Source organism: Protopterus annectens, chromosome 9.part0 (genome assembly GCF_019279795.1).
Source record: "Protopterus annectens isolate FY-2018-M chromosome 9.part0, PAN1.0, whole genome shotgun sequence".
Classification (NCBI taxonomy): Eukaryota; Metazoa; Chordata; order Ceratodontiformes; family Protopteridae; genus Protopterus; species Protopterus annectens.
The window spans coordinates 430,585,983-430,658,071 of record NC_056743.1 but is presented as its reverse complement, the minus strand read 5'-3'; positions in this window follow the sequence as shown (position 1 = coordinate 430,658,071).

Here is a 72,089-nt window from a genome sequence, read left to right as displayed (position 1 = left end):
TGGCTTTTTATCTGTCCTTGATTGTGCAGAATGTTCTGGTTTTCTGTCATATTTTTATATTGTTGATTTATGCTTCTTATTCAGAAATTGCATGTTGTTGCACTGCCTGTTCTGTGTTTAGGAATGCTATAATGACCATCAGGTAAGCTTGTCTAAGATTGTAAGATACAAGTAAGCTTAAATAAGAATACTGTTAAAGAATTACCAACACTGAAATCCCTTTTGTTGTCGCCATGCAGAGAATATTTATATAACTAGGTAATGTGTAAGCCTTAGGTATTGAAATACACATGACAGTATTTGTAATAAAGGACAGGATTACAGTATTTTCAGAAGCTCACTACATTTGCTGGAGATTTGCAGTCATCTTTGCAGGCTCTACCAGTAAACTAAACAGAATGCCAATCTATCATGTGGGGGTCCATAACCTGTGCTGTAATCCTTTAAGCAATTTATTTTGAGCTTGTTTCTTGTTCATTTTTTTTCTTTGATCATGTTTTCCTCATGAAACAAGTAGATAGTTGTTGTCAGGCATCAGGTCTTTTTTGGATAAGAAACATTTTTACAAGTGGGGGTATCACAGAGATCGGTACTTTCAGCATGTTACTTGGTACTTTTATAAAGCTGAATATAAATTATAATTAGAACTGCAGTGCAAGACGAAATGGTTTGAGTTGAGTGCTGCTTGTTTTTTATACTTGATTTTGACTGGCATTCCAGTAATGTATTTAAAAAGTAATTTATTTTTTCATGCCTCACAACCTTTTTGTTTCCATCTAGATATTACAATCTATCATGCAGCCAATGCATTGAAAATTTTTTTTCTTCTACACTTCATTTTGTCTTGATTGGTCGCTCATAATGACTGTTTGGCACCCAGGGCAGCGTATTTTATTAAAGTCCTAGTTTTTGTGGTTTTGAGCATAGATCCCCCCTTTCTAGTTAGCCACACCCCTTCCCATTGGCCCTACCCACTCAGCTGTCTCCTGCAGCCCCCCTTTTATTTGAAGTCACCAGCCGTCACTGGTCACACCTCACTTAACCAATACACTATTTATAACACTCCTCCCTCCCCCCCACACAACTTAATGCAAATGTCCTTAACCATTCTACTCCCACCACACTACACCACCACCCCTCTGTCTCTGCATCTTTTTTTATCACACCATCTAGCTAACCTAACATTCCAAAACAAAGAATACACACACCATGCTCTTCTGTCCACACTCTGTACCCTACACACACACCATGCTCTTTCTCCTGTCCACACTCTGTACCCTACTGCTATCTGTATATTATCTAACATCCTACAGTCATCTACAAATACATGTCCAATGTCCCACACTATATTATACTAATACCATCCCACTTCCTAGTCTCCAAACTTGCCATCTCCTCCTAACTCTACAATCACACACCTGTTGCATACTTCCACTTCAAACATGTAGTTGTCAGCAATACCACTAACCACTTCAGCAAACACCTTCACATAGTCTGCAAGCTGTCACACAAACATGCATATATATATTATCACATATTCTACACAGTGGTGATATACACCCCAGTCCCGCGTCATATACTGCACAACACACCATCATCCCTACCATTCACCCCTTCAGTGCGCATTAAAACTTCAGACCTTATCATTCTTAAAGTGAACCTTAGAAGCCTAGTTAACAAAATCGCAGACTTTCATGCAGTCATTGTACAATATTCACCACATTCTTACAGCAACAGAAACTTGCCTAAACCTCCATATGAAAGACCCAGACATACTCCCACAAGGTTATTGTGTACACAGATTAGACAGGATCAGGAAGAAGGGAGGCAGGGTTGCAATCTTCTACAAAGATAACCTAAGCATAGACTGCCTACCATTCAAATACCCTTATAACAACTATGAAGTCCTAGTAATGTAGCTCAGAATCAACCCTAAGAAAAATATTACCATAATTGCCACTTGCATACCTCTCAACAGTACTTCTATTGCCATCGAGGAACTCGTACCCTGGATAGCCTCAACCTACACCCATGAAACCATTATCACAGGCGACGTCAACTTAGACTAGAACACTTGCACTGGTGATAACCCCTACATCTTCATAAATATACATGGTTTCTCCCAAACTATCCAATTTCTCACTTAAGTAGATAAACATAGCAAAAGGGAATCTATCTTAGACTGGTTACTTAACAGTACCACCCAGAACTATCTCTCCGGATGCTTTCCAGATAATTTAAGTGACCATAGACTTTACCTACTTAATCCGTCATCATCTCAACCCACCCAGAACCATAGTTTAGAAAGTTCTATGAAATACCAACAATTTCTCCAATGAAGCATTCTTAGGCATGCTCAATAAATGTAACTAGACACCACTCCATCTCCAACTCGATTAGGCCATAACATACTTCAATGACACATTTCTAGCTATTCTAAATAGCTTAACACAAACTTGTACATGTCACTTTAAAAATAAGAGATTGCCCTGGATATCAATAAAAACCATTAGACTTCAAAAACTAAGGGACAAAACCTGGCTTTAATAGCAAAAGACAATGAAACTCTGTTAGCATACTAGCAGCTCCACAATCAAACAAAAAAATGACTCAAGCTAGACACAAAAAAAAAAAGTATTATAAATCTATGCAAAACAAATATGAAAACAATGCCAAAAAGTTCTGGCAGGCAATTAACTCGCTCCTCCACCCAGGTAAAGCCACACCCCCAGAACCAACAACTAATAACCAAAACGGGAGTATTGCTTCACAAATCAACACCTGTTTTACAAACACCATTCTCTCCTTAGTTACTGGGAACAATTCCACCCTGTCTCTTCCACCTAATGTGGAAACTAACTGCTACTACTCTTTTGATCTCAGACCTGTCCCAACTAACGTCATAAGAATGAAACTGAAAGCTTCATCCTTAGCAGCTGACCCCAATGAGTACCTCAAACTTTCAGCTGATGTCATAGCTCTGCCTATCTCCATTCTGGTAAATAGGTCTATAGCAGAACAATATGTCCGAAAATTACGGAAAATTTTCTACATCACCCTCTACATAAAGGAGGAATATCAACACAATTAAACAATTACAGACCCATATTCATCCCCCCCCCCATGTCAAAATTCTGGAAAAATGTATACACTCTCAATTACTACAATACATGCTCTCACAACTTTCTCTCTCCCTTCCAACACAGTTTCAGACCGAAACACAGTACCACCACAGCCCTAATTAATTTCTCTAACACCATCAACCAACAAGTAGCATCAGTCTTACTAGACAAGGCAAAAGTGTTCAACAGTCTCCCATCAGAAACTCCTTGACACTCTTGCCTCACTAAACCTATCAGACTTCCATCTCCTAGTTCCTAAGTTCTTTCTGACAGACAACAAGCAGTATGATGGAAATATGAACTCTCACCACTTCTGCCTGTCTCAGTCTGAGTACCCTAAGGATCCATACTAGGGCCCCTTCTTTTCACCATGTTCTCTCATGATCTAGCCTCATCCACAACACACACTAAAGTAGTTCAGTGTATGGACGATTCAACTTTAATCTGCTCAGCAGATACCTCACCAGACCTCCAAATAGTAGCCCAACAAGCTTTTAATGATATTGAAACCTAAGTAAATTGCAACTAATCTTAAACCCCAAAATGTTGTTAATGCTATTTACTATTAGCAAACAATCACCTACCCGCCCCTCTCTTCACTTTCTCTCAGCAAACAACACAGTCATCCAACAAAACTCCTTAGTGTGACTATCGACAACAAACTCAGATTTGACCAATACATAACCATAATAATTAAGAAAGGAAAGTTCATATTAAACTTGGTCCCACTGTACAGAAGCAAGCCATTCCTCACTGTGACAATACCAGACTAGCCATATCCAGAATCTTCCTCCTCTCTACACTCCTTTATGCTTTCCCCCTCTTTACCAATTTAAAAAAAAAAATCAGACTTAACCAAACTGGAAACTTGCTACAACAAAATAGCCCGCTTTGCAGCCAACCTTCCGCACCAAACCCACCATTGTATTCCTCTACATAAATTAAATTGGCATGAGCTAACTAACCTTCTCCATCTCTAATAACTTAAATTCACACACAATATCTTCCATCCTAACAATTGGCCATACCTCAAGGAACTTGTTGCTCCCTACTCATGGCTGCAGTCAGAAACTTGCTCACAGTAAGCTAACACCTATGGTGAAGCCCTATTATCAAATCAGCCACATTATGAAACTCTCTACCCCACACCCTTCAAAACACACCTGAATCAACCAGTTTCAAACTAATATTTGAACATCTGTCCAAAAACTGGAATTGCTCCTGTGCCAAACCTGACTGATAAGATATCTGTAACTCTCTCACCATACTGTCCACTCCTTACCTCATTTTCTCCCTGTCCTTGGTGTTATACTACTCATTAAAAAAAAATTTTAAAAGAAATCTCATTTGTTTATAGTTATCTTTACTGCAATGCTTGTGTGATTTTTCTTTTTTGAACTTGTATTTACTAGAAAACAGTATTGAATACTTCTTTGTATACACTAATTGGATGATGTGTATTCTGCATCTTACTATATGTATACTACTGTACTATCTAATTATTGTGTTTTTCTTAATTCTGTGGAGCGTTTCTCCCTGGGCCTCTGCTGAAAATGGGCTTCTGGTCCAGTCGGACTTTCCCAGTAAACAAACGTAAATTAATATTTTTCACACGCGAGCTGGCTTTAAGCTAAAAAAAAAACATGCTCAAGCGAATATATAAGATTTTTCCTACCCGAAAACTTTGGAAGGCTGGTTCGGATAATTGCATTTTCAGATAATCGACTCTGTGCTGTAGTTTTTTTCTGTAAGTGCAGTTGTTTGAAAAAAAAAATGTAAATCAGTTCAGATTTTAAACTTCCTTATTAGCAGTTTTTGACCTACTGGTGCTGAGCGGACAGAATTGGGTTACCAGTGTGCTCTTCAAAGCCTTCTAGTCCCAACTGTTTAATCATAATTTCTGAAAAGATATAACACTCTGCACCTGTCTCTATTTCTTCTACATAGTCATTCATATATTTCATAATACTCTGCCTTGAACACCTTTGTCAGAGCCTTAGAATCATTTTCACTTTTCACAGTATCAAGCCTTTTTACTTGGCTTAGTACCAATTGAGAGTTAATTTTCATATTTCTTAACAACATGGACATTTTTTGGAAATACCTTTTCCATTTGCACATCTTTGCAAAGTGCTCTTTTGTAGTTCATATTTTTTCTAGAGGAATTGAAAGCTGGGCAGTCCATCTTCTCTTGCTTATTGCCACACCTGTTTTCAAGTTTATATTAAACGTGTGCTGTCTATCCACCATCTTGTTTTCACTCTCTCACATTGTTCTTATTGTATAAATTACTTTTGTAGTACATCCTGCTTTTCGCTCTCATGTAGGCATGCATTGCTATTTTACACACATTCTTGTTCTCAGTTAAATTTTAAACACCATTTTAATTTTACTTGCTGTGCATCCAATGCTTTTGGTAAAGTGTAGTCTTTCTCCCTTTAAGTGTCTTTATGTGCTGTCATAGTACTATTTTAGTGTGTGTTTGTATGTGTGTGTGTGTGTGTGTGTGTATATATATATATATATATATATATATATATATATATATATATATATATACACATTAAAATACAGCAGTCATCTAACTAGGCGTACATCATTATACTTTAATCCATATATTATCATGATGATCTTGGTAAATTTCCTGTAACAGCAGTAGTGAACATGGTCTTCAATCTGATATTAATGGACCTGTAAGCCGTTAATCCTGTGTTATATTCCTCATTCAAGTGAAACGTATAACTAACATATCTGTTAAGCTTTTTCAGTCATATTAACTGTTAAAACAATATCAAAGATCTGATTGTCTAATGTGGATTATCCGAGTCAAGGCCAGCAGATCAGAATCATCAGCTCTGAAACACCACCTCCTTTGCTGTAATGCACTGCTTGCCCAAGCTCGTCCTGTTTGACAATTCCATGATCAGACATGCTCTAGCAAAGTTTCTTGCAACTAAGTGAATTTTGATATTTGGTTTTGCCATTCTGCCATTTTTCATCTACTCATATAATTAGTGTGTTATAGTTACTGAAGTTTCACTGTTTGTACTAGTATTTACCTTTCCCCGTTTTTAGGGACATTTACAAAGCGGTTTTGAAATTATCACCAGTTTTGGCAGGCAGCTGTAGTTGTAATTTTTCTGGTTCTTTTCCAGCCTTAGCTTTTCTGATATTCGCCATAAAAAATACTATTAGTGTTAATAGTTTAAAATTAGTATATCTGTAGCATTTATCTGCTTTGTGGTTTACAGTTAACTATTTTTTGACTCCCTGTACTTTTTTGGGCATTGTTGGTATTAAATGCATTATGGATAAGACCTCTGGATTTAAAACATGTCTGGAGTGTGGGCATAAGTTACCCCCCCCCCGAACACAAATGACAGAGGTCTTAATTGCCTCTGTGTTACCCATTTGGATATTGTTTGTCAGGCTTGTATAGTATTTGAAGCCAAATCTCTGACCATCGCGTAAAATTAGTCTTAAAAAGTTTTGCTCCCTTCCTCTTCTGTTGGGCCTGTCCAGGCCACTGTGTACCCATCTCCTACCAAGCAGTCTGCTGAGAAGAGGAAATAAAATGGAAAAGACACATTTGCCTTTTATGCACTGAATTTCTTTGTAGATTTGACTAGGCTTCAGAGACCTAATATTTTGAAGTTTCTAAGTCAGTGGCATTTCAACTTTAAGTAGAGTTTTGTAAAACTCTGGATACTCAGTTGCCCACTATGCAGTCCATTTCAAATATATCAGTGTGCCTCAACTCCAGTGCATTGGATGGTATGGCTTGCTGAGCAGACATCGGCATCACCATTCGTTCTCATGCCTGAATGCACCTCTAACTTTGTGGGCCACTTCAAGGAATGCTTTCATAATGCCTCTTTTGATGGGACTTCCTTATTTGGTCCCAATACTTTGACTAGGAGTAAACAAATGGGCAAGACACTGTCTGTCATGGGTGTGTTTCTCCAGCCAGCAGAGGACCTTCTTTAGGAACCAGAGAGGGTGGAAGATATTCTTCCTCAAATCACAGCAGTCTGCTCAGGATGCTGTAGCTGAATGTGCCCTTGAGCCAGAGAGGATAACTTTAATGGACACCACCCTAGGTGCAGCGGTGGCTTGCAGAAACAGGGCTGCAGTGGACCCTTTTCTGGTAACTCCTTCTAGTGATCCTGAAAATCTGCATGGCTACTGCACTCTAGAGGTAGTCAGAGGTGCTTAGCTCTCCTCGCAAAGTCTTGGGAGGCCATCACATCAGATTCCTGGGTGTTTTGAGTTATTTTTAGAGACAACACAATACCTTTACACACTATTCCAGATTTCAGACAAATTTCTTTTGGACATTCCCTCCCCATCAGAGAAGGAGGGAAGCAGCAGACATCTGAAAACTGCTAATGAAATGAGTCTTCAAAGAGGTCACACTAGACCAGGTATGATCTAGGGTCTATTCAATATTTTTGCTGCTAAAGAAAAACACTGACTTCAGGCCCATTCTGGATCTAAGCAAGTTAAACCACTTTGTTAAACAGACCAAATTCCAGATGCTGATGGTACATTTCCATTCTCTGAGGAGGAGGAGATTGATCACCGACCTCACTGGGAGATACCCACTCTCACATCAAGGTACAAAGTTATTCCAGGAGGTTCCTGCACTTCAGATTGGGAGCCAGTCACTACCACTTTTGCGCACTGATGTATGGTTTCAACACTATTTCACATATATTCACCTAGTGCATGGAAGTGGTAGCAGCTTGGCTCAGGCTACACCAATTCTGCTTCTTTCTATACCTGGATGGACTAGTTTCTTATAGAAAATTCAGGGGTGTCCTTGATCCAGACAAGAGACTTTGCTTCAGTTGTGCCTCCTATTTGGTATAAGTCAGTTTTGAAAAGTCCAACTTAGAAATTGTGCAAGCTCCAGAATTGAAAAGATGACATCTGGATACTATCAGTCAGACTGCTAAGCTACCTCCTTCCAGACTTTCATCCCTATAAATTCAAGACAGACAGGTCTTTACTACTTCAGACGGAACCAGCTTACTTTGTTTCACATCTTCCAGTCCTAATGGCATCTGCAATCTATCTTGTCCCTCTGGCCAGGTTCATAATGAGAGTTATACAGTGTTCTCAGTTTAATAGTCTCTGCTACCCATCCAATGTCCTTTCTAATTCATCTCGCCAACATCTGCTGTCACCACATCTCTTGGTGGCTGATGTTGGATCATATTTAGGCATGTTGTCTTTTTGTTTTCCACTACCCAGAGGCCGCTGTGACCATGGACACTTCCCACCTAGGGTGGTAGTGGATGGCATTGTGAAGGGAAGGCAGACCAAGGTCCCAATCAGAGGCCTATCTTCACATCAGTGTTTTGGAGATGACAGCAGTCTTTCTAACACTGCAGGTCTTTCACAGACTGCCTCCCCAAAGGTGTGATAGTTAATCAGACTGCCAACACTGTGATGGTTTGGTACATAAAGAAGGCAGTACTCAATCATACCCCCATGTCATAAGACCATGAGGATGTGGCAGTAGGCGATGAACTTGCAATGCTTTCTGATGATGCATATCCGTGGGAGATCCTACCTAAGGTAATGTCTGAGCAAGTGTATTTTGATATCTCACAAGTTGTCCTTCAATCAGTGGCAGTGAAGATTTTCAGCTGATAAGGCCAGTCATGCTGCGATCATTGTCACCCCACCCTGATCCCTCCCAAGGGAAAGACTTCTACATGCTTTGGTCCCTAGATCTCCCATATGCCTACCCAGCTACTCCCATAATGATCAAGCTTCTGCAGAAGGCAGCCCATTGCAGAGTGGCTGTGATCCTCATAGCTATTTTCTGGCTCAGACAAATCTAGTTCCCTTTTCTGTGGCCTCACCTGTTTCACCCCCTCTTAGGTTCGGGATGCCATTCCAGATTTGATTTCCCATCCATCAGGCCAGCCCCACTTAAATCTGAAATCCCTCTAGTTAACCCTTTGGTTCCTCCAGTTCCAGTGATGGCCAGGGATCCCAGGCTTTCCTGACATTTGGCGTATATTCTCTCCATCTCAGAAACCCTCTACCAAAAAAATTGTGTTAATAAATGGAAAATGTTTTCTCTTTGAGCCTCTTCTAAGGTCCCCAATCCATTCTTTGCTCCTTTAGGGCAATTTCAGATTTTCTTGTGTGGCTTTTTCACCCTGGACTCAGTTACTTCATTTTGAGGTTCAAATGGTGGCCATCTACAGTTCTCACATGGGTTAAGGACACATGACCATTTATGTCTCTTAGACTGTCTAAGGCCTTTTTCAAGGGGACCTTCCTACTTAGGCCTCCTGTAAGGGATCTCATTCCTACTTGGGATTTGCCTTCAGGCTTTGACAAAGGCTCCTTTTAAAGTTCTTTTCTTTGAAAACTTTTTGATTATGGTTACTTCTACAAGAGCTTCAGAGCTCCAGGTGTTATGCAACTTTCTTACCTCATCTTTCACAAAGACAATAGTTTTCTTGCAGCCAAACCTTTCCTTCTTGCCTAAGGTGGTCTCTGAATTAAAAAAAATCCGTTAACATTTTTCTTCCCAACCTTAAGCAACAAAGAGAGGCTATGTGCTTCTTTGTTTGGATGTTCACTATCAGTTGATATTTCATTTGGATAGGACCAAACAGTTTAGGTGGTCAGACCAGCTTTTTGTCTTTTTTAAGGCTAAGTTGGGTAAACCAGTTTCTAAACTCACTTTGTCCACGTTTTTCTGAGTGCATATCCTTTGTTTATTCTTTGAAAGGCATACCCCTGTCCAATAAGCCAAAAGCTCATTCCACCAGAGCAGTTACACCTCTACTGCTTTTTTTGGTTGTACTTCCCTGGATAACTGGATTATCTATATGCAGTGACTACTTGGTCTTCCACTCATAACTTTACAGCCCACTATAAATTGGATATTCAGTCAAGCTCCACGGCATCCTTTGGCTTCATCATTTTGCATAACATTCTTTCCTAATACCACCCAAATGTCTGGCTGGGGATTTTGTCCCACAGGTTGAAGCAGATGGAAAAGACATAAAGCTGTCTTCATGTTTTCTTCTTCTGTCTGTCTCAACCATCCCTCCCTCTGTTCCCCATCCACACTGTTACTGGCTCTTTTATACTAGCCCAAGGTCTGATTTTAGGACCCTACTGTGTCATTTCTTGTTACTGTGGGGGGACTTTGTAGTTACAGGTCAGGTAGAGTAGGGCAAACTTGATCTGAGGATGCTTGGGTTTGCAGTTCATTATGGGAAAGGTGGACCTTCAGAATTGGAGATTCTGATCTGCCATTCTTGGATCTGACAAATCCACAGGGTGAGATGGATGGAAGGTAAACACAGATCTAGCATTATAGTAAATACATAACTTTTTTTGTGTCATATTCCTGATTGCCAATAGGCTACACAGCAGTTATCTAAAGTTGAGAAAAAAAATAAGCATTAGGAAAACGTCTTTTCAACTAAAAAAAGAAAAGCACCTTTTTGCATTTCTTGTCTGGTTAAAGTATTTAGTACTGTGGTCAAGTTACAGGGGAAGAGAAGTGTTGAAAGGAGCAAGGCACCCCACGCGAGTAGTGCTAGTGTGATCCACTGCAATCAGTGCTGTAAGGATTACTGAGATATTGACACTAATTCCAAATAAGCTCAACACACAAAATATATGGCAGCCACACTGTGGACTAAAAATCACCTTATTCATATTCCAAGCAGCTCACTTTCCATAAAATCCTGATTAATTTTATGATTATAACAGCTTGAACGAAAACTGATCAGTCTTCTTGTATAATAGGATCACATCACACACAAACCAGTACTTTGTTAGCCACTTAGAAAATGTAATGTTTAATTTATGAACAAACTTCCACTGTTTTACTCACATATGGAAAATGTGCTGTTTGTAACTCATTCTATTTACAGTTGCTTTCCTCCCATTTTTTAAAAGTTCTCGGCTCCCAGGTAACCATTGCCTAGCATAATATAATTTTGTGCTGAAAACTCCAGTATTGATCACCCCAATAATGTCTTCCATAAAAATAATTATTGAATATCAAGCAGAGGCTTTCCAATCAAATCACTATTATCCTACCCTTAATTTCTATCAGTATAGCCAGTTTCTCATCAGATTTCAGTTGAAATTAACTATATAAACTTTAGCGTCTGCAGTGTCACACACTACATGACATTCATGTCACTTCAGTCCACACCACCAGTCATCATAACCAGACACCCTTAGCTAATCTTGTCCGTTCACGTTTCTTGTGTAGTTAGCAAATCAGCAGGAAGCATTAACATATGTTAACGTGTCAGTCACTTTAGGCCATTTGTACCCCTAAGCTTTCCAACTGGACTTGAGCAAATTTGTTCGCTTATACTGGGGGAAGAGCTACTTAACATGTTCAGTACCTTCCCTTTGTGGGTGAATGCTACTGAAATTTGTTATGAAGGCTACTAGCAGGCAGTGATATGTGGTAAGCTGAAATCATGCCTGCATGATGCACATTTATACCTTTGTACCTCCTCTTAGGAATTGTGAAGTAGACGTCCAGCTCTGCCTTGCCCTGTCCCAGGATAGGCATAACTATCCTTCCCTACCAGTTCCATCAAGTGCCTGAGACACTAAAATCATGTCACCTGGGCATGGGCACCAGCACTGGCTAAGACTTGTATACCACCACTAATACTATTAGCCATAATGTAGCCTTCCACTATCCTTCCTTCAGCCCATCAACATGGCTGATGCCATGAAACCTATTCGGAATGACTGATACTCTCCATGTTCTTTGCACAGATCACTCTACTACCTTTAGTAATTGTACATATGAAGGTATCACTCCACCACCCAAGAGAGACCCTTCAGATCAAGTCTATTTTACTTGTTTTTGTTAAGTGGGTTAGAGCACTGACCCACATGGACCTTTTTCAGACTCTTCCCAAAACACTATGTTAATGACCTGCCCAGAGCCGCCATTAAGCAAATGGAGTTTGAAGGAATCAAATTCTGGATTTACAGGAAGCAGCCTGCTAACAGCTCATAGCTTAATCTTCTGCACATATTCAAAATTAAGTTGCTCAGATAACCTCAAGCCATTAAATAGCTAAATATGAATACAGTCTGTCCCCAACCACCTTTATTTATACAGTTAAAAACATTCCTTATCTTAAAGGAAAACAAATACTTGTGCCTTATTTAAGCCTGTAATGGCACTCAAAAAAAGCTTTACCTTTACTATATCAAAATTGTAAGATGTTAATAATTTTCCAGTATGCCGCATTCATATAAGTGCTTATTTCTGCTATGTAATGAGTGCCCTTCCAAACGTGTTGACCATTTCAGGCCTTTTTCTCATATCTGGATTATGAACAGTTCAGTATGTCGTGAAATGTCTGTTGTACTTAAGTATTTTCTCTTCCAAAGCATCCCTCTTTAAACAGAACTTATTAACATCATGCATCATTACCACCAGCAAAGAGTCAACATTTGATTTAAAAACTTTCACGCAATGGACGTTCAAAAACTTGTCACTGGAAATCCTGTCTTTTTGTGCGCACATCAGTGCTGCCACAAGTCACTGAAATAGTGAGTTTTTAAAAGTAAGTTTTCTACACTTCCCCCACTGTTGTGCAACCTGTTTATATAACACTGGAGAGGAAAGATGCCTATGGCAATATTTTCTTTAACAGGAGAAAAGACTACTTTTGAAAACTCATTGTTTTGATGAGTTGTAACCATGGTGAGTTGTGACTCAGTTTATTATCAAGCCGTCACTTGCACATTTAAATGACTATTATTTCAATATAACGTTCAAACATTTCAAATTCTATGAAAAACTTTTTTTTGAAAAGCAACTTTGTTATACAATAAGAGTATAACAAATCTATACTGCTTTATAGTATGCCTTCAACAACTGTAAGACCATTGAGCAAACATTTGCAGTAAACATTCAGTCAGAGTCAAAGGCTTGCCCTACCTTCAAACTTAAATTTCTGCTCCATAGATCAAGCACTCAAGCAATTCAAACTCAGAAGTTACACTTCATTTTCATTTCCAATAACATAATAGATATGTAAACAATTCTGTGGATCACGTCTTTGTAACACAGCTAATTTGCAACATCCTAACACTATAAACTGCATAACGTTTACATTATCTGATTGTCCATGACTAAATAGATGCCAAGTGACCTCATGCCACAGAATGAAAAAGCCCTTACTGTACCCCAGATGGCTATATGCAACTAGAAGCCCAGGTGCTGGAGAAGATGCAGGGGGAGGATGGGAGTGAGTGGTTGATGTTGGCTTGCCAAACCAAGGATGAGGGAGGCAGCCTTAGATTCACTGCAATATATAGCTTATGGACCTGGCCAGCTCCGTGCTGCACGAGTAGTGTGCTACACGCATGATGTTACTCATGCATGGAAGCATGCAAGCACCTTCCAACAACAGTGATCACAGAGCTGCCAAGGCTGCTACAAAGAAATGGGAGATGTGGTATACTCCATGCATACAGCATAACACTGCACTAGTATCCCCGATTTCCTCACCAGCCTCAGCCTAGGGTTAAGCCTAAGGGAGGCCAAGGTGATCCAGCAGACCCGGTAAATGAGAACAGGAGCTATGGTTAGCTGCAGGGGAGGAAAGACCAACTCCACAATCTTGCACCATTACAAGGCAGCATTACTTTAAACTTTAGAAATTCAAGGATTTCCCATTACTGTCTAGGCTTCCCTTATTTGACTGAAACATTGAAGCTTTAACTTAGAGTACAAACATATAAAGTATGTGAAATATCCAAATGTTCATATTACAAATAACAGAGGAGTCAAAGCTGTAGAGCATAAAATCCTGAAAACATGTCAGAACTGGACATCACTTATTCTTCCATTGTACAAAATGTAACTTAAATCAAATATTTCAAAATTCCAGCGATGTTTAAGTATTCAAATCACAGGTACTTTTGTGGTTGCATCATATACATCAATGGTTATTTAAAACATCAGATTAAATGGTATAAATGCTTACATGCATAACCCAGCAACACCAGCCCTATAGGACTAGTATTTAAATTAAACATTCAGGCAATAAAAAAATCAGATTAGTCTTGCCTTCAGATTTGAGTCTTCATTATTTGAATATAGAATTCAAATGCTTCATTTTTGCATCTATGTGACAAAATTAAACACTCAGAAGCAATATTACTTACAAATGCAGACTAGAAGTCAAGTCAATTATATATTATTAATCAATTGTTATTGAAAACACATCACAGCTGGGCAGCATAAAAACTTATGTACAGCAAATAACACGATTAAAAATCTGGTATTTACATAATCTTTTTGGCATTTCAGATTCAAAGATGATATTAGCTAAAGTTTAAACTAGGCTTATATTATCCAAATAACTTGTATTTCAAAAAACTGTCATGGAGTGAAACTCTCCTTACTGTGTGACTTCTCTGCATACATCTCAACTGTCCAGATTTCTGCCTTATATTTTTGGCCTGTTCCTCATAAAAGTTCTGTGGTTTTCTGGATTTTTGTGGCGAATCAGTGAGTACTGAAGTCACTGAATAAAGACAGGCATTTCAGTCTCAGACTTCATATCCTTCAGAAAATGCATGGTAACACGTTTTATTCTAGCAACTTTCTAAATTTATAAGAGCAATATTTAAAATGTGTCCCTATTTTTGGAGCTTTGTCCCCCCCCTCATTATTTGTGGCTTTGTCCAGATTTTTTTGCCCTAAGAGGTTGAGAGCTATGCTCCTCTCTCTTTGAGGGTTAGCATTTACTGAAATGCCACATTCCTTGCATTCTTGTCAGAGGCATCATCTCTGTGCCTCTGTAGACCCTAATGGCTTAAGAGAAGTTAAAGCATACAGTTTGACTGGCTGCTGTTCAGAGTCCCGGGTACAATTTTTGTCATACTAGTAAAAGCATTTGTTTCAAGACACAACAGATCTTACACCTATATCTCCATGTGATGTGCAACCTGCTTTATACTAAAGAGTGCCCCCAGTGACCACAATGAAGCTATTTAAAAAAGGGAGGAGAAAAAAGATATCTAATACGTCCAACTAATTTTCTTGTAATTGATGAGAAATTTAGAGGTCAGACTGTGGAAGCAGATACAAAGAAAACTGTGAAAAAGTCAGCCTGGTGCTGTTGTCATGATTACCTCTTACACAGGAACTTTCTGTCTCCTTAGAAGTGATATGATCTATACTTTCGTTAAAAGTTGACCACAGTTTTGTCACTGATTTATTAGATCTTTTTACATTGTGGAGATGTAGCTCATAGATGTTTAAATTCAGCTGATGTTGTCCCTGAGGTGACAGTGTTGTCATGCATGCTGTCATGTGGGTTACTTGTAGTTTTTACAACACTGGAGGCCTTTTTCAGGGAGAGTCATTTGGGTATTAACATTTATAAGCATTTTCACCTAAGAATCATTATATATCCACATTTTTCATTGTCCAAGCAAACCTTACCATTACTGAGTCGGTTGCAAGTTTTGTACAAGTTTCATTATTGAGTTAGTCTTGCAGAAACCTCCCATAAATCTGTTTTGACAATCTGTCTACAGTTCTGTGCTGAACATCAATAGTTGTCAAACTGTGTTTTCCATTAACCAGTAGTGGGGGAGTTATTCTGGCCTGTGTCCCACACTAATTATAATCCAAACTTTTTTTTAAATTGGTTCTTCATCATATACCATTCAACCTCTTACCACAGGAAATCTGGACAAAGCCCAAAATAATTGAGAGACAAGGGTCCAAAAATAGGGACAGATTTTTAAATATTGCTCTTGTAAGTCTAGAAAGCTGCTACAATAACTGGACTTGCATTAGCATGCATTTTTTTGAAGGACAGGACGTCTGAAATTAAAATGTCTTTCATTATTTAGTAATTTCAATCCTCAGTGATTTGCCAGAAAAACATAAATTTTATGAGGAACAGACCAAAAATATTAGGCAAAAATAGACGTAGTGCAAAAAATCTGGGCAGTTGAGAGGTGATCCCCATCTTTTAGGCAATGTTTGCAATCTCACCAAGGCAAAAACGAAACCAATAATCCAAGAAAAAACAGGTAGAAGGCAAGCAGGCAAAATGCAAACACTTCTCCTTAGGGCAACCAAATCCTTTATTGTTAAAACAGCAAGATAAGCATTTTCATCTCAATTTTAGACAGAGACGTCATCAGATAAAGCTCCAGCTTCATGATGAATCATGCTGTTACAAAATCAAAAAACTGACAATTGTAAGGGTTATCAGATGACTAACAACAATCACAAAGAAAGAAAAAAGGAAATACTGAGAACCTGAAGGAAAATCTTTTACAAAATGTGATGAAAAAACAGTGTGGGAAAAGTACTACAACTCTTCCGCAAAAAGCAGTGCAAGTTCCAGACATGACTTCCAATAACCTAGAGGAAAAGTTATAAGGCAACTGCACACAGACCTGACTAAAATAAATGGAACACTGATGGAGTATATCAACTCAAACAATAAAAGGCTGGAAAAAAATGGAAGAAATTTTAAACGGATATTTTGATGAGGTGATAAAACTGTAAAATGCAGAGAGCAAAATGAAGAAAAAACTGGCTGAATATGAGACTGCACAAGAGATGTTTCAAAATATTAGAGGACAGAACACACAGGAAAAAACTGATTTTCTGCTGTTTCCGAGAAGCTGGAAGGAACAGACTATTAATTTTATGAAAGCACTAATAAGCAACTGGACTGGTACTCTAAACAGGAATTAATTGAAAGGGCATATCACATGCATGCTCCAAACCTGGCTATGAGAAAACAACCTAGACCTTTAATAGTAAAGTTGCAGTCTTACCAGCAGAAGTTGATTCCGACAAAACTGTGGCAGAAGGACAAAGTACTAAAAGTGGGAGACAGCTGAGTGTTTGTGGAGAATAACTACTCATTCTACACCAGGCAGAAAAGAAGTACATTTATTCCATTATTCAGGGAATGCCAAGAAGCAGGCTTAAGATTCAAACTGCTTTACCCAGCTATCTTCAAAATATTTTTCCCTGGAGGGGCAAAGTAAGTTTTTTTGATGAAGTACATGCTAAAGAAAGAATACAAAAGTTTGTTCAACAAAACGTGAGCTGTAAAACAGGAGGGGATTCTGCTTCTTGCTCTTTTGTTAATAAAGACCAGAGAGAGACTCTGAATCTTTTCCAGTGTTTCAAAGGAAAATGTTTGAGAGAAGGAGAAGAGTCAACTAGAAGAATCGAGAGTATGTTGGAAATGAAGTAGAAACAGGATTTGGGAGATGGAGATGAATAGGAATAGAACAGAATCTGGAAATAGTGGACTTCCTTGGACATTTGTTAAACTTTTAGGGGAGACTAAAGCATCTACACTGCTATGTCATTAATGTTTGGAGAATAAAATCGATTGACAAATCTGGCATTACAGAGCAGTAATTGTATTTGTAAAACAGGACAAAACCAGAAAATCTGGAAATATTGAACTTTTTGGATGTTAAACTTGTGGGGAACTCTAAAGCATATGCCCTACTTCATGTCATTGTTTGCAAAAATACTCAGGAGAGGGAAAGAGATGGGAGAAAGTATACTGTAAGTAAAACAAAATTCTTCATAGTACTATTTTAATTGTGCATGATTTTCTTTGCATGTTATAAAAGTTTTATCAGCTATTTTTAAGTGTAGTGGGACATTAATGTAAATAGATGCTCCTGTTTTTTTTCTTCAGTTTTAAGAAATTTAGGCACTGCAAAAAAAGAAAAATACAGTTAAAACAGCATGACAAAAGAAAAACTAGTATTTTCTCATTCTTGCATAGGAGAATAACTTTAAGGCCATCAGCTTAGTCTAGTAACACATTTTGAGAAAGCAGGTAAATGAAAAAGAATATTGAGTATTATTAGGGTCTTTTTTCTAGTAAAGGTTCGCTTGGTAGTTTGGTGTATGTCTGCTAGAGACACAAGAACCAATCTGGTAAAAGGAAATGGCTTGGAGAAAATGATTTCTGAAAGCATTCAAGTGTTTTCCCAGTTGAGAGAGCTATAAACATGAGGCAAAGCCAGACAGCACTTTGCAGAAACACAGGCTGTACCATATGTCTTAGCATAGATAACTTTTCTTTTAGGTTATCTCAAGTCTGTGTGTGTGGCTGTCAGCTTGGAACATTTGTTCCTATTAGGAGGGTAAAACTTTAATATTTGAAGCTGTACATAATTTTGTGTGTTAAGTTAATAGGTTTTAGGGTGGTGTTGGGAGGTGTGTTCATATTTTTGTTTGAGGGCTTACAATAAGACAAAAAAATTGTAAGATGTGACAGGCTCAAATGGAGAGATGACTAGAAACTAAATAAAAGTTTAACCTGTCAAACTGTGTATGCATGTAACACAAAAGCTGGAACTAGACATTTAACAAAAAGTTATACATAAAATGTGGGAATAACTTTTCAAGAATATGATGCTTTCTGTAATGTCTTTAAATACACAGGTATAAAAAGAAAGAGTAGTGAACTATATTAAAATGTAGAGTGCAAATAGTTATGCTACAGCAGGTGCACATGGAAAGAATTGAACATGTACATTTGATAAAAAGTTTTCAGAATGGTTATTCAGAGGAATACCTGGGGCAAAGGAAGAGAATGAGTACTTACAGTGATTGCAAGAGGAGGTCCAATAGTGATAGAAGAGGATATAAAAGACAATAATGATAGATTTGTAGTACTAAGGGGCTACTGGCAAGTGAGGGGGAGGATTACACTGGTATGTGTTTATATTCCACTGAAAATTGCTATAATGAATTTTTAGCAAATTCTGGGACCAATAATCAGCTTTAAGCAAGAAATATTACTTATAGGTGGGGACTTCAATTTGATTTGCAACAGTGAAGATGTCTGGGGGGCCCAAAAGGGAAAATATAACAAAGGAGGGTAGAATTTTATAGAAATTTATGAAAATATTTGGCATGGAAGATCTAAATTCAGTACTAGGATTTCAGAGGGAATTTACATATTATTCCCCAGGATACACAAACTGTGCTAGGCTACATAGACTATACATTTCACAGGAACATATGCATTTAATTGAATGTCTTGATATGCACCCAATCACTATTTCAGATCATGGGCCAACAGTAACTATAAAAAAAACACACAAGGTAATGAAATAAAAATGACACATGGACACTTTCCCCACCTATCTGTTGAAGAGAGGAATTTAAGGAATGGGTGTTGAAAATTATTCAGAAGCTATTAGAGAACATAGAAAATCTTCTGAAAATATAGCTAGGGAGTGGGAAAAAATTAAAGTGAAGTTTAAAAATAGGGTGGAAATAAAAGAAACTGGATATGGTTAAGAAGTAACAAGAATTATTTAGGGAGACTGACAAATATTAAAGTATTGCAAAATAGGAGGAATTCCATAGAACAAGAACAGGAGCAACTGTAGAATGCTAAACAGAAAATAAGGTATTACCTTGATAATATGCATGAGTTTAGAAAGATTGCTGTTAAGCAATTGTTTTTGATAACTCTAGAGCACAAAAACGTTTAGCACAACTCTGGCAACAAAGTTGAAAGGGCTGTCACCCAGCTTTGAGTGCCTATAACAAGAAAGATAACGGATCATGTAGAAGTGTTAGAAATATTTTGGAAATTCTATGAAAGTCTGTATAAAGTAGAAAAATCTGGAAATCAAGAAAAAATACAAATTTGGAATGTTTATGGAACAATTAAATATGCCAAGGTTAGAGGTAGAGGAGACTCATTTACTAACAGGATAGGAGGAGATGAGCTAAAAATGGTGACATATAACCAATCTACAGGAAAGTCCCCAGGAATAGATGGTATTCCTGTGAAAGTTTGGAAGCTAGTAACAAAAAAAAATAAAATGGCCTGACAGCAAATAAAACCCAGTGCTGTACAATAAGTATAAAATAATAAAAAAAAAAAAACCAGCAAGGCTACCATGGCTGTAAACATGCACCAATGTTTAATAAAAAAATCATTAAAATACAGGATAAGCACTTTTGCATATAATGCTTCATCAGATCTGAGTAAAAACAGAAGTATTAGTGTTTACTGCGTCTGTAGGCTAATAGCTTTAGTATCTGCATGGGTAACTGATTTGTTTGCAATTAAAAGCATTCTGTAGAGTCTCTTTGCTCCTTTATCTGTTTAAAAACTTTCATTTTGTGCCTTTCTGTAGAGTTTTACTGTCTGTAGGCTAATAGCTTTAGTATTGGTCCCCCCCCTCTCTCCTTGTTGGTGTCTTGTTATACTTAGTGGCTTTGCAGTTGCCCGTCCCTACTGTAAATCTGATCTGGGACACTCCTGCCAGTCTAGTGTCATTAGCTCATTCTACCTAATACAGAGAGAAAATCTGAGAAGGCCTTCTGTTTCTCCTTTTTCCTTTTCAAAAAAAAATTGCCTGAATCTCCTTGTGTTCTGACTGTGCTTCTCAAACATTTTGGAAATAGAGTATACTTTAGAGCATTTATTATAACTGCAATTGCCTTAATATTGCTACAACTCAAGTGCTCTAGGTCGCACTGCATCTGAATTGTTTGTGTGTTTTAGCTGCTTTTCTGTGTATATAGATGTCTCTGTATATGTAGATTAGCTACTTATTCTGCTGTATTACTGCCTCATAAATCGTTTTTCAGTTGTGCACTTGCCTTCATTTAAAAAGTTTTAAATTGCTAATTTTGTAGAGTTTTAATTGCATTTACTGTTTAGGACTACACACTCGTGTGTTAGCCTTTTCTGTGTTTATTTAATGTATTGCATTGTTTAGCCTATTTCAACAACAAAAAAAATACTATCTTGTTTGCTCATTTCCCACCTTTCCTAGCCAGTCCATATCCCATGCTTTGCTTGTCTCAGGACTTTTTCTATGTTCAGAGCTATCCAGACCTTGCTATGGTAGAGGGAAAACCTACTGCTTACCAGTGGGAGTGGTGAGCATTGTACTGCCTATCTAACGCTAGAGGAGTGGTTCCCAGCTCTGAAATTGTAATTTTATTTGCCTTTTTGGGCTGATTTCTATCCCTTTCAACTTTCTGGCTTAAAAACGCATGTGTTTGCACATTATTTGCATTGTGCAGCACTGCGAGGCTACAGTTAAACTATTCCAGGTGCCAGAAAGTCTGCTGTTCAAATTTTCCCTTAGAACTAGCTGGTTTCTCAGTAAGTAGCACTAAAATCTGAACCTCTGTGACTAGCACTTGCTCTAGAACCTGCGCACTAGGAAACCTGAGACTGATACAAGCACTCAACTCTCCTTGTCAATAATGAGAAATTAATCGTAGGCACTAAACAGCCTATAATTGCAAAGTACCTTGCAAAGGTAAGGGAAAACAGCTCTTAAACTTTACAAATAAAGCACCTAAACAGGCATGTCCAAGGGTCAGCTTCTGGTGATTTCTCCTGTCCACCTGGTGAATCTGGGCATACTGGGGCAATGCGGCAACTGCCTCATGTACACAGACAATCCTCTCCTCCTACCACCCAACACTACAACCTGCGAGAGATGCACTTACATAGCCAAACTGGAAGTAAAGCTCTCCGGCCAAGATTGTGCTAGACCGCCAAGAGGAGAAGGTTAAAACCTGCACTACACCTCAAGCAGCTCATAGCCAATCAAAACCCACACATAGCAACACTAAACTCACATATGTGGAGGCCCTTAATATTAACCTGCCTAAGCAACAAGGACCTCCGAAGCTGAAACGCAAACAAACACCAGTCACAACCAAAGTGACACATAGCTCACAACACCAGTGTGCCACCCAAAAGCCCCTAAGGCAAGACAATGTACCCAACACTTTAGTCATAGGTGACTCTATAGTCAGGCACACTGATGTCCCACTCACCAGGCTGAACAAGGAGAAAATGACAGTCAGCTGCCTGTCGCGTGCCGGGATCCGTCACATAACGTATGCACTCAAGTCACTCCACAACAAGTACAAATATGACTCGGTCATTGTCCATGCTGGAGTGAATGACTTGAGATGCACCTCCCTGGACTACATGAAAAGAGACATGGAAGAGCTCTTGGATCATGTGTCCCAGGCAGATATGACCCTAGAACCACAAAGAAGAACACTGCTGTGACCTGTGATCAGGAACTGCAAGTTAGCACCAGCTCAAAAGACAGTTTACCTAGGTTTCATCTTTAATAACCAGGCTTCTTCAGAACAAAACTTTTGTTCTGAAGAAGTCTGGTTATTAAAGACGAAACCTAGGTAAACTGTCGTCATTTTTGAGTTGGTGCTAACTTGCAGTTCCTGATCACGGGTCACAGCAGTGGTGTTCTTTGTGGTTCAGAAGTTTTTGTGTGTTTTTATACTTTAGGTATGACCCTAGCCCTGAGTGGCATTCTGCCTTTGCCCAGAATGATACCACAGTATAAGGACAAAATGATTGACTTAAACAATTGGCTAAGCTTCTGGTGTCATTCAATGGGGATCCAGTATTTGTCTGCCTGGGAAGACATGATCGACAAACCATGATGCTTTGCCAGAGATGGTCTGCACCCGTCACCCCTGGGATTCAGGTTACTGGCTAAAACTCTTGCCACCCCTATAGTGCCTTTTTAGGCAAGGTTCAAAGGATAAAATCACCACCGTAACAGATACAAGCATGCAAAATCTGAAGGTGATGCTACTCAATACTAGAAGTCTAAACCTCAAAATGCACTCTCCCGTGGCACTCCTAAAAATGGAGAACATCGATATCTGTGCAGTAACTGAGACCTGGTTCAAGGCTCCAGAGAGCACCCCTGCAATACCAGGCTACAACTCTTACCACACTTTTCTGCCACAAAACCAAGACCGAAACACTAAAGGTGGAGGAGTGTCCATATTCACATCTCCAGGCTAGTTGCCCAACACAATGCATCTGAAATTCTCCAGGTGCAACTAACACTAGGTAAGACTGCAATCCAAATTGTAGCTTGCTACAGATCCCCCACCATACCCCAAGATTCTCACTGCACCTTTCTAAACATACTGGAAAATAGTAAGATACAACCAAACACCCTAATACTGGGTGATTTCAACTACCCTGCCATTAACTGGGAAAACTATTCGGGTACCAACTCCTTTTCCCAACGGTTCTTGGAATTCATAAATTCCAATGCCCTGGATTAACTAATCCATTGTCCCACCAGGGGCTCCAATATCTTAGACCTGGTCATTACCAACATGGGAGATAGATGCTCCACACCATTGGTCATCCCTTCATTGGTCAGGTCTGACCATAAGCAAATCACCTTTGACATCCACATCCCACCCCCGCCCCCCCCAGTAAGGAAACCTCCTTAAAAAACTTCTCCAAAGCCAACTTCATGTTACTGAATTCAGAAGTGACAAACTTCACGACACCCATGCAGATGGCATCTGAAAGTTCGACTGCAGAATCCTACACTAAGGCACTGTACGAGCACATCCACTCTTGCATGAATTTGCCATCCCAAATAGAACCAAGATGCTCTTCTCCAAAAAAAAGGAAGCCAATCTGGTGGTCCCCTGCTATAAACAAACTATACAACAGAAGGAAGAAACTGTTGCAGAAAAGAGGAAAATCCCAGAATGCAAAAAACTCCCTCACCAGCCACAGTAAGAAGCTGAGATCCCGCATAAAATCCTCAAAAGCTAGTCATGAAAATAAAATTGTCAGTTTCCAAAGACAATCACAAGGCATTCTATAGTTATGTCAAGAATCTAAATGGCAATGCTCAGATCTGCTCTGAGCTACAACAGAATGGCATTAAATATACTGATCCCAAGGATATTGCCAATATCCTGGCAGATCGATTTAGTGCCAACTTCACCACCCTCTCACCACCTAAAGAGCCCATTTCAGTACGAAAAGATTGCCAAATTCCGGTAATCATGGCCACACAGGTAGAAACCGCACTCTCCAAAGCTAAGAATACAGTATCCATGGGACCAGATGACATCCCAGGCTGTGTACTACATGAACTACAGAATGAACTGGCACCTCACCCAAGTGTCATGTTTAATCATAGCCTCACCTCAGGCTTCATGCCCACTGAGTGGCGCACAGCTACAGTTATCCCACTCCACAAGGGAATCTGCCGTGGATCCCGGGAGCTACCGTCCCATCAGTTTGACAAGCCTGATCTGCAAAGGCATGGAATGCATTATCATAGAACTTAAAAACAAAGACATTGGCAACCTTCAAACACTGGACCAGCCCAGTTTGGGTTTGTGAAGGGCCGATCTTGTCTCCTGAATCAGATTGACTTCTTTGAATCAGTCTCCACAGCTGTGGACGAGGGTAAGGCAGTCCACACAGCCTATCTGAACCTGGCCAAGGCATTCAACACCATCCCCCACTCTGGAATCAGATAAATTTACTAAGATGGGCATAAATCCCTATGTCACTCTGGTTGCCAACTGGCTTACTGACAGAACCTAGACTGTAAAAGTAGCCGACTCCAAATCCAACTCCAGACAAGTGGAGTACCTCAGGGTTCAGTGCTGGGACCACTCATTTGGCATCTACTTCTCTGAAGTACAGGCCAACATTAAGGGACTCTGGCTAACAAAGTTTGCAGATGACTGCAAACTGGGAGCCATTATTGAATCCCCAAATGATGTGGATATTCTACAAAAGGGCCTTACAGAAACAGATGCCTGGTGCCAGAGCCATGGGCTCAAGCTTAATGCCAAGAAATGTATAGATGTTCATCGTGTTTCACTGTTGCAGTCATGACTGTAAGTTTTTCCCCTGCCGGCAGGCAGTCCTCGGTTGGCCAGAATCCCAAAGTCTGGGGCCGGCGTCGGCTGTTCAGCCATGCTCCCTGACGTCAGAGCATCAGGAGTACAAAGCTGACAGCCGACGCCATGTTCTCCAGTCTTTCTTGTCGTGCAGTGATAGCAGTTCACAAGTGCCGGTCGGCTGACTCCTGACAATTTTTTATAAGCGTACAAGACATTCTTCTCCTACTCAAAGCAAAGTACGCCGTTGGGGAAACTTTTTTCTTGCTCCAGTCCGATGTCAGAAAAAGTTAATAACTGTATTTCATGTGGGAAGCAAATACCTCATAAGGATTTTCATTCTTACTGTATTCCTTGCTTAGGCACTGACCACGACGTAGCTAGTTGTCGGTTTTGTGCTAGATTCAATCAACGTACGATTAAACGAAGGTACAATTTTGCATTTCATTACTTCGGTAGGCATTTTAATTATAAAATGTCGTCTGATACGGTTCCAGCTACCGGAGTTCACAAACGACGCAAGGATGAAGACAGGCCTCCGAGGTCCAAATCAGATGATGTTGTACAAGCAGAGCCAGCATAGGGTTCGGCCGTCGTCAGTGAGGCGCTTTTGCAGCCCCTGTCGTCGGCCATTTTGGAACCGATGGCTGAAACGGACTCCCACGAGGAGCCAACTAGGCCTTTGAATATTTCTGTTGCAGGACCTTCGGACAATGCCCCTTCGGATGGGTCCGGAGCCGCTGTGCAGGTACCGGCTTCCGACGGGGGTTTCAGGCCTACTCAGCTTCTAATAAAGGCAAAGACTCCTTCCAAATCAAAGACTGCAGCCCAGGCCTCTTCTGATCCGGCACCCAAGTCTCAGAAACAGTTACTTAAGATGGCGGAGGACTTACTTACTATGATTAGGGGTTCACATCCCCCTCCAGATAAAAGGCCAAGGCAGGAAGTTTATTACAACTCCTCTGATCAGGCTTCTGTTTCTTCAGTTTCTTCTTCTGACCAGGAATATTCTTTACCTCCTTATGAGGATTCTGATGCTGAGGAATCCATTCCTTCAGCTTCTCCCCCTGAGGATTTCTCTTTTGGGGAAACTTTGCATGAAATGAGGGAACATTTTCACTGGGAAGGACAGGAGTACTCTGAGTCTAAGAAAAGACTAAGGGATTTTCTTCTTCTTCCCCAACATGGACCCCTGGCTATTCCTCCTATTTTGGATATTGTGGATGATGCTTTTTTGGAGGCTAACTTAACTCCTGACTCTCTTCCTCCAGCTCCTGTTAAGCCAGACAGATATTATAGAGTTCCTGATTCCCACCAGTTTTTATACAAGAATTCTACTGCTGACCCTGAAACCATTTCTCAGGGTCCTAAGGGGGTTAAGGCCGCTTCTGCTAAAAACCCCATTCCCACTGAGAAGGATTCCAAATCTTTAGAAAGATGGGGCAAAAAAGTGTGCACTTCTGCTACTTTATCTATTAGGGCTTTAAACTGTCAGTTTCATATGCTGAAATACCAGCAATTTCTCCTGTCTGTTTTAAAACAAAAGCTACTTCCATTTCCGCCTGTGCAGATAAGGAATTACATGACTTAATGCATGCCACTGAACAAGTTGGGAAGCATGGTTTACACTGTGGATTTGATGCCTTGGAGGCTTCTTGTAGGGCTGCTGCCTCTGGCACAGTCATTAGAAGGCATGCATGGTTAAAGGAACAAAATTTGCCAGATCAAGTAAAAGCTAAATTATTGGATGCTCCTGTTCAGCATAATGTTTTGTTTGGATCTAAAGCTGAAGAGGTGATAAAGAAGATGGAGGACAAGGCAAAATCCATGCAAACAGTTAAGGATTTCTTACAAGTACAGCCACCCAGGTTTAGTAGGAATTGGCCTAGAAAAAATTGGTCCTTTCCCAATTCAGACAAGCCTCAGAGGGGTAGATACAGAGGAAGGCCTCAAACGAGCCTCTTATAGGCCAAGACAGTGGACTGCTTCCACCCCTAGGGGAGGAGAGGACAGGTCGCAAGCTCATAGAAAACAGACTCAATGACTCCCTCTGTTGGGCTGCAGGAACTTCTTGCCTGGAAGCCCCTCTCGGAGGAAAACGTTCTCTTTTTCACCTAAATTGGACTCGTATAACCCAAGACAAGTGGGTTCTGGATGTGGTTTCAAGAGGTTACAAATTCCATTTTCATACCCTACCAAGACCAAGCGGATGGCCAGATCTTCCAAAACATCATTGGTTAGAGGCCTTAAACCAGGTGGAAGCTCTCCTGGCTATGAAAGCCATAGAGCTAGTTCCACTTTCAGAGATGGGACAAGGTTTTTACTCAAGGCTCTTTCTTGTCCCCAGGAAGCAAAATTCATGGAGACCCATTCTGGATCTGTCAGTCTTGAACACTTTTCTCAAGATTCCAAAATTCAAGATGCTTACTCTACAGCAGCTACTTCCAATGCTGACCAAAAATGCATGGATGGTAACTTTGGATTTAAAGGAGGCATATTTACACATTCCCATCAGGCAGGAATGCAGAAAATACCTCCGGTTCAAGGCCGATCGAGGCACTATCAATTCTCTGCGCTGCCCTTTGGATTGTCTACTGTGCCCAGGGTCTTCACCAAATGCCTGGCTCCAGTAGTAGCTTATTGCAGACTCAAGGGAATTCAAATTTACCCTTATCTGGATGACTGTCTTATTCAGGCAGACAGCAAGGATGTCTTACTCCAGCATCTAGAGTTTGTTCAGAATCTTCTCAAGTTCCTGGGATTCACTGTAAACATAAAGTCAAATTTGACACCCTCACAACAGATAATTTTTCTGGGCGCTGCTCTAAACAACAACCCAGATGGCATTTCTGACATACGAAAAACAATTACAGCTGGCTTCAACTTTCAAAACCTTGGCAACATTAACCCAGCTATCTGCAAGGAGATTCCTGCAGGCTTTGGGTTACATGGCCTCCTGCATCCTTCTCGTACCATATGCAAGACTACATATGAGGAAAATTCAGTGGTACCTAAAGAGTGTATGGTCTCAGCATTGCCACAGTTTAGACATACAGATCTCCGTCCTGCCTCGTCTTCAAAAGGAATTCCTTTGGTGGTCCAAGGCATGTACTCTAAACAAAGGAAAACCCTTCTGTCTGCCTCTTGCCACTCAGATACTAACCACGGACGCCTCAGATTATGCACGGGGGACCCATTTTCAGGGCAACTGTCTGCAGGACCTTTGGACAAAGGATCAGAAACACCTGCATATCAATTTAAAGAAAATGTTAGCCGTTCAGAAAGCTCTATTGGCCTTCAGGAATCTTCTACAACCAGGACAACTACTGATACGGACAGACAACACCACAGTTATGTGGTACATAAACAAGCAAGGGGGATCTCATTCCTATCCCATTTGCAGACTAGCCATGAATCTTTAGAACACAGCTCTAGCTTGCAATCTGGACCTTCAAGCTCAGTTTCTACCAGGGAAGCAAAACGTCCTGGCAGACGGTCTGAGCAGAAACCTGTTGGACCCACAAGAATGGATGCTGGACACTGAAATATTCAAGATGATTACAGCAGTCTGGGGATGTCCTCACATAGACCTCTTTGCATCCCACCTCAATCATCAACTACAGATTTTTTGCACCAGGACATTCCATGAACTAGCTTGGAAAGTGGATGCACTATCATTCAGTTGGAGAAACCTCTCGGGGTATGCCTTTCCGCCTCTTCCTCTTCCACGGGTATTATTAAAGATCAAACAGGACAAGCCCAAGATGATCTTGCTGGCCCCAAATTGGCCTCGACAGTTTTGGTACCCAACACTGAAAAAGCGTTGCCTGGAGCCCCCTTGGGTTTTACCACAGATTCCGAACCTTCTGTCCCAACACCAGGGTCAGGTTCTGCACTCCCATGTCAAAACTCTCAGCCTGGCGGCCTGGTTAATCCAGGGTCTTTGATTCATTCTCTCCTACCCAAGCCAGGTTATGGATGTCATTTTAGAAGCCAGACGTCCTAGCACTAGAAAATCTTATGCAGGAAAATAGAAAAGATTTTGTTCCTGGATGCAGGCTCCGGATTCTGATCCTCTTATTCCTAACATTCCTCTGATTTTACTTTACCTGACAGACCTCTTACATAAGGGTGTCTCTTTCTCTTCCATAAAGATACATGCCTCTGCTATTTCTGCTCATTATAATACAGACCCTCCAATCTTTTCCCACTAGCTCATGAGGCAGTTTCTCAGAGGAGCTAAGAACTTAAGGCCCCCTAGATCTCCTCCCATTCCTGCTTGAGATCTCAACTATGTTTTGGAAAAACTCACCTTACCTCCCTTTGAGCCTGCTGCCACATCTGACATCAAGTTTTTATCTTGGAAGACAGCTATCCTGTTAGCTCTGACCTCTGCCAGGAGAGTTTCGGAGTTGCAAGCTCTCATGGCTGTGGAACCTTATATTATTTTTCATCAAGACAGGGTGTCTTTAAGGACTAATCCTACTTTTATGCCTAAGGTGATTTCCAAAGTGGCTTTAAATCAAACTATTCACTTGCCACTTTTTTCCCCACTCCTCAGAATAAGGGGGAAAGGATCTTGCATTCCTTGGATGTACACAGACAACTACGTTTTTACCTGGACAGAACCAAGGACATCGGGAAATCAGAGCAATTGTTTGCTTCTTATGCTTCAAGTTCCCAAGGTAAAGCTATTTCAAAACAGACCATTTCCAAATGGATTGCTCATGGAATCAGATTTTGCTATTCACACCATGGAAAGCAAATCCCAGGGACTATAAGGACTCACTCCACCAGAGCTGCTGCCACTTCAGCTGCCTTCCTCAGAGGAGTTCCTACCAAGGACATTTTGGAAGCTGCAACTTGGAGTTCAGTGCATACTTTTTCTAAGCACTACAATCTACCTCTTTACTCTAAGTCTAGGGCAGGCTTTGCTTCTGCAGTCTTGCAGGGCCTTTTAGCCACCCCCTCTACTTTGACCACCTCCCTTTTATTCTGCTTTGGGATTCAACCCTACAGTCATGACTGCAACAGTGAAACACGATGAACATAGTACAGTTGTGTAGACTTACCATAAATGTAGATGTTCAAGTGTCTTCACTGTTGCAGTCTGGGTTTCCCTCCCTCCTGTCCCCTCTTATTTTTTCTTTTGTGTGGTCCCATTTTTCACCCTTCTTCTGAGGTGTATTTGCCAAAGGGTATGGGATCTTACTCATTTTGGAACTCCTGACATCTGGGGCAAGAAAAACTGGAGAACATGGCGTTGGCTGTCAGCTTTGTACTCCTGACGCTCTGACGTCAGGGAGCATGGCTGAACAGCCGACGCCGGACCCAGACCTTGGGATTCTGGCTGACAGAGGACTGCCTGCTGGCAGGGGAAAACCCTACAGTCATGACTGCAACAGTGAAGACACTCGAACATCTACATTTATGGTAAGTGTACACAACTGTACTTTATACCCTTTGGAAAAAAACATGTACCCATGAATTACCACATAGGTGGCAGGACACTAAACATTGAAAGTGTGATGAGAGACTAAGGGACACAGGTGGACAGTGGTCTCACTTTCGATAACCACATCACCACAAAAGTCAGGAAATCCTTCTATATGGCACACCTCATCACTAAGGGCTTTTCATCCAGAAAAAAGGAGGTCATTGTCCCACTGTACTCTTCCCTCATTAGACCCATTATAGAGTATAATGCCCTGTTTGGTATGTACCTCACAAGACATCTGCAACTGCTGGAAAGGCCACAGAAATACCTCACTAAAAGAATCACAGGCCTAAAGCAGATGCCATATGCTGACAGTCTAAAAAAAAAAAAAAAAAACTCCAGCTATACTCTGTGGCATTTCGTCTACTCAGAGGCAATCTCTGCTTAACATACAAGGCCATGTCAAACCCTGAGCTGTTGGACATGCTCCACTTAAAGAAATCCCAATCCCTCAGAGCCACACGCTCCAGGGATCTAAACCTCGTCATCACAATGAACAAAACATGCTGGAGGGATAGGTTCCTGACCCAGAGACTCCCCATACTCTGGAACAGACTGCCCATACATGTCAAGCAGAGCGCCTCATTGGCCCTCTTCAAAAGGAACCTTGATTGGATGGGAGATGGGAAATTCACCCCGGGGATCACGTCAGTCACCCTGCTAGACAGGGGTCCAGAGAAGTAAATATTGTGGGAAGAAATATCCAGGGAATTGTTATGGCTAGGCTTGCATAGGCCCTAGTGCTGATAGCCTAGTACCAACCTATGAACCTATTTAAATAGGCTATACCTGTTAACAAAATAGCATGTTGTCTTGCCAACATAGAAACTTACAGTCCTCATAGGTAGCCAAATCACATTAAGTGTTATGCAGTCCACAGGGTCCACTGATTTAAAATTAAAATTGAAGTTGGGATGTTCAAAAGTCTGCTTTTTAGCACATGTCTTACACCTACGGCATGGATATATACCTAATCTCGTTACATTACTAGAGTGCAAGAGGTGTTGCACAGTAAGGCTTTCTGATTACTACATCTACTGTAAATAAATCTAGGTTTACTGCCCACAATGGTAGCTGTTTTAACATCAGTAGTCAGTCTGCCAATTCCTGGATACAATATTACGTACCAGGGCCACATCATCAGTGAACTTGGTCACAAATCCTACATTCCGCTGAGTAGTGTTACTCTTGTCAGATTGTAAATTATTACCATTACTCCACCGAGTTGAATAATATGGTGTTACATGGTCTGTCAGTCTCCACCTCACTTTGAATCCTTTCAACCAGCTTTTTATTATAGCCTCTATCCAAAATTGTATTCTCAAAGACTCCATAGATTGTGCACATACATCTTCCCTAGTACGTATGTATAAACTGACTTTTCACAATGTTAGGGAAAATGTCTAGGGTGCATGCTCCCCTGAGAAAGTAAATTATTTTTCCAACATGGCTTCCTGTACTTATAGTACCTAAAGGAGTCATATGAAGGCAGACAGCTAGAAAACTAATCTCAGTGTAGGATGTTGTCAACGTAAACCTCAGAAAATGGGTGGTCATTTCCAAGTAGTGAACAAATTGTTTCAATAATCCCTCACTACCTGTCCATAAGAAAAAAATATCAACAAAGAGGTGATAGAACTTAATATGCTCAGAGTAACCATTGATGTTAAGTTGTCTATCTCGCCTTCGTTCTTGCTGGTTGGGATCGGAGCCGATCCTCGGCTCCGACTCAGCCATCTTCTATAGCTCGAGAGCTGTTTACTGGCTCGAGGCTACCCCTTATCCCATGATGCCTAGCGCTAGCTACCTAGATCTCTTTTGCCACTTCAGCTGTGAGGTGTCATTTTTCTGGCATTCTGAGGAAGTCTTGTGACGAAAGCGGAAATTAAAGGACTTGTACGCTATTGCTGACTGATTTTCTTGTATAAAGTTTCTTTATAGAACTTCTTTACTAGAAACGGTCTCTCTCTTAGGGATTTTTGTTAGTTGTTAGTCCTATATTTGTTGTGTTGGTAAGTGTGTGTTTGTAGATTCCTTCCTGTCCCTTAGAACTCGTTTAATTTAGAGTTTTCCCCTCCCCCCCCCTTTTTCCTGTCAGGTTAGGCTTTCCTTCTATCTTCTTTATAGGCTAGCCGTTTGAGTTAGAGGCTTTCCTATTTAAAAAAAAAAAAAAACAAAAAAAAAAAAACTTTAGCTTAGTCTGTACTGTACTGTGTTTTTCTCTCTAATTTAATTTTGTTTGGTAGCTATTGTATTTTTCTGTTACAGGATGTCCAAAGAATCCAAGGTGTCTGGATTCAAGAAGTGTGACTCATGCTGTCAGAAAATGTCACTGACAGATGGGCACACTTCCGTCTATTGTTTAGGTGCTGTGCACCTGCAGGACTCTTGTTCTATCTGCCATGCATTTAGTCAGAGTTCTGCAGGAGCGTAAGAATAAGCTTATTCTTAGGGGCCTTTTAAAGCCCCAGGATGCACCGGCCAAGACTCAGTCTGTGAAATCTCCTAAATCTACCAAATCGTCGGCTCCAAGTTCAGCGCCATCTTTGGTTCAGTCTTTACCTGCTACTTCGATTCCGGCTGGAACCAATAAGACTATCTCCCCGTCGGCTCCATCAGAAACTTCAGAGCCTTCACAGAGCCACAAGAGGCTGAGGTCCCCTTCTCTGGAATTGATACATTCGGCTCCTCGGTCTCCCCTGCTGCAAAGTGAGTGCAGTCACAGATCATCTCACTCCTCTCGATCCTCTAGGCTCTCAAATCACGAAGTGGAGAGAGTGGTCAGTAGGTTGCTAAAGTCACATGCACTTGCTAAAATGTTGTCCAGCCCTCCTCAACAGGTGTCAGCTCCGTTCACTTCTATCGATGTTCCTCCTCTGACTCCATTGAGCTCGGAGCCGGAGTTCGTTGGGGTTCGAGTAGTGGAACCGTCGGCACCAATAACTTCATCTCCTTCGGTTCTGTCATCGGCTCCGATTCCCTCGATGGTGCCTTCCATCAAGGGATCTGGGTGCCGGAGCTCTCTCAGCTCCGAGGGGGCGAGTGGCATCGGACCCTTGTCCGACCCTGTTCTCCCTATCGGAGCTTCGGCGCAGGTGAGCTTGGCTCCTACATCGGCCTCGGAGCCATCTCCCTTGGTGTGTGAAGGATTCAGATTTCCTCAGAACCGGAGCCTTCTCTGCATCGTGGCAAGGGCACCTTCGATGTCATGAGGAGTGTGATGGCCACTGAGTCAGCTCCACTGTAGTGCCTGTGCCAACCTCTGCTCTTCCTCCAGACCCCAAGTGTGGGGAACCGGCACTCCAGGGCACCCCACTGGGTGTTTCCTCCACTTCCGAGGCCTCCCTTGAACATTCAGAGGAGCCCCCTCATAAGAAGTGCTAGAGGAAGCACATTGACTCCCCTGAGTCTGTCACTTTGGATACAGACTCGGATGATTCAGAAGGGTCCCAGAGATCCCCCTCTGTAGACGTTTCCTTTTCGGACATCCTCAAAATGCTTAAGCAGAGGGGGAATTGGAATCCCCTAGCCCCTACTGAGGATAAGTCTGTATTCCTGGATGCGTTCTGTTCCTGACCTTCCACCTCCTGGGTTTCTCCACCTTTCAATCCACTTATGTCTGTGATGGCTCGAAAGGCTTGGTCAGCCCCAGATACATTGGAACCAACTCCGAGGAGACCTGGCAAGTTCATCACAGCACCCCATAAGCATTTCCTTACCAAATGTGTTCCTGTTGATGCCATGGTGGTAGCAGCGACCAAAAAAGTTAGCGGAAACCTCTTTGTCTGTCCATCCTCCTAACAAGGAGTCTAGGGCCATGGACAGATATGGGAAGCAAATGTTTGCTTCAGCGACCTTTTCTATGAGGTCACTGAACTACTTATGCCATTTTACCTGGCTTCAGAGTGATGATCTTAAAGAGCTCGGACATACCCTTCAAGATCCATCAGCTGAGGGGGCTCAAGCTAAAGTGGCTTCCCAGCTGGCGACCCTTAATTCTGTAGTCAACTCCTCCATGAGGCTCATCTCTTATGCAGCCGATGGTGCGAGTAGAGCCGCAGGTACGGGCATGGCCCTTAGGAGACATGCATGGATGCGGCTGTGTATCTTTGCGGAACCCTTTAGAGCGTCATTCACCAACACCCCCTTTAATGGTTCCTTTCTTTTTGGACCACAGGTGAAAGACACTTTGACTAGGTGTGAACAAGAAGGCAAGACTCTCTCTGCCGTGGGTGTCCATTTTTCCACTCCTTCCAGACCATACCCCAGGGTCAGAAGAGTAGTAAAATGTGGTTCTGAAAATCCCAGGGATCCTCGCCTGACACGCATAGGGATTTTTCCTCCAGGGGCACAGGAGGAAATAGACACCGTCCTCATGGCAGAGGGGGTCTGCAGAACCAGGGCAACATTGAATCCTTCTCTGAGAATCCCTTTCAGCATCCCTGAGGGGTTGCCCGGCTGCCCACCTCTGGAGGCAGTTGGGGGAAGACTTTCACTGTACCCAAAAGTCTGGCTAAATTTAACACAAGACAGATGGGTACGGTCAATTATATCCAGAGGTTACAAAATTCCCTTCTCTCAACCTCCCTTACCATTGAGCAAATCCCTTCCAGATGTTCCACCCAATCTGAGGGACCAAGCAGTCATCGAAGTTTCAAGACTGCTAGAAAGAGTCATCCAGGAAGTCCAAGCAGACCAACACGGATCTGGAACTTACTCAAGGTTCTTTGTGGTACCAAAAAAAGACAGGGACTGGAGAACGATTCTGGATCTCAGCAGACTAAACAAGTCTGTTCAAAGAACAAAGTTTTGGATGGTCAGGCTACAGTCCATTCTACCCTTTCTGGGTCAGGACAATTGGATGTGCTCCATAGTGCTTCAGGATGTGTACTACCACATCAAAATGGACAGGCGCTCCAGGAGATTCCTTCGCTTCTGGCTGGAAGCCAGTCATTACCAGTTCAGAGGTCTGCCTTTTGGTCTCACCACAGCCTCCAGGGTGTTCACCAAATGTATGGCAGTAGTCACGGCTCACCTGAGATGTCGAGGATTCCAGGTGTTTCCATATCTAGACAACTGGCTCCTCACTGCTACTACCAGGCATCAACTTTTTCAAGCCAGGGACTACACAATCTGCTCCCAGTTAGGCATTACAAACTTTGAAAAATCTGCCTTGTTGCCCTGTCAATCTATCACCTACATAGGTGCAGACTTGGACACAAGGAACATGTCCGCAAGGCTACTGCCAGAAAGGGTGTCTACAATTCATCAGCAAGTACAAATTCTGATGCAGAGCAAAAGAATCCAAGTCAGGTTCGTCCTTCAAACTCTGGGTTCCATGGCAGCAGTCATTCTTCTAATCCCACTGGCCCGCTTTCACAAGAGGATCCTTCAGTGGCTTCTGTTCACACAGTGGTCTTTCCAACAGCTGCCCATGTCTCACATGATCATGATTACAGAAGCATGCAAAAGGCACATTTCCTGATGGATGGTCTCCCCACTAGTAACTCAGGGCAGACCCTTCATTTAGCCCGCTCCGGTAGCCACAGTGACCACAGACGCCTCCCTGATAGGGTGGGGGGCATTATCAGGGCAGGACAGTCCAAGACACTTGGCAGCCTCATGAGTACCACCTGCATATAAACGTCCTAGAAATATGAGCCCTGCTCCTAGCAAAGCTAGCTCTTCAAGACTCTCTCCCTTCTGGGACCATTGCAATTCAAGCAGACATGTCAGTGGTGTGGTACATCAACAAGCAGGGCGGAACAAAGTCTTACCCCCCACGTCGAGAAGCACTCACTCTGGCAGTGGGCGATTTCTTCCCAACGATTTCTGATTGCGATGCACATCCCTGGGAGGTCCAATGTCATAGCGGACAGGCTTAGCAGAGCTATTCTCATGCCTCATGAGTGGTCTCTGAATCAGGTAGTTGCGGATCTGATCTTCCGCAAATGGGGACAGCCTTGCTGTGATCTTTTTGCCACCCCCTTCAACAGCAAATGCAGCAACTACTTCTCCCTTCTTCTGCTTCCAGGTCACACACCCAGAGATGCTCTAGTCTACGACTGGCCTCGGGGACTTCTTTATGCTTTCCCTCCGTTTCCACTGATACCGAAACTCGTACATAAAGCAATATCGTTGGGTTGCAAAATGATCCTCATTGCTCCCTACTGGCCTCGACAGATATGGTTTCCGTTCCATTATCTTCTCGATCAGCCCTGGACTCTGGATCCGATTCCAGACCTACTGATTCATCAATCAGGTGGGCTGCATCAATCCCTCCAAACACTCCAGCTCACAGCTTGGTTGCTCCACTTCCAACCTTAGCCAGGCTTCCCAGCATTTCCACGGCCGTGTGTGAGATTACTGTCTCCTCTCTCAAGTCCACAACTAGGAAGACTTATGCTAGCAAATGGAAATGTTTTTTCTTGTTGGGCAGAGGCTAGGAACGTAGATCCTTTTTCAGCCTCAGTCCACGAACTTTTGGAGTTCCTAGCACAACTTTTTCATTCTGGGTCTGCTTCTGCTATAATCTGGGTTCAATTGGCGGCCATTTCTAACTTTCATGTTGGGCTATCTAATTCAAACATTGTCTCATAAACTCTGTAAAGCCTTTTTAAGAGGGACTACTCTCCTTAAACCTCCTGTGAGAGATCCCCCTCCTCCTTGGGACCTTAATTTGGTACTAACCTCCTTAATTATGCCCCCCTTTGAACCTGCAGCATCCTCCATTAAGTTTCTATCTTGGAAAACACTTTTTCTGGTAGCTATTACTTCAGCCAGACGCGTCTCTGAACTTCAGGCACTATGTGTTTGTCCTCCATACTTGGTTTTTCATAAGAACAGGGTTACTCTGAGGACTAATCCCTCATTCCTTCTGAAAGTCTGCTCAGAAAACAATTTAAACCAATCTATAGACCTTCCTGTGTTTTTCCCTAACCACACCAACAAGGCAGAATACAAATTACACCAATTGGACATTCATAGACAATTGCGTTTTTATTTGCATAGGACTAAGGATATAAGGAAGTCAGACCAACTATTCCTTTCCTACGCCCTAGGAAAACAGGGTCTCCCAGTTTCCAAAGGGGCCTTGTCCAGGTGGTTGTCTCACATTATTACTTTCATTTATCAATTGAGAAACAGAGTTGCCTATCAAACCAAAAGGTCATTCTACTAGGGCTTTGGCCACCTCTGTAGCCTTCCAATCTAGGTTGCCCATGGATTCAATCTGTGCAGCTGCTACATGGGCAAATCCTCATACCTTTATTTCTCATTACAAGCTAGATATGGTCTCCAGGAGCAGAGCTGACTTTGGTTCCACTGTTCTGAAGAGTCTGTTCCAATGAGCCGCCCAGGATTGTAGGTGCTAGGGACGCTGTCCCAACCAGCAAAAATGAAGGTGAGGTAGACAACTTAACATAAAGAAGTTATGTACCTACCATAACGTTCCATGTTAGTTGTCTTCATCTCGCCGCCTTTCTTGCATCCCACCCTCCGTCCCCCTGTCCTATTGGATCAAGAGGAGTTTTGGTTTCACTGGCTGAGTGTTATCTGGTTCGTTTCCTCTACTGACAGAGAGTATGACAGGTTTGCTCAACCTGTTTGTTTGGACAGGTTGATTCTCTGGCTATGTCTGGGGTTAGCTATTACAAATGAGATCTGGGTAGCTAGCGCTAGGCATCATGGGATAAGGGGTAGCCTCGAGCCAGTAAATGGCTCTCGAGCTATAGAAGATGTCCGAGTCGGAGCCGAGGATCGGCTCTGATCTCAACCAGCAAGAAAGAAGGTGAGATGAAGCCAACTAACATGGAACGTTATGGTAGGTACATAACTTCTTTTTCTTAAATAAATACATGTCTTCCCAGTAATACATCACCATGTTCGCATATGAATTTTGCACAGGGGGTGCCCATCACAACCCCCCATTTCTGTAAATAAATCTTTCTCAAAAATGAAGACATTATTGTCTAAAATTGCTAACAAAGTACATAATATGAGATCAAAGCTATAATTACTGAGAGCATGCAAACTATCACTAACCACTCTTACCAAAATCATTAGGTATGACTGTAAACAGATGTTTAACATCCATAGTTACTAGCATCAAATTCAAGGTTTCATTGGCCAGCCCCATAAATTTAAAGTCGTCACCCAAAAATTGTTGGGTATATTTCAAAACTGTAGGCATGTTCAATAAGATATTTTTAAGTTTGTTTTCCACAAAAATTGACAGGGGTTTAGTTATCCATCCCGCGCCAGCAACAATCAGATGCATGGGTGGATTAACTGGGTCCTTGTGAACCTTGGGCAAACCCTTAATGTTCGGTAAAGTGGGATATGAAACATTTAAAAAAACAAAACAGTTGTTCATCAATCAGCCTACTCCTTAATAAATCATACAGCATTGCATGTACATGTGATATAATACTATCAACAGCTGTTCTGTTTAACTTCACATAAGTATTAACATCATCCAATAAAAGTTTCATAGAATTATGATGACAACAGAGCCTCCTTTGTCAGCTGGTCTGATGCAAATATTTTCATTAAATCTTAGAGACTGTATGGCTTCCCATTGCTTTGATGTGAGACTGTAAAAATATTTCTTATGCACACTATACAATGTCCGGTGATTGTGAATGTCATCTTCACAAACACATACAAATGTTTCTATGTGAGTGGGTAGTGGTGGATTATACACACTAGGTTTTCTATAACAATTCCCTTTCACTAGTTCGTTATTACCATACATCAATTTCAAAGTGACATTGCAAGCAAAGAAACGTAGATTCAATAATACCTCACTTACATTCGTAGAGGTCGCTGGTACAAATGACAAGCCCTTATTTAGGACTTCACATTCCTCCTTGTTCAATATATAGTCTGAGAGATTTACCACAAGATTGTTAGTTCGCAAAAAATCCATTACAACATCCCCTGTTTTCCCCAAACACATTCACAGGGGAGCCAGTTATCTACGTATCTCCCTGATGATTTGCTGTGTTTCTGGAGAATATTTTCTCTTCAAACGCCCTCTGCCGGTGCAGCGCATCGCTGACTGTGTTCATGATTTGAACGGTAGAGGAAAACAATCATTATTTAGTTGAGGTATCTTTGGTCTAGCTCCTCTCCTATCAAACTGATAAAGAAACAGTAGATGTAGTAATCTGAAAGACTTTGTAATGAGATTAGGTACATATCCATGCCGTAGGTGTAAGGCATGTGCGATTATTTCTAAAAGTCAGACTTTGAACATCCCAACTTCAATTTTAGTTTTAAAGCAATGGACCATGTAGACTGTCAAACACGTAATGTGATTTATTGCGCTACCTGTGAGGACTGTTTGTTTTTATGTCGGTAAGATGACAAGGAAACAAAGGATTTTACAGCATATGTGCGACATCAGGAATATTAATATAAATAATGCATTAGCTCAACATATTAGTGTTTTTAATCCACTAAGGAAAAAAAAAATGACTATCAAACAACCAACAGCCTCGGAATTGCAGCTAAAATGAGTTTATTGTGACAACCACACAATATTGTTCAAAAAGACATAAAATGGATTAAAAAGGTTAAGCGCTTTCACCCAAACCACCTTGGGCTTCATCAGAACATCTTAAAATACAATGAAACAAGCTAATATACATTTTTTTTAGCACCAACAATTTCGAACTTTAAACACTTAAAGAAACAGTATCCATTAATGGGTGTAAAAGAATGAGTCGACCTTTAAACCTTTACATATATAGGAAATTACATATCCTAATACATTCAATACTAACACAAATATCCTAGCTTAGTAAAAAATAATAAATCATAAATGTGCTATACAAACTCTACAGGTAAATACACATCTGTTGTGTTTCCTGTATGTTCCTGTATATTATATTATGAACTAATTAATATGCATCTAGTAACTCTGTCATAAGTATATTTAATATGACTGTATTCTCTACTTAGAGTAGTAATGAAATATACTAATGTTCATTTTGCCTATCTAAATAATAAATCCTATATAAATAAGTCTATATTGTTAAAATATTTCCAAAATGGGTTTAATTGGGATGTGATCATTAAGCCCAGGGGGGGTAGTTGCATCCAAAAATATCTGCCACCATACCTCCCTATAACTCAATAACATTTTGTGATCACCTCCCCTAGCTCCGTATTAATTATATCTAAGATGGCAAATTTAAACTAATGTTCATCTCCTTTCCTCTCAATATGTATATAAAGTGCATTTGTATTATCTTTTGTTCTTATGCTGTATATGTGATCATAAATCCTCTTTTTAAAACTTCTTTCCATCTTACCTATGTAATAACTAGGGCATACACTGCACTTAGCCATATACACAATAATTTTGGTGTTACAATTACCTTCCCTAAATCTTACTAATGTCTTAAGTCCATTATCTAAAATAATTTTGCCTGATTCCAACATATAACAGCATTGATTACATGCGCCACATTTCTTACTGTGTTACATCCTTTCTTAATATTCTTTGCCCCTCCAGAATGCTGTTCTAAATATTTCTTAATGTTCCATCCAGTTTTGTAAATAAAATTAGGTTTAGTACCCATGATGTCTAACAGATTAGAATCGCCTGTTATTAAATACCAATATTTATACAATATATTTTTCACTTCCTTAACTAGGTTGTATTGAATAATACAAGATCTCAGATGTAAACCAGTCACAGTATTATGTCCAAAATCCTGACACAATTTTACGCCTGTCCCAGCTCCTAATAGAGGCTTATATTTTACATCCCACTCCTGAATAATATATTGTACAATATTTTGCATCATATGCTGGGGATAGCCTCTTTGTTGGAATAATTTTGTAAAATTCAGTTCTTTCATCATGGTACCATATTCCAATGTCATTTCTGCAGCGTAGTGTTTTAAAAAATCATAAATTGTCTTTTAAAGTTTTACAGCATTTAAAGGATAACTTCAGAAGGGGTGACATGAATATTCCGGTTAAGATAGCTGAATTGAAGTGGATACTTAAATTGCAGGCAGACAGGTATCCAGGACTCATTGCTAGTATTGGTTTGAAACCTGCCCTAAGAGGGCATAAATTGAGGAGTTGATTTCATTGGACAACATGCTGTTTAACAGGTATATCCTATTTAAATACTTGATTACTCTGTTTTTACTTAGATCTGATGAAGCATTATGTGTGAAAGTGCTTATCCTGTGTTTTAACAATTTTTTTATTAAACTTTGCATGTTTACAGCCATGGAAGCCTTGCTGAGTTTTTTTGGAAGTTTGGAAGCTAGGAGAGAAAAACTGATAAAGATCTGGACGGTTTTAACAGTACTTTAGGAGGAGAAATGACATCCTGGAAGAAGGTAGTGGTAACTGTAATAACCTAAAGAGGATCCATCAGATCCAGCTTTATGCAGGCCCATTTCAATACTAAACCAGGTTTATAAAGTGTTTGTCTATAATGGCTAAAAGAATGGCAAAACTGATGCCAAATTAATAGACATGGATCAATGTGGTTTTGTGGAGGGAAGGCAAACATCTGAGAACATAAACAGAACACTGATGATCAAGAGAAAAGCAAAATGTAAGAAAATACCACTGTTGGTGGTGGGTCTTGATGTAGAGAAAGCATTTGACATAGTTATCTGGAACTTTGTGAGCAGGGCAATAGAAGCATTTGCATTCTATGATAAAATTATGAAGTCGATTAGGGGGATATATGAGGGATCCTAAGTGAAAATGAAAGTGTTTGGGGCCCCCTCTGATAATTTCTGCTTGAGCAAAGGAACGGGACAGGAGTGTCCTCTCTCCCCTTTATTTGCATTATATTTAGAACAATTAGCAAAGAAAATAAGGGACTCAGAAATTCAAGGATATAATTAGTATGGTAGTCAACAAAAGCAGGCTGTATTTGCAGATGACATTTATCTCTGACAAAACCTGAAAGGGACATTAGTGTTATGGAACACTGAGACAGTTTCAAATCAATTAATGAAGCTAAAACAAAGGCAGTAGCAGTAAATTATGTACCATGTACCCACGCACAAATTGGTTCAGCAATATCCATATTTATGGGGACATTATAAAATTAAGTATTTAAGTATGGCTTAAAAATAATTCTGGCGTGGTAGCTAAGGATATGGGGGGAAGAGACTAAAAAGATAAAAACAAAAAATCTGAGAAAATGGAAGCCCTGTTACATGGATGTAGATAGTAAAATTCAAGCAGTTAAAATGTTTTTAGTCCCAGAAGAAAAAGTAGTAGTAGTCTTATACACACAGGTCAGGCATATTTTTATCAACCAAAGGAGAAGTTGTAATTTTAAGTGGAAAGAGATGAAACAGAGGGGGGAAGCTCAAGAAACAAGGAGAGACTGGGATTTTGGATGCAGACCTTTAAGGAAGATGACAATAAGCATACAGAATATTATATTCATAAAGTAGCAAACTGTATTCTAAGAACTAAACCAACATGCGAATGGAGAAAGGAGAGTGCTGATAGCGAAGGCTTCAATAAAAGGGGTACAGACAATAGGCAAGAGGGGGCTGGAATTTATTGGAGAAAACTGGCAAAGGAGCCAAGGTATTTGGAGCAAATAACTAGAGATGGAAAGGTGGTAAAATGGGAAGACGCACAGAATTTATTTGAGATTGCCTCCTCTATCAAGGATATAGGCAAAGAGAAAGAAATGGGGGGTGTGGTCCTAAACAAAAGACCAGCACTGGTAAAGTTTTTAGTAGAATCTAAAACACAAGCTGCTAAGAAAGGAATAATTAGTACAGCATATAAAATATTGCACGATAACTATAAGAACCAATCGGAGGTAAGAAAGGATTGGGAAGAGAGATTGGATAACAATGGGGGGTATATGTATCTCTCTCAAACATGCAACCAAGTCTAGAAAATGTATAATCTTTGGAAGTGTTTACACAGGTATTTTTATACTCCAAGTAGATTCCAAAAAATTTTGCCACAGGTAGACAGCAAATGTTGGAAGTATGATGGGGAAGAAAGAGGTAACTGGGAATATATTTTCCGGGAGTATAATGAGTTGGCAGACTTTAAAGATTGTCTGCAGACTACTATGTTAGAGATACTGGGTAAGCAAATTGGTGTAACTAAGGAAATTACTTTTTTAAGCTGATGCAGACTCAGAATTGCCTAGACATAGTAGGGCTTTGTTGAGTCTAATTATGGTGGCTGCCAAAAAAAGCAATTGCTAGTAAATGGAAATCAAAGTCTAAACCAACTGTACTAGAAGTAGTGAATATAACTGAGATAAAACAACTGGAATTGAGATATTTAGAAAAGGATAGGAGCAAATTTCATAGGGAAAAATGGGAATTGTGGGAGCAGTACATACAAGAGAGGAACAAGGTTTAAAGGAAGGTAGGTTTTGAATGAGCTATGTAATGTTTGACTGACAATGGCTGAGTAGATCATAAGTGATGTATAATATTTGCAACTAAAACTGTCAGCACAGTTTGTGATGTAAAATGTTTGCAACTAGTATGTCATTTGTTTTCATTTATATAAATGTATGATTGCCTATGTCATAAGTGATAAAGATGTTTCTTGTTAAAAAAACAAACAAACAAAGAAATGTAAGCATGATGGTGCAAAAAGGGAAGAAAAACTAGTCAAAAGAATGTTTAAATTAATGGGCTGTAATCTTGGGTTGTTGAGGTGGGGGACAGGCTGTAAAAGCATACTACAGATCATATATGTAGAGCTGATAGGTTTTCTCTTTTTTTGCAGTCGCATTTCATGATTAAGACCCTTGGTTTAATATAACACATTTTTAAGTGGAAACAAGTAAATATGAGAGCACTGAATGAAGTTTCCCTTTAGCAGTAAATGTTTCAACTTGTTTTTCATGCTGCAACAGAAGACTACATTTTTCTTTTTTCTCTTACATTTTCATGGAGAAAAGCTGATAATAGGACAATAAAAAACTACACTGGTTTCTTAAAGGCTAAAAGTTAATGATTTCTGAAAGCATGCAAGTTGATGTTCTTTAGTCCTCTCGCCTTCATTCTTACACTTGGGACTTTGCCATTCTCTAGCTCAAAAACTTCTGGTTGGCTCGTGGCTAGGAGGCATCCCATCATGCACCAGTAACATAACCCAGATCTCGTTTAGCTCAGATGTGATTCTTCTTGGCCATGGCTAAGTAAAAATTTTCAATACCTTTTGACTAGTTATTGTTGGCTAAAAATAATCTTTTTTGATAGTTTAGTATGATTTCACAGCCCGTATCTGTTTGACTATTTGCTGCATTGTTTACTGGGTATACTTTGATTGGCCATTCTTCCTTTGGCCTATTGTATTCCTGCATCACTTCTCTTGTTTTTGTTACCTATTTTCCTTTCTCCTTGGGCTAGGCCTGTTTAAGGTAGAGGACCTAGTGCTCCATTCTGTTTGTCTCTCCCTGGGCTAGGGCCGTTTAAATTAGAGGACCTAGTCCTCCGTTTCTCTTCTTTTCTTAGGGCTAGGCCCGTTTAAGTTAGAGGACCTATTCCTCTGTTTGCCTATCTGTGCTGTTGCTTGTATATCCGTTTGGAGATAGTTGTGCATTGTTCTAGTGGTTATTGCACTATGTCCAAAGATACTAAGGCTCACAAGCCTTCGGGCTTCAAAAAGTGTACAAATTGTGCCCAGAAAATGTCCTTAACGGATGGGCACAATCTGTGTGTGTATTGTTTGGGGGCTATTCACCTCCAAGAGTCTTGCTGGTTTTGTCATGCATTTAGTCCCCATGTTCTTCGGGAGAGGAAGAACAAACTTATTTTGAAAGGAATATTGAAGCATTCCTTTGAGGAGGAATTGGCATCTTCATCCTCCAGCTCCAAATCTCCTTCCTCTTCCAAGAAAGACAAAGCAAAAGCTACAAAAAGGCAGACTCCCACCCATTCTGTCGTCTGAGCCACTAGACAAAATTACCAAAATGACTACATCCTCATCGGCTCCACTGGTCTTGGTGCCGACAGAGGTTTCCATTGTGGATCCATCAGTTTCTGCTCCAGGAGCTTCAGAGTTGATAACTGAGCCTGTATCTCGGAGCCATTCAGCTGAACTCCGACCAGTTTCCCAGACACTTAGGTCGTCTATCTTCCAGCAATCTGGGTCCCCCACTCTGTCTTCCAGGTCCTCTAGGAGCCTTTCTGATGACGTCGAGAGAGTGGTGTGTAGACTGTTTCAGACTTCGGCTCTGGCAAATTTACTTTCGGCTCCGTCCCAGTTGGCTTCGGAGCCTAATGTGCCCTTACACCCTGTCGATGTTCCTCCACCGAGCCACTCTGGGCCATCAGAGCCAGAGTTATTGGTGCCTTGGGTTGTGGAAAGGTCGGCTCCAGCTACCTCAGTTGGTCTCTCTGTTCCAATATCTGCTCCGACCCTTTCATTGCCATCCGTGGGGTCTAGGGTCCTCAGTTCGGTCGGACCTGAGGGGGATGCTTCAAATCGAACTTCGGTTCCGAGCCTACCTCTCTGTGATTTGGTGCTGGTGAGCTTGGATCCCACATCTGCCTCGGAGCCCATCTCCTCTGCCGAGGACTGACTCTGCATCTTTGGAGCGGGGGGCATCCTCGGAGCCAGGAGGATTGGCCTTTAAGGTGATGGAGTGTGCTGTCCAGGTCTTCAGTTTCAACCAGAGGAACCGACACTCTTCCCCCTAAAGCACCAACTTCAGTCTCAGCTCCCTCTCCCTCCCAACACAGCAGAGACTCGCAGCCTCAGGAAACCTCCATGAGTGGTCCCCAGTCTATTGAGGTCTCCCCAGAATACCTTTCTGGGGAGTCACCTAGGAAGAAAACTTGTAAAAGGAAGTACATTGACTCCCCTGATGAGTCCATTACATCAGACACTGACCTCAAGGAGTCACAAGGGTCTCTCAAGTCATCCTCTGATGATATCTCATTCGCAGATATCCTTGAGATCCTGAAACAGAGAGGCGGCTGCCCCACCATATCACCTTCTGATGAGGAGTCAGTGTACCTGAAGGCTTTTGGGTTTCAACCCTCCTCCTCTTGGGTGTCTCCACCTTTTGACGAGCTACTGGATCTAGTGAGTCGAAAGGTGTGGGAATTTCCTGATTCTGTGAAACCGGTTCCTAGAAGACCAAATAAATTTTTGTCAGCACCCCAAGACAAAGACTTTCTTACTAAGGGCATTCCAGTAGATGCCATGGTGGTGGCAGCAGCCACCAAAAAGGAACCTGCTGAAACTTCCTCCACTGACCATCCATTGGACAAGGAGTCTTGAACGATTGATAGGTACGGGAAGCATGTCTTTTCTTCAGTGGCTTTTACACTTAGATCGCTGAACTACTTGTCTCATTTCACAAGGCTCCAGAGAGATCTCCTAAAAGAGCTGGGAGAGACTCTGCAGGGTAAACATATCTGATGCGGTATCTCAGGTTAATGCACAGATGTCTACCTTAAATTCTATTGTGAACTCCTCCATGAGGCTGATATCTTACGTAGCTGATGGAGTGAGTAGGGCAGCGGGTTCAGGAGTCTCTCTGAAGACACTCCTGGATGCACTTGTGTAACTTTGCAGAGGCCTTTAAAACTACATTTACCAACGACCCCTTTGACGAATCCTCATTGTTTGGAACCAAGGTAAAGGATACACTCACCAGGTGCGAGCAGGAAGGAAAAACCCTGTCTGCCGTGGGAGTCCATTTTTCCATTCCTTAAAGACCCCATCTTAAAGGGCAAAAGGGCGACAAAATGTGGTTCAAGAAGTCAGAGGTTTTTTCAGGATGCACAAAGTGATTCCTTCTCCAGAGGCAGAGGAGGAGGAAATAACAGTAGACGCTGCTCTAGAGGCAGAGGAGGCCTGCATTTCCAGGGAGACCGTGATTCCTTTCATGGTCGTCCCTATCAGTACTCCTTAAAGGAGGCCCGACTGTGCGTCTCAGGAGCCAGTCGGAGGTCATATTTCTTTATACCCAGAAGCCTGGCATGATATCACTCAAGACAAGTGGCTATTAAAGATCATTACCAGAGGTTACCATATTCCCTTCTCTTCCCCACCTCCCTCGGATCAGACGAATCCCAGATGTGCCACCCAATCCCAGGGATTCAGCAACTCTAGAAAGCCAAATGTTGCTCGTAAAGAGAGTCATCCAACCCACCCCCACAGACCAAGTAGGATTAGGGACTTACTTCAGATTCTTTTTGGTGCCAAAAAGAATAGGGGACTTGAGACCCATCTTGGATCTCAGCAAATTGAACAAATCTGTACAGAAGTCCAAATTCCGAATGGTCACCTTACAGTCAGTACTCCCGTTGTTAGGGAAAGACATTTGGATGTGCTCCATAGACCTCCAAGATGCATACTACCATATCAAAATGGATAGTGCATCAAGGAGTCACTTACGCTTCCGGTTGAGAGCCAGTCATCAGTTTCGCGCCCTGGCCTTTGGTTTCACCACAGCCCCCAGGGTGTTTACCAAATGCATGGCAGTGATTACGGCTCACTTGAGACATCAGGGATTCCAAGTGTTTCCATACCTGGAAAACTGGCTCCTGACTACCACCACCAGGCATCTACTGTTACAGGCCAGGGACGCTACCATTTCAACTTGCCTGCAGTTAGGGATTACAGTAAATTGGCAAAAATCTGCATTATCGCTCTCTCAGCATGTGAATTTTATTGGTGCTGAAATAAACACTGTCTCAGTGAGGGCTTACCTTCCCATAGAAAGAATTCAGAACCTCAGGGAGCATGATTTGAGCTTACTTCCTCTAAGGAAAGCGAAAGCAAAGATGGTGCTCAAGTTGTTAGGGACAATGGCTTCTACAATAACATTAGTTCCATTAGCCAGACTGCACATGAGGGTCCTGCAGTGGTTACTTTTTGCCTAATGGTCACTGCAGTATCTACCTCTTTCTCACCCCATCCTGATAACAGATTTGTGCAAACAGGATCTTCACTGGTGGACCTAGACCAGCAATCTAAACACAGGCAGACCGTTTGCCCCCCCCCCCCCCCCGTTGCCACTGTGACCACGGATGCCTCCCAAATAAAAGGGTGGCATTATCTAGGGGGAGCCGTCCAAGGCATGTGGCAGGAACACGAGGCTCATTTGCATATCAACATCTTGGAGAGGAGCAGTACTTCTGGCATTGCAAGCACTTCACCAGCTTTCTACCTCTAGGGACGATTGCGATCCACTCGGACAATATGTCGGTGGTGTGGTACATAAGGAGGGACCAAATCTTACCCCCTCTGCAGACAAGCCCTTCGAGTGTGGGAGTGGGCAGTGTCTTCCCAGTGCTTTCTGGTCGGACCCTGTGGTGAACCCTTTGTGCTTCACTAAACAGTACCAAATGCAACAGTTTTTACTCCCTAATCCTGTCAGAGAAAGTACCCTAAAGATCCATGGGTCAGAAATAGCCTCCTGGACTCTTTTCCACTGATGATGATGAGGTCAATACACAAAGCCTAACAAAACAAGCACAAAATCAATTTCATGGTCCCATTCTGGCTTCAGCAAGTATGTTTTCATCCACTACTGACATACTTGTTGGAGAAACCACTTAGGCTTTGTCCATCCAGCACTTTTCTGTCCCACATCTCAAAAAACTTTATCTGTACTTTCGAACCCTTCATCTATTCACTTGGTTTCTCTACTTCCACTTGTTAATAACCCCTCCTTTCCTTCCAGAGAAAGTCTGATACGTGTAAGAATTAGAGTAGTAACTGGACACTTCTCCTTGGGGGGTCTCCTCTGGAGGCCTGGGTCCACTTACTCCTCTAGTTCCTTCTATTCAGGAATGGTTTGCTCGCACTTTTGGCCATGAACTCATTTCACTCCTCTGTCAGGGTACATCTACTAGGCATATTAAATTTTCACTAGGGAGTTGATTCCCTGTCTCTGGCTTTTTTTAAAGTTTGCAGAGCTTTTCTTAAAGGTACCTTACACTTGAGATCACAATTTAAAACCCTTGTCCCTCCTTGGGATCTTTACTTTGTGCTGGTGAAGCTAATGCTTCCTTCTTTTGAGCCTGCAGTCTACCAAGGTGAAACTCGTACCTCGGAAGACTCAGTTTCTCATGGCCATTGTGAATGTTCCATTGTCAAACAGGAGTACTAAAGTACAAGAATTGTAGACAAAAGGTCTTAATCTGGGTATGCTCCATAAGTAACTACAACACATCACAGACTCCTTAACACCAAAGTTTTATCATCCAACTCTTTTTAAGTGACTTCTGTGGCAGAAAAGGCTGCTGAACTTTTGGCTGTAGACACCACTTCCTTGAACTGATCTGCTGATGTTCCTACCTGCATTGCCACATTGAGTTCCCTCTTTTTTCTTCCTTATATATTTTGTGGCATTTTTAAATAAACTTTGAAAAACAACTTGGATACTTTCAGTAAACTTTAACTTTTAGCCTTGCGGTGACTACCCTTAAACTAAGTGCACTGCTGCATTCACAGCATTAAATTACCAGGACAGATGCCCATTTCACCTTGAAAGTTAATTATATTGTACCTTGTAAATTTTATTCAAGAACACACAGTTCAGAACTTTCATGATTAATTGTTTACACCCGTAATCTCCTTGTATCCAACTAAAAGCATTTGCTATTGAAAGAAAAAAAAACTGTTGATAACCTTGTAAATAAAAGAAGTAACCCATGTAGATTTAACTCAGAAAGCTTGCATCTGTTTCCTCCTTGTTTCTATAAAAAAAAAGTGCAAATGGAAAAACTTTAAGAGACAACTGAAGAAGTAACTGTATCTAAAACAGGTTTTGTTCTTGTTAATGTTTGTATAAACATTTCATGATGTAAATTGCTTGATGTTAAGTTGTCAATCTCGCCTTCATTCTTGCTGGATGGGTTCGGAGCCGATCCTCGGCTCCAACTCGGCCAATACTAAAGCTCGAGAGCTTATTCCACCGGCTCGAGGCTCCCCTATATCCCACAATGCTAGGCGGTAACTACTCAGATCTCCTTTGCCACTTAGCTGACTAGGTGCTTTCTTCTACCGGCTCTGGCAGGTTAGTGAGTTTTCTTGTTAAAAAAAACTTCAAATTTCTATCCCTATCCTTTCAATTTCATTTAGTTTTTATATAGAGTATCCCTTTAGTTTAAATCAGGTCCCTCTTGTGTTTGTATTCCCGTTTTATCCCCTTTTTAACTTTTAGGCCTTTGGCCCACTCCCTTTTTTTCCGCTGTCCTTTCAGTGTGACTGGATTTTTATTTGGCTAAAGAGTGTGTCTGTGTGTTTGTGTTATATACAGTCTTTTTAGGATGTCTAAAGACTCCAAGGTCTCAGGCTTCAAGAAGTGTGATTCGTGCTGTCAGAAAATGTCTCTGACATATGGTCACACTTCTTGTGTCTATTGCCTGGGACCTTTGCACCTGCAGGACTCGTGTGCTGTTTGTCATGCATTCAGCCCTAGAGTCCTACAGGAACGCAAAAACAAACATACTTCGAGGCTTGTTAAAGCCTGAAGGCCCCCCAACCCAGTCTGCATCGGGGAAGCCTTCAAAGACTTCCAGGCCCTCGGCTCCAGCTTCAGAGCCATCTCCTGGGAGCATTAAAGCTGCTTCGACATCGGCTCCGGCTGGAGTCGATGTTTCGAAGTCTCAAACCGTTATCTCGGCTCCGGCTGGAGCCGAGGTTGTCAAGATTCAGTTGGCTCCGATAGGCTTATCGGAGCCACCTTCAAAGAAGAGGTCGAGGTCCCCTTCCATCGGCTCCATCCACTCTGCTCCGGGATCCCCTTTTCTGTCGGAGTGGAGCCATAGGTCTCATTTCTCTCGTTCCTCCAGGCTGTCCGACCATGACTTACAAAGGGTGGTGAGTAGACTTCTGAAGTCCGAGGCACTGGCCCAAATGCTGCATAGCCCTACTCAACAGTCAGCGGCTATTCCCATCCCTGATTCTATTCCTCCTCCGACTCCTTTGAGTTCGGAGCCGGGGCTCATCGGAGCCATGGCTGTCGGTGCTTTGGAGCTGATACCTTCCCTTTTGGCTCCATCGTCTGCTCCGATTTCCTCCTTGGAGGGATCTCTGCACCGAGCTTCCCTCGTCTGCTCCGAGGGGGCGAGTGGCATCGGACCCTTGTCTGACCCCATTCTCCCTCTCGGAGCATCGGCGCTGGTAAGTTCGGCTCCTACATCGGCCTCGGAGCCGTCCCTGTCTGTGCCGGGGGGGTCCTTGTCTCCTCGGAGCAGGGACCTCTGGCCTTGGCTGATAGGGGCACCTTCGAAGTCATGAGGAGCGTGCTAAACCCAGTGTCTACCCCACAGTCTGCTCCGTCAGCTCCTCCTCCTTCAGTGCCTGCGGTGGTTTCTACCCACCCCCTTGTAACAGACCGTAGAGAGCCAGCTCCTCAGATTTCCCCATTGGGAATATCCTCCTCTTCCGAGGCCACTCCTGATCCGGTAGGAGAACCCCCTCGGAAGAGACAGTGCAAGAGGAAGCACATTGACTCCCCTGAGTCTATCACCTCTGACACCGACTTGGAGGAATCTGAAGGTTCCCCTTGGTCCCCCTCTGAGGATGTCTCCTTTGCTGACATCCTTGAAATCCTGAAACAGAGGGGGAACTGGCCTGCCCTTAACCCTTCAGAGGATGAGTCGGTTTACCTTGAGGCGTTTGGCTCTCGCCCTTCCACCTCCTGGGTGTCTCCTCCCTTTGACCCCCTCATGGAAGTGGTGGCAAGGAAGGCTTGGACGGCCCCTGATTCAGTGGAACCTACCCGAAGGAGGCCGTCAAAATTTATTACTGCCCCAAAAGAGAAAGAGTTTCTATCAAAAGGTGTCTCTGTTGATGCCATGGTAGTGGCCGCAGCCACTAAGAAGGAGTTAGCCGATCCTTCGGTACGTGTCCATCCTCTTAATAAGGAGTCTAGGACTATGGACAGGTATGATAAGCGGATGTTTTCATCAGCGACCTTTTCCATGCAGTCGCTGAACTACTTGTGTCACTTCACCCATCTTCAGAGGGATTTGCTCAAGGATATGGGTGAGGCCATGCAGGATCCAACAGTTGAGGGGGTTCCAAGACAAAATGAACTCCCAGTTGGCAACCCTGAATTCGATTGTCAACTCCTCCATGCGCCTTATCTCATATGCGGCTTATGGGGCGAGTAGGGCCGCAGGCACAGGTGTAGCTTTACGACGTCATGCCTGGATGCGGCTTTGCAATTTTGCGGACCCTTTCAAGGCATCCTTCAATTCCCCCTTTGATGGCTCAACGTTGTTTGGACCTCAGGTGAAGGATACATTGACTAGGTGCGAGCAGGAAGGTAAGACTCTCTCTGCCGTGGGAGTCCATTTTTCTACCCCTTCCAGACCTTATCCAAAAGGTCAGGGGGGGGGGAATGTGGTTCCGCAAACCACAGGGAGTCTCATCTGATGCACAAAGTCAATTCCCCTCTAGAGGCAGAGGGGGGAATAACAATAGATGCCACCCTAGGGGCAGAGGGGGTCCGCAAAACCAGGGTAGCAGAGAAACTTTCTCTGATAAACCCTTTCAGCATCCCTGAGGAGCTGCCCAGCTGTCCACCTTCAGAGGCAGTCGGGGGAAGATTATCACTGTACCCAAAAGCCTGGCTTTCCCTCACTCAAGAAAATGGGTACAGTCAATCATATCCGAGGGTTACAAAATTCCCTTTATTCACATCCCAAGCCAAAGGATCCTTTCCAGACGTTCCACCCAGTCTAAGAGAACAAGCTGCATTAGAAATATCAAAGCTGCTGTCAAAAAGAGCTATCCAACCAGTCCCAGCAGACCAGCAAGGATCCGGAATCTACTCCAAATTCTTTTTGGTACCAAAAAAGACATGGGACTGGAGACCAATACTGGATCTCAGCAAGCTAAACAATTATATAAAAAAACAAAGTTCTGGATGGTCATGCTACAGTCCCATTCTACCCTTCTTGGGTAAGGACAAATGGATGTGCTCGATAGACCTTCAGGATGCGTACTACCATATCAAAATGCACAGATGCTCCAGGAGGTTTCTCCGCTTCAGGCTGGGAGCCAGTCACTACCAGTTCAGAGCCCTGCCCTTTGGTCTCACTACAGCCCCCCCGAGTGTTTACCAAAAGCATGGCAGTGGTCGCTGCTCACTTAAGACGTCAAGGATTCCAGGTGTTTCCATATTTGGATGACTGGCTCCTTACCGCCACCACCAGACATCAACTGCTTCTATCCAGAGACTTCACCATCCAAACTTGCCAAGCTCTAGGCATTTCAATAAATTTTGAAAAATCTGCCTTGTCGCCTTGTCAATCTATTACCTTTATAGGCGCCACCTTAGACACGGTCCATCTTTCCACCAAACTTACAGAGCAAAGAGTATTAGATATCCGCAAACAAGTTTACCTTCTACTTCAATGCAACAAGATCAAAGCCAGAGTAGTCTTGAAGGTATTAGGACTCATGGCAGCTACTATTACTCTTCTCCCCTTAGCTCGTTTTCACATGCGGATCCTCCAGTGGATGCTGTTTTCTCAATGGTCCTTCCAACAGCTCCCGATGTCTCACATCATCCTACTAACTCAATCATGCAAGAATCACCTGTCTTGGTGGATCACATCACCTCAAGTTCTCTAGGGCAGACCCTTCACCCCCCCCCCCCAATCACCAAGGTGACAACAGACACCTTCCTGATCGGGTGGGGGGGGGCATTATCAGGGCAGGACAGTCCAGGGCACGTGGCAATCTTTCGGGTGCCACTTGCACATAAATGTCTTAGAGTTGAGAGCAGTGCTTTTAGCGTTGCAAGCCCTTCAGGACTCTATTCCCACAGGGACTATTGCAATTCAGATGGACAACATGTCCATAGCGTGGTACATCAACAAACAGGGCGGAACCAAGTCCTACCCCTTATGTCGAGAGGCACTCAGACTTTGGCAGTGGGCGATTTCTTCTCAGTGTTTTCTGATAGCAATGCACATTCCCGGGAAGTCCAACGTGATTGCGGACAAGTTGAGCAGGGCCATTCTCATGCCTCACGAGTGGTCTCTAAAAAAAATCAGTGCTGGAAGAAGTCTTTCAAAGATGGGGCCGGCTTTGCTGCTACTTTTTGCTACTCCCCAAAACAGCAAGTGTCACGACTTCTTCACTCTCTCCCCATTACCAGACCATCCCACCAGAGATGCTGTAGTCCACGATTGGCCCCAGGGACTTCTGTATGCTTTCCCCCCTTTCCACTGATCTCTCAATTAATTCAGAAAGCTATTGCCTTGAGAGTCACCATGATCCTCATTGCCCCTTACTGGCCTCGACAGATATGGTTTCCCTTCCTCCATCATTACCTGTTGGAGCAGCCTTGGCATCTGGACCCGGTGCCATATCTTTTGACCCACCAGTCGGGCCAGCTGCACCACTCCCTTCATTCTCTCAACCTCACAGTGTGGTTTCTCCGATTCCTACCCTAGCCAGGCTTCCCTTAATCTCTCATTCGGTCCGTAACATCCTGATAGCCTCTCACAAGTCTTCTACCAGGAGAATTTGCAATAGTAAGTGGAAATGTTTTTCTTTCTGGGCAGCATCAAAAAATATAGACCCCTTCACCGCACCTATCCAGTCTATCCTAGACTTTCTGGCAGAGCTCTTTCATTTAGGCTCTTGCTCATCTACCATTAGAGTACAACTAGCTGCTATATCTAACTTTCATGTAGGTGTCTCGCTCCAGTAGCATGTCCCAAAAACTCTGCAAAGCCTTTTTAAGAGGTGTCTTTCTGCTCAAGCCCCCAATCAAAGATCCCCCACCTCAACGGGACTTGAATTTCATCCTAGCATCCTTGATTCTCCCCACCTTCGAACCTGCGGCTTCATGCCCTCTTAAGTTGCTCTCATGGAAAACACTTTTTCTAGTAGCCATAACATCAGCTAGAAGGGTATCTGAACTTCATGCTCTTTGCAGTCGTCCTCCTTACTTAGTTTTCCATAAAGACAGGGTGTCCCTCCAGACTAATCCGTCCTTCTTACCTAAGGTTTCCTCCGAGGCAAACCTAAACCAGACGATTGATCTTCCTGTCTTCTTCCCTGATTATTCCAACAGGTCAGAACAAAAGTTGCATTTTCTAGATGTTCACCGCCAACTTAGATATTATTTAGACAGGACTAAACAGTTCAGGAAATCTGATCAGCTTTTCCTGTCTTATGCGGAAGGGAAATTGGGCCTTCCAGTTACTAAAGTGTCCCTTTCAAGATGGCTTACCTCTATAATTACCTTCATCTATGAAATCAGACATCAAAAACTGCCTTCAGGACCTAGAGCTCATTCAGCTAGGGCATTAGCTACATCTGTAGCTTTTCAGGACAGGATACCAATAGATTCCATTTGTGCAGCAGCCACATGGGCTTCTCCTCATACTTTTATTTTGCATTACAAATTGGATATGGCCTCCAGAAACCTTGCCAACTTTGGTTCCACTGTTCTCAAGAGTCTGTTCCGATAGGCCACCTGGGGTAAGGTGCTAGGGACGCGGTCCCATCCAGCAAGAATGAAGGCAAGATTGACAACTTAACATTAAGAAGTTATGGACCTACCATAATGTTCCATGTTAGTTGTCTTCTCGCCTTCTTTCTTGCGTCCCACCCTCCTTCCCCCTAGCCTGGACAAGACCGATAGGAATACTTGGGATCTTCCATTGGGATTTTTTCCTTCCCACATGTTCTACCACCTCTATTCTCCCATTTTATGTTTGTGGTAGCTTACCTACAGGTTTATATATAGAGGTGGGTTCCTTTTCTCTCCTCCATTCTATGGAGACCAGAACTGCTTGGTTTTAGCTATCAAACAAGATCTGAGTAGTTACCGCCTAGCATTGTGGGATATAGGGGAGCCTCGAGCCGGTGGAATAAGCTCTCAAGCTTTAGTATTGGCAGTGTCAGAGCTGAGGATCGGCTCCGAACCCATCCAGCAAGAAAGAAGGCGAGAAGAAGACAACTAACATGGAACGTTATGGTAGGGTACATAACTTTGTATTATATTGTAAAGTAGGTCTTTATAGTATGAAGTCAAAGGTATTTTAGACATGAGGTTGGGGGAGTTTTAGCTGTATATGCTAATATTATTAAATACGCAAAACTATTTTTTTTTCTTAACTGTAATGTTTAGTGGGGTTTTATGCATTAAAAATCCCTCCACAAGTTTAACAAGAGGGAGGTAGGCATAATGGTTAAGATATTTGCCTTACAAACACAAAGTGCAGCATTTGAGTCTCACATGGGTTAATTGGCTAGGCTTGAAATGGCCCACATGGGCAGTTAGCCTAATTAATCTATGAACCTACAAAGAACCTACATCCCGGGGAAATCCAACATGATAGCCGACAGGCTCAGCAGGGCTTTTCTGATGCCTCATGAGTGGACTCTGAACACACACATTGCGGAACAAATTTTTCGCAAATGGGGTCAGCCTTGCTGCGATCTATTTGACACCCCTCTCAATACCAAATGCAGCAGCTACTTCACCCTCATTCCCCTGGAAGGGGAAACACCCAGAGATGCACTCGTTCCCGATTGGCCCTCGGGACGTCTCTGCACTTTCCCTCCATTTCCCCTCATATTGAAGGTAATTCAGAAAGCAATATCCTTGGAAAGCAAAATGATCCTAATTGCTTCTTACTGGCCTCTACAGATTTGGTTCCCCTTTCTCAGACCTCATCTAATGGATGAACTGTGGACTCTGGACCCAGTGTCAGATTTGCTGATGCACATGTCAGGGGTGTTCCATCCTTCTCTGCACACCCTCAATTTGACAGCTTGGCTGCTCCAATTCCATCCCTAGTCAGGCTTCATGACTTTTCTCCCGAGGTTGTACACATTCTGACATGCTCTCACAAACCTTCTACCAGGTTTCTTCTCAGGCCAATATTAATCAGTCCATTGAATTATCCGTTTTCTTCCCTAATTTTTCTAACAAGGCAGAATACAAATTTCACCAACTGGATGTACATAGACAATTGCATTTTTATCTGGACAGAACTAAAGATTTCAGAAGGTCAGATCAATTGTTTCCTTTTCAGATATAAGGAAGGGCCTTCCAGTTTCTAAAGTCACATTATCTCACTGGATTTCCAGATGCATTTCTTTTGTCTATTCATCCAGTGGCAAAGATCTTCACTTCAAGGTGAAAGCTCATTCTACCAGGTCTGTGTCTACCTCGTTAGCTTTTCAGGCTAAAATTCCAATAGATGACATTTGTGCTGCAGCAACATGGGCTTCACTTCATACATTCATTACTCACTACAAATTGGAGATGGCTTCAAAGAACAGGTCTTCCTTTGGTTCCACAGTACTCAGGAGGAGCATTTTCCAATGAGCCACCCAAGATGAAGGTGCTGGGGACGCTGTCCCAAGTGTAAGAATGAATGCAAGATATGACTACAAAACAAAGACGTTATGTACTTACCATAATGTTCGATGTTTGTAGTCCATCTCGCCTTTCATTCTTACAAACCCACCCTCTTGCCCCCTTCCTTGAGGACCTGGGGGGTGGAGTGTCTACTGCCTTTTTTATGTTTGGTCCTTTTGACATGATTTGTTCTTTGTCTCTGTATATTTCTCCTTGCAGCAAACTAGATCTGGGTTATGTTAGTGGTGCATGATGGGATACCTCCTAGCTACGAGCCAACCAGAAGTTTTTGAGCTAGAGAATGGCTGAGTCGGAGCCGAGGTTCGGCTCCGATCCCAAGTGTAAGAATGAAGGGCGAGATGGACTACAAACATGGAACGTTATGGTAAGTACATAACTTCTTTTTTTTCACTAAGGGGATGAGAATAAATATAAAAAAATAACAGAAACTAGTTAGTGTAAGAACCACAGGCAATTGTGTTTTAGCATGGATAACCTCAGATCTGACATTGTCAATTTTCATTCATTCCTCATGTGTTGAGGTCAGATCTGAGTCAACCGTTACACTAGCTTGTGGCCTCTGAAGAACTCTTGGACTCCTTTCCTACTTATAATGCACTATCCCTTACGTCCCTCATATCTTGTTTGCTGCTTTCATGTCTAGGCATGGTCTCCTTCGGCTCTCAGGTTAACTGATTAAGATAAGTGAATTTTTACAAATTTTTTTTTCAAACACTTAATTTTTGATAAGTCCCTTTTTTGTTAAAAAGTTAATTTTGTTTCCTTGAGCGTCTGCCACTTTTCTGTACTTTTTTATACCTTTATACACTAGATAGTGTAGTCTTTGCTACCACTGTTGGTAAGCCTTTCCTACCCTGTTTCTTTCTTTACTTTTATAGTTAACCTTTCCTTTCTATTTTTGATTAAAAAAATCTCCTAGCTTATTCAAACTGGTTGTTCTTTAGAGTAGTTGTAGTATTTGGTTGGTCACTGCCGGGACATTTTAGGACAGAATTTTTAAGTCTCCTTTTGATATTTGGTTATAAGTAATTTACTTTACATGATGTCTGAGAAAGGGTTTAAAAAAATGCCTTTTTCATATGCCTGTACTCTGTCTATTGACTGTTTAGGGTCTGAACACCTTCACCAAGATTGTGACATTTGTAGTAGGTTCAACCCAAGAGCTTTGATGGAAAGAAGAAATAAGTTAATTTTAAAGGGTTTGTTGCAAACTCCCTTTTCTCAAGCCATTTCTGGAGTTCAATCTCCCAAGTCTAAAACTAAGGACCCTTCAAAACGGTCCAGACCTTTGGATTCTCCTGCATCTACTTCCTTAGAACCAAGGAAAAAGAAGGAAAGATCAGATCTGAGGTCACTTATGATCTTTGGATCCATTCAAATCTGTTTCAAGTCCTACAGCCTCCGATCCGATGAAACATACTCCAGATCTGACTTCCTTAGATCCCATGAAACATACTCCAGATCTGACTTCTTTAGATCCCAAGCCCTTGCCACGGACCATCGTATTCTCCAAGCTTGTATCTGGTCCCTGCCAGGGTGCCCTCCCAATTTTTAGTGTGGCACTCTAAATCGCCATTGGCAGTATCCTCTCATTCCATCAGAAGTCTCAGAGGCAGGCATGGAAAGGATAATGAAGAGATTCTTCATGGATCAAATTCAGAAGGGAGTTCTCATGGTTCCCACCCCTTCAGGTCGGGAACACTGTCCGTCTACCACTCCACTGATAACTCCTTCTCTGACCCAACATGTGGTGTTAGAGTCCTTGGATATGAGTGTTCCTGGCCTTTCTGGATTGGTTACGAATAGAGCATTGTCTTTGGATCCAATTGTTACTCTTAAGTGCTCTGGTCCTGACATCTTCGGATCTAAATGACTGTCATAGCCAAAGCTTCCAGGTCCGATCGGAGGGGATAGGATCAACTCTGAAGTTTTTGAAGCCATATCTTCCTCTTGGAGCTTTGGCTCTGGATACCTCTGCTTCAGCCTCAGGTGGATAGCTGTGTGAGTGGAGGGAATGACAGGCCAGAAACTTGCTTTCTTGGCTCCTTTGACTGACTTCCCTCCTGCAGGGTCCACTTTTGAGGTTGTGAAGAGGGTTTTCTCTGCTTCAGCAGGTCATATGGGTCCTTCCTCCTTGGATCCACCCTCAACCTCTCAGATGACTTTGTACCATGATCCTCAACATTCTACTTCTCCCTGAAGAGGCTGCCCAAAGCTTCCAGTCTACCCAACAAATTATTGTCATCTCTTCTGATAGTTCTCTGGATCATCCCACCAAAGAAATCCCTATGAAGAGGAAGTGCAAAAGGAGGCAGCTGGACTCTCCTCAAGAGTCTATCACTATGAATACTGACTTCGATGATGGAGAAGGCTCTCCCAAATCATCACCCAATGACATCTCATTTGGAGACGTTCTTGAGATCCTTAAACAGAAGGGTTGTTGGTCTGCCCAAAACCTGACTCCTGAGATGTCAGTATTTCTGGATGCTTTCAGGACTAACCTGTCTACCTCCTGAGTTACTCCACCCTCTATTGATCTCATTGATTTGGTTTCTAGGTGTGTGTGGAAAGAACCTGATACAACTGAGCCAATCCCCAAGAGACCAGATAGCATTCTGGCTTCACCAATAGGAAGATAATATTTTGGAGTAAAGGGGTATTGGGTGATGCAGTCATCGTGGCAGCAGCTACAATGAAGGAACTTGCAGAACAGAGTTCCACTGTCCATCCTCCTAATAGAAAATCTAAGGCACTGGACAGATTTGAGAAACAAGTTTATACTTCAGCAACTTTTACTCTCAGATCACTGAACTACTTGGCACACTTCACAAGACTGCAAAGGGACTTGGTTAAGGAACTTTCAGAATCCCTTTCAGGGACCACGACTGCTAAGGCTCAATCTTCTGTGGCCTCTCAGTTGGCTACCCTTCAATCTGTTGCAAATTTGTCCATGAGGCTCATCTCACATGCTTCAGAAAGCACTTCAAGGGCTACAGGTTCAGATATTTCCATCATCAGGAGGCATGCCTGGATGCACCTGGGTGATTCTGCGGAGTCCCTCAAGTCATAGTCGATGTTCTCTTTGACTGCTCTTCCTTGTTTGGCCCCACTGTAAAAGAGATGCTCTCCAGATGTGAGAGATGGAAAGACCCTAGCCTGGTGGTTTGTGTTTTACACTTCCCAAATCTGTCCAAAGCCCTAGACTCCCTGTTAGGGGGATGGACAACGGAATTTTGTTTTAGTGACCACCGCCATGACCATGGCATCTACAGGTACTCCCTTACTCCAAAAGTCCCTTCCTGCTGGTGGTGCCAGAATGCGACCCAGTCTCTTGGGAATCAGTTCAACCAAGTCAGGCTCCTTCCACACCTGGTTAGCGATCAAATCAATGTGGTCATCAGTGGGTGGAGTAACCAAGAAAGTAATCAAACTAGATCCAAACACCTCCAGGTATACCAATTCCTCTGGAGAGGGATTGTGGGAGGACCAACCACCCCTTTGTTTAAGGATCTCAGTATGTCTGCAAATGAGACATCTTTGGGTGGTGATGTTGGGGATCCTTCACCTTCATTGAAATTGGTATCTTCGGTGATAGATTCCTGATGAGAATCTAAGTGCCTCCTTTTGCACTTTCTCTTCTGAGGTACTTCAGTGGGATGCTCTGGAGAAGTATCAGAAAAGATGGTGATATTCTGCTGGGTAGCCTGGGGAGGTTGGGGTGGCTGTCCCCGTGGGGTTGAATGTTGGGACTCAAGGTGCAGAGACACGAGACACTGAAGGGAGATCCAAGGAGGGAGAGACTTCCTTCCAGCAGAAGCAGAGAACACACGCTCCACTATCTCAAAGGCAGACTGTTCTGGGGAGAAGGAAGCAGAAGGAGCCAAGAAGGCATGCTTCTTCCCTATTGGCTCCACCTGAGGCAGGAGTCAGAGCCGACCTGTCCAAAGCTGAGGCTCTGAGGAGCAGAGACAGCTCTGAAAACTTCGTAGTCAACTCCAACATCTCATATCTGACCATAATGCTATGATTCTGAGAGTCATCTGGTTCTGAACTTGGAGATGGAGCAGTCAGAGAAATCTTTGGATCAGAGGATACAACTTTCCTCTGATCTGAACCAGACAGTCTTGGTAAACTCTGATCCAATATCTCCAAAATGGACTGTTGGATCAGAGAAGGAGTCGATAGAGGGGTAGAGCAGACCAAGCCTTCCTGACCCAAAGGGGTAGTAGCCAGGAGAACCCCACATATGTATCTGCACTGAGAGAAATTTCCTCATCATCCTATCCACTTTGCTTTGGTGAGACTGCTGGAAGAATGAGTGGAGGCTATAGAAGGGGCTTTTGAAAGCCATCTCTCCAAAAAGGAAGATGGGATCCTAAATGGCACCATGTCAATGGATGGTAAATACTGAATTCTTGGAGGGAGCTTTGGATCCGACAAACTCTGATCCAAAGACGTCTTTGGAGATCCGAGAGACGGTTATATACGGATGCCTTCGAATCTGATCTAGGTTTCTTTTTCGGAGGTTCCACTGATGATCAAGCTGAAGAGCCAGATGGTCTAGGGGACTTTTTAAAGTCTCTTTAGAAGTAATTTTAGGATGTTGAGCCCCAGTAACTGCTTCCAAAAAAGCTGTAGGTAGTAAACTTTTTAAGATTAACTTATTTTTGCAAACCTCAGTAGTTTGCACGTTGAAGTTTTTACAGCTAGAACAATCTACGTTCAGGTAATTAGGGCACAGACAATACAGTCACAGCACATGTGTGCTTCTGGCCTTACTTGCACTTTTTTAAATCCCGAAGGGCCTTTTTCAGACTTCTTTTAAAGTAGATAGGAAAAGAAGAATAAGATTTTTTGATTTTTAGTTAGAGGAGGAAATAAGGCTAAGGCAGGAAACTAGTACCATCAATGAATCAAGACTACACCGAAGGTAGAGCGAGAAAGATTAAAAGAATAAAATGGGAAAGAGAGAAATTATATGAAAATGCCAACAATGGTATATCGAAAAAGATACAGTAAATGTAGTAGTAAAAGTAGATAGGGAGAAAAAAATGGAAATAATCACATCTGAAAACATGCTAGAGAGCTGGGATGACCACGTCTATTTTGCGAAAGCGACAAATGACATCTTGGGTATGTTAGGGGTTGCCGCATTCCGGGTAGGGATGTACTTGAGAGCTTTTAGGTGGCCAATAGCTATAGTAATGGACAAGTCTGATCTGAACCTAATAGTTAATGAATGAATGAAAATTGACAACATCAGATATCAATTTATATGCCGTATAACATTTGTAAGTATGAACCTGTTAATAGTTTGATTACTTTTATATAAATGTAAGTTTGCCTATGTCACAAGTAATAATTCAGTAAAAGTATTAAACACATCTCTGCCAAAACCACCATGATAGAGCAGTTCACTATAAGACAGAAAATTGCCCAGCGTTTAACAACTTTAGTACAGCACAACTTCCCCAATAGAATTTTACTATATATTAGAAAATCATTAATGATTATAATGTATCTAATACTGCAAATGATGACTCTCTGTATGTAAAAGCTGTAGCTAAACAATGGAACCACATCCCACCACCTCTAAATTCCATTTAGAATGAAAACTCATTTAAAACATAACTAAAACCTCACATATCAGATCAGTGGGTCTTTTCCTGTATATCTCCAGGATAAATGCCAGTATCAATTTCAGCATCTCATATTTTCAAACCATTTCTCTTCAGTCAGAATCTTATGCCCCACAACCAGTCTTCACCAATATCTGAAAATAGTTTTAGCAGCATGTCTCAGCCGTATACAGTTTTGTTGCACTGCTTGTCACCCCACCTCTATACTACTAATATATGTCTTATGATAGACATATATGTGTCTCTGAATCTGCTTAATACCCAACATCTTAACTACAGTATTAACATATTCTGACCTACCTAGTTCCTTCTCTCACTTCCATTTCCTTAAATTTCTAAGCACTAATCACAAGATCATTTATCTGTTTGATAAACCCACTAATACATCTCTTTAACTGCCCAATATCTAGTAAATGCAGTAAGTACCTTGAACACTATAATATTTGCCTTTATTTCATATGAACTTAATCTGGCAAATGCATCTGTAATTGTTAATGTACATTACTTGATGTCTCCATGCAATTACTAAATGTCTCTCTTAAAATGTAATATGTTGGAGTTTTTCTCACTGGGCCTGTGATGAAAAGGGTTTATGACTAAACCCAGTAAACAAAGGCAAAATAAAAATAAAATCTAAAATGAACATACACGATTATTTGAATGAGATCCATACTTTTAAATGTAAAGGAGATACTACAGAGTCATGTAATTTAGGTGTATTGTGTTAATGACAGCAGCTTTTTATGTTTGAGCTAATATGCGCTACTACCCTTTACTTAATGGCTGAATCACTGCTCTGAGTAAAATTAAGAAAACTTATAGGTTCATAGGTTCATACTAGGCTATCTGCCCAAGGGCATTTATAAGCCTAGCCCATAGTTATTTGGCTTTCGCCACCCCTTTAGTTTGAATAAAACTATGCCTATTATTTTATTTTATGTGCCTCAAGTCAAGACACTGAAGTGAAGTAAGTAATCCTGGGGGTCCCCCCTGCCCATCCCCATCTTTTTCTTGAACAAGGCCTTGAAGTGAGGTGCTCTGCCACACATGTGATTTTGTGTTCCACAGCAGGTTAGTCTGGGGGGTGATGAATCCCTCCCCCCTCCCAGCATCTATTAATAGCCGTGGTCAAGGTCTAGGTTTCCCTTGTCCTGTGGTTCTGAGGAGAGGGATTTGGTGATTTGAATTCAAGCAATTTTGAGACCCTTTATCCTTTTGGTGAGGAACTTTTGGGGCCTTTCCCTGCTGCAGGTGTGTCTGGTCATACATTCGAATGGGGCATTGTACTCTTGAACGTATATATTCTATTACGTGTGCTGTTGGTCTTTGTGCTGGTAATGACTTGTTTTATAGCTTTAAAATTAAAATTTTAAATGTGAAAAAAATTAACATAAGCCATTAATGGTTATGAAAGACCATCTCCACCCTCCATTTTATTAATGGTTACAATGCAATGGTTCAACCATTATTATGCCCCACTTGGGCATTGTTGACAAACTCAGGAGGTTGGGTACAAACCCTTATGTCACTCGGTGGACAGCCAGCTGGCTCACAGACGGGACTCAGGAAGTTAGAATTGGGAAGTCCACCTCTACAAAGAGGCCAGTCACAAGTGGAGGTCCCTCAGGGATCAGTCCTTGGACTGCTCCTTTTTGGCATTTACTTCTCCGAAGTCAAGGCCAATGTCAGTGGTCTTTGGCTGACTAAATTTGCAGATGATTGCAAATTAGGAGCTGTCATTGAATCTCACACTGACACAAATGTTCTTCAGGAGGGGCTGACACAGACAAACAACTGGTGTCAGAGTCATGGACTAAAACTAAATGCTAACAAATGCATAATAGTATCCTTTGGGAAGTCATCCATCCCTGGTAACTATCATATTGACAACACACCCCTTAGAGTTGACCCAGTAGTCAGGGACTTAGGGACACACATAAATAGTAACCTAGCCTTTGATCATCGCGTGTCCACAGTGGTGAGGAAATCATTCTATGTTGAACAACTTATAAACAAAGGTATGACATCTAAGTCCAAAGAAGTCATTGTTCCACTGTATTCAGCATTTATCAGACCTATCATTGAGTACGATGCCCCCTTTGGTATGTACCTAACCAGGCATATACAACAGCTGGAATGTCCACAGAGGTTCCTCACTAAAAGAATACAGGGCGTAAGTAATATGCCCTATGCAGACTGCCTCAAGGCCCAATTCCTGTATTTTGTCTCCTACAGGCTTTTGAGGGGAGATCTATGCCTGGCATACCGGGCATTATCAGATGGACCTGCATATCCACAAAACAAACAGCACCAGAATTACCCATTCTAAAGACTTAAAACTTTACCTGTGATATAAATAGGATCTGCTGGAAAGCTAGGTATGTATCCCAGAGACTACCACGCCTATGGAACAGGCTCCCCATCCATGTGAAGCAGAGTTCCTCCCTAATCCAAGTGCAACTTGGACAATTGGATGGGAAACCAGAAATTCATGCCTGGTTTGGCACCTATGTCTCTGACACAAACAGGTAACCTATAAATGGTACATATTCTAGGCCCATGCTTACACTTATCAAGGGTATCAGAACTTGTCAGAGATTTGCGATGCATGGCTAGGCTTAAAAAGGCCCTTGTGGTCATTAGCCTAGTAAACACCTATGAACCTATGATGTCATGTTTAGAATGAACTAGAAAGGATTCTTAAGCAATCTAATCACCATAACTCAATAGTTTCTGTATCATAAAAGTTTAAACAACCACTGTGCTTAGTATGAGTAATTATAGGTAGAAAAATGGGAAACTGTTTCACATGTTTAGGATTCAGAAATAAAAAAGTTGGCACAAAATGGTAAGGGAAATGCACATCACATTTAATTTTGTCTTGAAAAAAATCTAGGAGTACAAAAACAAGTCTGACTTCAAATTAGTATGAAGAACGGCTTTCTCTTAAGCTAAGCACTGCAGTGAAGTAATTAATTCTCTTTTATGGGTCCCCGTTAATTATTCAAACTTTTCAAAGTTCGAATGTCATATGGACGACACCATATGATCGAACTTTGAAAAGTTTGAAGGTTAAGTACGGTGCAGAATGGGAAAATTTCCCTTTTCTGCACTGAAGTGCGATCTCGGAGTTGGTATATTTAAGTAAGGGGTGTGGGGGGCACAGCCCTCCCCCCTGTGTGGGAGGTGAAGGGGGGCTTGCCCCCATGCTCAGTGTGTTCAGGTAATTTTTTTTTTTTTAATTTTTTATTATATTTTCGAAGTTTCAAACATTGCTCATATGCTGTTGAACATATTAGGTTCAAAGTTTTGAAACATCGAATGTATCCTATAGACCCCTCTTTTATACAGTGAAGGCTGACCTGTATAAGCAAACTTATGTAAAAATACTTTCCTCTAAAATGTTGAGACTTCTACAAGAAACTGCTCTAAATGTAGATCATACTTAAGGTTACCATATTTGGTTATACGAAAAAGAGGACGAAAAAATGTGCTGGTATTATACCAGCACATATTTTTTTGTTCTCCTAGGGTTGCCAGATTCTTGACTAATGTTCTGCATTAAAGACAAGTAGCTCCATGTTTGGCAATTTTTGATTGTCCCGTATGCCAGTATAACAGCAGACCCTCTTCTGTTCAGTGCGGAACATCAAGCAGTTCTGCATTGAACAGAGCTCCGTTTTGCAATTTTTTGTTTACTGGTATATTGGCCAATCAAAAAAAAAGAAAAACAAAGCAGAGGCTGTTTTACCGGGACTGTAACCGGCAGTGCAGGACTCTGGATGGGACTGCCGATCCTGGGACAGTCCTGCTGATATAGGGACGTCTGTTTTTTGAAAATTCAGCGATTTGTCCGGGTTTTTCAAAAACCGGGACAAATCACAGAATTTTGAAAAACCGCCTGGACAGGAGCACAATAATAGGACATGTCCAGGGAAACCCGGATGTATGGTAACCCTACCATATTGTTCCTATCCTATTAAACAATTATTCAAGAAAAGATGAACATTGCCAGGATGCTAGTTTCCCCAACCTGTCCTTAATGATTATTAACACAAACTGTATTGCTTGTGCAGATATTAAATTGTTCTACGCTAGGGAGATGACTAAATACCTTTGTATTGTAGGCTGTTTTGATACTGTGGAGTCAAAATTCTGTTAAGCAATCTGATGATCGGTGTGTTTGTTTTGTTTACTGGATGGATGGAATTATAAACAGCTGATCTTTTTTTTTTTTATTTCACCCATGACCCACATTACTGAGTCAAACAATACCCAGAGTTATATTAATGGAAATTATGGTAGCACAAAATTCTCCACTAAAGAATGCAGCCTCCCAGTCCATGCAGTAAATATGCAACAAAAGAATAAACTTTTGGCAGCTCACAGCAGGAAATCACTTGTATAAACGAGGCTGCTTCACAGAAGATATATTTAATAAAAATAGTTGAGCGCTTTCGCAATATAACATTTGCTTCATCAGACTTTCATGGGTGGAAACTCCCAGATATGCTCAGAATTAGTCCAAAATGATAAAAAAAGTCACTGAACCCACAGACATTGCCAACATACTGGCAGACAGGTTCAGTGCAAATTTCTCCCCTCCCTCCCCCCCAAAAGGAGAAATATCTATCCCACCAGAGTCTAGCCTCCGAAACATCTCAGATGCCCAGGTGAGAGCTGCTCTCTCTAAAGCAAAAAACACAGCATCAATGGGACCGGATGGTGTCCCCGGCTGTGTGCTACACGAACTCAATGAGGAACTAAACCCACACATAAGGCTGCTGTTTAATCTTAGCCTTACTACAGGATACGTACCCAAAGAATGGCGTACGGCAACTGTGGTCCCACTCCACAAAGGCGGTGCTTCTACGGACCCTGGAAATTACCGCCCCATAAGCTTGATGAGCCTTGTCTGCAAAGCTATGGAGAGGATCATAATGGAACTCATAAATAAAGACATTGGGGACCTGCAGACACTGGATCCTACCCAATTTGGCTTTGTCAGGGCAGATCCTGCCTCTTGAACTTGGTCGACTTTTCAAACAGTCACTAAGGCCATTGATGAAGGTAAGGCAGTTCACACAGCCTACCTTGACCTAGCAAAAGCGTTGACACAATACCCCACTCGGGCATCATAGAAAAGCTCACCAGCTTAGATGTAAACCCATATGTCACAAGATGGGTTGCAAACTGGCTCAAGGACAGAACACACAGGGTTAGAGTTGCTGGTGCCATGTCAGACTCTAAGCGGTCACGAGCGGTGTCCCACAGGGCTCAGTCCTGGGCCCCTCTTGTTCGGCATTTATTTTTCTGAAGTGCAGGCAAACATAGGGGATTGTGGCTGACAAAATTTGCAGATGACTGCAAACTGGGCACCATAATTGACACTCCATCAGACACAGACATCCTCCAGAGAGGTCTCATAGAAATGGATAACTGGTGCCAGAGCCATGGCCTTAAGCTAAATGCCAAAAAATGTATAGTCATACCCTTTGGGAAAAACAAGGTAACCCCTAATTACCACATAGGTGGTAATCCATTAAACACGGAAGAAGTTATCAGGGACCTGGGGACCCAAGTTGACAGTAACCTCTCTTTTGACACTCACATTGCCAAAGTGGTTAGGAAGACCTTCTACATTGCCCACCTGATCATGAAGGGATTCACATCCAGATCAGGAGAGGTCATTGTACCCCTGTACTCTTCACTTATCAGACAAATGATTGAGTACAATGCCCCATTCGGAATGTACCTTACCCGACACCTGCAGCAGTTGGAAAGACCCCAAACGTTCCTCACCAAAAGGATAAAGGGGCTCAAACATATGTCATACGATGCCCAACTGAAGAAACTCCAGCTCTATTCAGTCGCATACTGTCTGCTCAGAGGTGATCTGTGCCTGACATACAAGGCCATGTCCAACGGAATTAATGGACATGCTCCACCTCAAAAAATCCAAATCCACCAGAGCCACGAGAGCAAGAGACTTAAACCTCAACACGGATATAAATAGGACTTGCTGGAGGGACAGATTCATCACCCAGAGACTCCCTACACTATGGAACAGAATCCCAGTCCATGTGAGGCAGAGCCCCTCACTGACTCTGTTCGAGAAATCTTGACGAGTGGATGGGAGATCGTAGGTTTACCCCGGGAATCATCTCTGTGTCACTGCTGGACAGAGGCACAGCAAACTAATGGGTATAGTATTCTCATCCTAAGGGGTGGTGAAAGCCACACACACTCTGGCTAGGCCTATAAATGCCCTAGGGCAGATAGCCTAGTATGAACCTATGAACAGTCGTTCTATATGCAACAATAGGTTCAAATCAGCCAGTCATACATCATTACATCACAGTACCCAGCAATAGCTCAATTTAACCCTTGTGCTGCTTAATAAAAGCATCATAAAATATCAGTACAGCAGGAAACATTAACTGTAGTAGGTACATTCTGTAATGGACTAGTAGAAGAAGAAACAAAGGTAATTAAAAGATCAATACTTTGTACTGATTATTTCATTTCACTAAATGGGCCCTCCTCATGAAAACGTCATTTGGGTAGAAACCAATAAGGTGGAGGAAAATGATTCCCTTAGAAGACATGAGCATTTAGATTTGTTTAGATGAGGTAAATAAAGTAAACAGAGGATAGGTTTTTAAACTGTTCATGATAAATACATTTCTTAATGCTGGCTTCCATTGTTTCTGATTACCATTTGTTTTGTGGTTTTAACATATGATGTTATGTGATCCTATCTCGCCTACATTCTGTACTGATGGGCTCGGAGCCGATCCTCGGCTCCGACTCGGCACGCTATGCTATAGAGCGAAGCCTCTTATTGGCTGAGCTATTCTCTATCCCAGGATGCACCACCACTACTTCCCCAGATCTCGTTTGCCGCTTACAAGCTAGGACGTGGTCTCGAACTTGGCTGAGCTAAGTGCTTTTTTTCTGAGAGTTTTTCTCTCAGGAAATTCTTTAAACTTTACCCAAAAGCTGTTTTAACAGCTATCGTTGTGTATAAGTGTGTTTTTGTAAAATTTTTGTGGTAATTTTGTGTGACTGAACAGGGAAAGGTTTCTGTTTAAGCTAGAGGGGCCTTCCCCTAGTTCTTTAGTGAGTCGTCTTATATTTTGGAGGTCAAGTACCTGTTTGAGTTAGAGGGTTCTTGGCCCTCCTTTTTGGTGTTTTTGTAGTTGTAGTTGTTATTTGTTTATCTTTCTTGGGCTTCGCCTCTCGTTTAAAAAAAAAAAAAAAAAAAAATATATATAAGAAAAGGTTTTTTCTTTATTGTTGTAAAATCTGTTTCTGAGTGACATACTTGGTATTTTTCTCTGATATAGTGAGTAGTCTACAGGCATTATGTCTAAAGAGCATAGACCCTCAGGATTTAAAAAGTGCACGAGATGCAATTATAAAATGTCCATCACCGATGATCACTCCTTGTGCGTGTACTGTTTAGGCGCCAAACACCTACAGGAGTCTTGCAGTGTGTGTCACGCTTTTTCCTCCAGGGTCCTCCAAGAGAGGAAGAATAAATTAATCTTAAAAGGGCTTATCAAACCCTCCTTTGAGGAGGCCTTATCTTCCTTTTCCTCTCCAGCTAAGAAAAAGAAATAGTCGGCTCCGACCAGTCCATTGGAACCGACCAGTAAGAAATCTAGGCAGGCTTCTCCATTGGCTCCACGGACTTCGGAGCCGAGGGCGGAACGGTCTGCCTCGATGCCTCCAGTCTCGACTCCTCTGGTTTCGGAGCCGATGGCTGGGGCTTCGAGAGGCAGGTCACCTTCATCGGCTCCACTGATTTTGGAGCCGATGAGGGTTGCCGACGCAGACTCTTCCCCTTCGGCGCCGAAGCCCTCCTTGGCACCGAGGGAAATTGTTTTGGAATCTCCCTCGGCACCGATACTGGTCGAGTATTCGGAGCCGGTCCCCTAGTCCTTCGGAGCCGATGGAGAAGTCAGTTCGGGCCCGGTCGGTCTCCTCCCGATCTTCCAAGATGTCAGATTCGGACATCGACAGGGTGCTCCTAAGACTGTTTCAGCCTCCTGTATTCCAGAAATTAGTTTCGGCTCCAGCCCATTCAGCCTCTGAGCCGATGGCCCACCCTGTAGTTCTGGTTCCTCCTCCAACAGCCTCAGCACCGTTGGAGCCGGTGCTGGTGGAGCCGATGGAGGTTTTCGGGTCGGCTCCGACCCTTACTCCAACCCCGGCTCTCAAGTCAGAGTTCGGTACATGGACCTCCTCGGTTGGCCCCGGGGGGGGACGCTTCAGGACCGATGTTTTCGGTTCCGAGCCTTCCTCTCGGTGCGTCGGCTGCGGGGGTACCATCTACGGTTGTGGCCACGGGGGTTGGACCTTCCCAGGACTCTGGCGGTCTGGCCTTCAGGGCCATGAGGAGTGCTTTGGCCAAATCTTCTTTGGTTACCTCCATGGTCTCACCGGCACCTTCCCTACACACGGAGACTGGGTCTTTGGTAGTCCCCCTGTCGCTAGACAGCGGAGCCCCGGGGCCTTAGGTCACCCCCAGTGGGGTTTCCCCCCCTCCTGGAGGTCCTTCTGAAGCTTCTTCGGAGGAACCCCCAAGGAAAAGACTGTGAAAGAGGAAACACGTCGACTCCCCCGATGAGTCTCTCACGTCGGACACCGATCTTGATGATGCAGAGGGGTCCCCTAAGTCGTCCTCAGATGATGTCTCCTTTGCAGACATCTTGGAAGCCCT